The sequence below is a fragment of the Engystomops pustulosus genome, chromosome 4, assembly GCF_040894005.1.
Source record: "Engystomops pustulosus chromosome 4, aEngPut4.maternal, whole genome shotgun sequence".
NCBI classification, from domain to species: Eukaryota; Metazoa; Chordata; class Amphibia; order Anura; family Leptodactylidae; genus Engystomops; species Engystomops pustulosus.
In genome coordinates, this window is record NC_092414.1 from 63,385,167 (window position 1) to 63,451,107 (window position 65,941).

At 42.6% G+C, this 65,941-nt stretch overlaps 1 long non-coding RNA gene across 1 annotated transcript; it reads left to right on the forward strand.

Annotated features, from left to right (window-relative positions):
- Positions 1-15,421: 15,421 nt before the first annotated feature.
- Positions 15,422-59,560, forward strand: LOC140128980 (uncharacterized). The gene is made up of 3 exons (XR_011855223.1): positions 15,422-15,565; positions 48,131-48,291; positions 59,199-59,560. It is a non-coding gene; the product is annotated as an uncharacterized lncRNA (long non-coding RNA).
- Positions 59,561-65,941: the final 6,381 nt, after the last annotated feature.

The window sequence follows — 65,941 nt, forward strand, 5'->3', positions numbered from 1 at the left end:
ATATTTTATTTTACTTATTTCATAGGTTTATTTGCAAACAACAACGTATTAGCTCTTGATGATAGTGATAAAGTTAAAGTGCATATGTGCTGCATAGTTATAATGTGAGCTCTGGGAGTAATTCTTCTGGACGACCCAAGTGACACTAGTCCAATGGTGGGTACATATTACAGAATACTATTTTATCCTTCCCTACCATTATATAAACAATGTACAGACTGTACATAAAACAAAGTACTATTTTATACTAAACTAACATACTACTCTAAAATACGGTACACGTAACTCAAATGTTGTTTTATATTACACCAACACACTGGGGCACATATACTTAATGCAGTTTACCTGTATGTAGATTCATGATTTCTGGCGCATGGTTTTTATGAATCTGGTGCTCCCTGAAATGCTCCGACAGAGTGCACCAACTTTTTTTTTGGTGCACCTTTAACAAAGGGCAAGCGACACAATTCTTCAAGACTTTGCATGTTAAATTTGGCGCATGGTTAGACTGAGCATCAGAACACCCCCTAATTTGTGTCGCATGATGCCTAGTGCAGCCGCGCTACAAAAGGCACAAATGTGGCGCAGACACTCCTTAAATACCTGTGCAAGCAGTTTGTAATAGAAAGAACGTGCAAAGTCAGACAGAAAACTGGCAAACAGTAGTAAATGTGCCCCACTATATGAAATACTTTGTACTATTTAATATAACACTAAAATACTGAACATACTACTAAACACTATTTCATACTACTCTCACATACTGTACTTACAGATAAATACTATATTAAACGACACTTACGTACTGTAGATGCTACTAAGTACTGTTGTTTCATACTATAATAATATACTGTACATATCACTAAATTATGTTTTATACTACACTAACTTATGGGGGACATTTATTTACCCGGTCCTGTGTGTTCCCCGATCCGGAGTGTCTGACGAGAATGAACTCTACATCGAGCGCCCGATATCCTGCATGTATCGCTCCCCGCTCAGGTCTGCGGGAGTTCACCATCTTCTTCCCGATGCATGTAAGTGCATGGCTTGTGACACAATTTTAAAGTTAATGCGCTCCAAATAAGTCGGATCGTCCGGTGGCCCGCCCCCCGATTTCTGTTACATAAAAAGCCGGCGCTGATGCGTCAGAATGCGACACAATCCCCTTCCAAATCCCTGTCCCAGCAGCGCGATTCCCAAAAGCATCGGAAAACCTGACGGAAATGCGGGACGCGGGACCCTTAGTAAATAAGCCCCAATATACTCATAGCACAATAAGATATATACAGTACTACTTAGTAATATTTCATCCTACACCTAAATCTTTCTTTTTCTGTACGTTCTTATAGAGGTGAATGAGTAAAACTTCACTTTAACTTTGACGACTAATACTTTACAAAGTCTTTGAAGTGACTGAACATTTGATGTCATAGACGAAACATACCAAACTGGACTTCCCTTTCTTTAATCTAGCAGCATCTTATCAGGATTTGCTGAAAGACAATCCCATGTGGGATGAAGGTGGCCATTATATAATGACTTGCATGCCGCTCTCTGCATTTTGTCTATTAATTTAGCTAAGTGTAGGTTGCTTAGATATTTATAAGCAGGAGATTTGTTAATGTTCCTTGGCTGTGTTTCCTTCCAACTGCTGACAGAAGGGGAAGGCTGGTAAAATCAAGGATTTCCACTTAGTCACAGTCATTTTTGGTTTCCTACTACCTACTGCCAAGGCTACTTCTGAAGCAGCTGCCTCCTGTGTTCCGCCAAGTCTTGTCCCGATGCCAGCTCCTGTGGAGTAGAACCACAGTGTGTGTAATACAGGAGGTCAGAGCTGCAATCTGCGCTACATGGCGTCTTACATGTAGTCAGAGAAAGCAATGGATGAGAGGAAATCACTGCCATTACACTTTATAGCAAAAACAATGCATCACGTCGTGGTTAAGGGCAATAGTGACTTACCGGATCACTGTCTGATTGGCAACCACCATCGCCTTTAACATTTGACATTTCATTTTCCTTCTTTTTCCCTTACCACATTTTACTTAGCTAAAAATGTGGAATAAATATCAGTCCTAGGAGGTCTACAATCAGAGAATAAGACTTGTAAGAAATCTTGGGGTGCTGGGCAGTGTGACATTTGATGACAGTGCATGATGGCAAGTGTTGGTATTGATTAATCTTTCATTTACAGACATGGCTTTTTAGGATTGCTTACAGCACTATCGTTTGTGATTTGTAGGGCATATATCATAGTATTTAATAGTATAGATTTAATAGTATTATAACACGGATCCATAGCATTACATATATGCAATATAGTAATACTTCTGTACTTGCAGTTTATTTTGATATCTTATAGTGTCCATTTTTATTAATTGTTATACTAATTCCACTGTTCTGACATAGAATCGTTACAATTTTTTTTAACCCATAGATCGGATATTTTTGATGCATTGTCATGTCACACTGTCCAAATTTCTTGTATGCTTTTATATTGTGTTTTAAAATGATATATTTTTATGCCATTTGGTTTAAGGATTTAATAAAATGTATGATTCATTATGACTATGGTATGTATTGAAATTATTGAGAGGTTTTTTATGGAAGTGTTGTGATTTATAGGCTAATATACATTTGGTACAGGCATAGCCCTAATATTGCCGTTGGATATACAATATATATTCTAGTTGGACTGTTGTATTGGTTTTGTTTGGTTTATAATTCTAGAAAATCTTGCCTACAGGGCCTCACCCTTGTGAAAACCATAGATCAGTAGAATGAAGGGGAATCGGCACTGAGTTTAGGGTAATTCCAATTTCGGCCATTCATGAGGTAGAGGTCAGAGCCAACACAGCTGTTGTACACGGTTTCTGTAACTCATAGAAGAAATCATTAAGAAGAAATTCTAAAATGATGCCAATTAGCCTAAAGGGCTCCTGAGGGTGTTAGCAGGGCCCCTCTGTGCTGTGGCTGTAATCTCACTACACGTTTAAGCACACAGTGGGAGGAGAGAAGTGCTCCTGCACAGTATAACAGCCTGTGAATCTGCAGCAAGAATTGCCTTTAACATGATGTTTCGTATCTGAGGTTGTTCTAATATGAGACAAGAATAGTTAGTTCTATTTTACTGACTTACCCTACATAATGGTTTATTATAGCCAGTGAGCTACCATAGGCCAGTTTTTAAATAGTTGGATACAGGTGCTTAACCCTGATTCCTATTTTATGTCCAGAGGAACATGCTCATGGCTTCATACAGGACATTAGGACTCTCCAGGATATTTGCTACAGAATTTTCCTCCCAGATGTCTAAAAATTCAGTTTTCACAGTTAAATTAGTATATATACTTATATATACTTATTTTCCAGCAGAGGGCATCTGATTTTACTCTATTATGCATCAGAATTAAAACGTATTCTTTAATAGTGATACTTATACTCCCTACCCTGCCATAGGAATCCTGCCATGAGGATTATACTATCAGAAGTAGATCTGATTATATATCCCTTCTGCCTGCCTCTGCAGGAAGCTGACCTAACTTGTTAAATACTTTATTTTACTAATATGTAAATTAACTGCAGAGGCTATTGGGGTGTGTACCAACCTGGCCGGGCACTGGGAGTTAAGGCTAGTACTTTCCCCAATAACCTTTGCAGTTAATTTACATGTTACTAAAATAAAGTTTTTAACAAGTTAGGTTAAATTCCAGGATTATTAAATTACAGATTAGACCAGAGGCAGGCAGAAGAAATCTATCATCACATCTACTTCTGATACTAAATTACTCATCGTAGGTTTCCTTCAAACTGTATTGGGTTCTTGAGGATCTCAATGAGGAGCTTTAAGTAATTGCAGTTGTTGCATTTATGGGTAAATCTGCCCCTCAGCGTTTCCACTCTCATCCCCTCTTATCCCCTGTGCCATGTACATCATGTGTTACAACAGATTACAGAAACACATATTAGATATGAGGGCAGTGCCAGATTTGTCATGAGACAGACACTAATGTTGCCCAATATACACCAACGAGTCCATTAGCAGGTAACAAAATCATAGACATTTAGGTTCGACCCCCAGGATCAGTTAAGAATGAGAGTATGAAGCAGGGCTGAAAGCTAGGCGGAGTGCGGACATGACCACAGGGCTGGGAGGGGGTAGAAAAATGGGGGGGGGGGGGAATTGGGGGTGTGGATGACATGGCATAGGATGATAGGGGGTTTTGAATTTGGTGGGTTGGTCATCTTTTATGCCATCAAAGGGATTTTTTGCTGTCAAGGACCTTGCCAATATCTTGTGTTTTTCTGTGCTAATTTATGTTCTTATTTTGCAAATAATTTAAAAACACTATGATCATCACCATTTCCAACTTCATTTGTGTATTGTGTGCTTTTAGTTAGGTGGTGATAGGCAGCTTTTTTCTTCCTTCTCTTAGCCCATTTTCTCCTGCATCAGCCCTTGCTTGGTCATGTTCCTTTACCATTCACAAAACATTCATTTTGGGATTAATTCTTTCAGAAACATTACCCCTGTGATGTCACAGCTCCTGATTTAGAAGGAACCGAGTTTTTGATTATTCTACTAATTATAATTTCTATGCACAAAGCCGCCAAAGAAGTAACTGAGAGATTTTCACTGGCATTTGTTTCTATCCAGACTTGCTGTTTACATTTTTCTTATTTCGACATGTTGATGTTTCTCTTCGCTCTCCTCTACATCCTGTTTACTGAGAGGTGCTATTCCAATTCACTCAGATGGGAGATATCTAAGATTTTAGAGTAGATTTCCCAGGGTGCATTGCTCACTAGTATGCTTCCAGTAAACTCTGCTGTAGTGTTTCGCATTAGGAGGATATTCATGCAGCCGCTGTTCTTATCATATATACATATGTTAATATTCAGCATCAGCCTGGTAACAATGGCATGGAATATTACATTATATAACACTGAAGGGCTTATTGAGAAACTCCTTCCTGGCATTCTGGGCACATTTACTGTGCAGGCAAATAGATTTCACTATACCCAGCTTTGTACACATCCTGTCCTACGTGTCTTATTTACAGCATCTCTATGGTACACACTGTACTGCACAGAGCTTAATGGACAAATACAGAAGCCAAAAATGTCGGACAGGAAGATCAGAAACTGAATACATCTGATTTAATGACTGTACAAATATAGAAGAACACTGCAAATTTTGCAGTTACCAATGACTCCTGCAAGCGCAGGTTGACAAAATCGGTACCAGATTCCCTACGAAATGTCTAGTTTGTAGTAGTAGACTCTCAAAGAGGAAGAGACACCTTTAGGGCTTCTAAGGCACCTGTTTTGTCCCACTGGATATGTTATGGCTAGGTAGTGACCATCTCGGACAAAATGTTTTCAGGGATTTTTGTTTTAACTATGTTAAACAAAGGAGATGAATTAATAGCACCATGGATTACATGTTTGACAATAACATTTGGCGTTGTTAACTCTTGCCTACAGCTGCAATTACAAAGTTCTCCAGTAATTAGAGACCTCCTAGAGAGGTGATCAGTCTCCCTAACTGCCCCTTACCTGGAGAGGGCGCTATTCACAACTACCACTTTGCCTATGTGATGGCAGGGGCGTTGCAGATGTAAATGAGGTGATTGCTGAATAGAAAACCCAGGAATTAGCAAGTGTATCTTTAGAAATAAAAGGAAATATACCAAAGCTTTATCCTCAGGATTTTTTAATTAGGTGTCCATAGTAATGTAACAATAAAACTGTGTTTTTGAACTTTAATATTTCAGTTTCTAAGAATACACAGAATAACAGCATGTGCAGCAATAAAGCCCCCCTATTAAAGGAGTTTTCCCACGAAACAAGTTTAGGCCTTATCCACATTGTAAAGCAAGCTGGAAGCTGGTTGGAGGTTGTAGCAACCTGACCAGGGAAGTATAAAAACCCCTGGTGGGCAGGAGCACATGGTCAGAGTGAGGGACTCCATCTTGGAGCACATGTCAATTCCTGTAAGCATAGGAGAGAGCAGCACAAGTCTGTGCTGCGACTGCCAGTGTCATAATACCAGGAAGCAGAAGTGTCTCAGGCCACTACCCAGACACACTACAAGGAAGCAGAGGTTTACCATCTGGACTCGACTCCATCTTTACCAGTCCAGCTTGAAGCTACTACCAGGCTGCAAGCAATCCTCCCTGCGGACCAGCTATCTCCTATCAGCTTTCCAGCCTGCAGAACCTGCAGCTGATTTTAAGGCCGTTTCCTGCCGTTTAGAGTTGAGTAAAGAACTGTAAGTTATTTTAACAATGTGCCAACATATAATCTCTGGATCAGGCTGCACCACCATCAAGGGCTCCCCATCCTACATCATTCAGGGGCTCCTTCAATGACATCAGTGGTTGCCCCAGGGAGACCCTATTGCATGAGCCTCTCCCTCCATATTTCTTGCACACACCACTTTCTGGAGACCTGCCAGACTGTAGGCCCGTCCTATGGTCCCAATACCGACCACCATGACCACAGTGTGCCCAAGGCTGCACTAGCCAGCCACTCCGATATTCTGGGCTCCAGGTGTCTACAGCCACAGAAGAAAGGCTAGGCCCCGGTGGGGGATATTTCCATCTCCTTTCAATCAAATAGACTCTTATAGAGGTTAAATGTGTCTGTAAATGTATCAGAAGCACAATGGCAGGTAGATGTCTGTGTATAGACTCAAACAAAAGGAACAGTACACACAGATGGAAAAGCACCTCCACTCCAGCAGGTGGACACAACAAGTGGATGCCTGTATCGAGTAGGGTGCAACAAATAGACAGTACCACCCATCCAATTCGAGTCCATCCAGGGAGTTGTTAAACTTTTCTTGTATGATATGGTCTTACTCCAACTTACCTTGTGAAAGGGTTAAGACAGTAGTAGTGGCCTCCAAATTGTGCACTAATAGGTTATTAGGGAAATGCAACAATCTCTTGCTGGATCATACGCACACTCAGCATAGCAACATGTATGTCCAGCACTGTGTCAGTGCAATGCAACACTCAAACACAGGGAACACTGCACACAAATGGAATAATGCCTCCACTCCAGCAGGTGGATGCCTGCAACAAGTACACAGCACCAAACACCATACACAACACCAAACACCATAAGTAAGATTCGGCCTGACGACTCCAGACCTCCAGAACAGCTTCCCCAGGGAGGAGGGTAAGTTACATGGCAATGCTTCGTTTCTACTTTTCAGATGTATTTGACTTCTTCTTCCTGTGTCCTGCTTAACACCTGTAGGACCATTGCATATCACATTTAATGATGAACAGTAACCCAGTGGTCTTTATACAACTCGCACATGAAACCCCTGCCCTCCGCCATATTGCATACATCAGGAAGCTCTTACCTCCCGACGTATATGGCGGTCAGCTGCATTGGCATACAATTCTATGCCAGAATTACACTATTACCTGTGCCTATTTGGGCCTGAATAGGTGTAGACATTAGCAGGAATGCCCCCTGCCATCCCACTCCAGCCCCCCTTCACACTACTCCACAAACTGTAAAATAATCGCAATTCCTGCTGGTATACTAAGAATTGCAATTATTTCAGGGCTTGTACACTAGAAAAGTGGTGTAAAGGTTAAAATTAATTAATTAAAGGGAACCTACCACCACATATCTACCTATAAAGGTAGATCGGGTGGTAGGCACATCTATACCCTTTTAAGGGCTAATCCTAATCCAAATATGTAAATATTCTAAAGAGGCTACTGGGGGCGTGGAGAAGCTGGAGCTGAGGCTACACAGCACGGCTACTCCACGCCCCTGTAGCCTCTTAGTGCCTCCTACCAAATTCTCGTCCGAGAATCCTGCTATCTGCGCACAATATCCCACAATTTGAGAATCTAGGTGTTACTCATTGTCGCCCATTAAGCTCAACAGGGCTGTCAGTTCTTGTTCAGGTGAACTATCCTGCTCTCTAGGCCATCGGTATCTCCCTTGTCCCACAGCAAGCACCACAGGCATGCAGTTAAAAATTTACATTTTTTTTTACTTATGAGATAGAATTCCTCTCTATAAAATGTGGATTGTACAGGTAGATTGCAAACTTATGTAGAATATCCTACAAGAAGTAGAAACAAAGAAGATGTGTGTCAGGCTTCTGGGGCAGTGAACACCCTGGACCACCGCGGATGATGACACAAGCCGACACCTGGGGCCAGAATCTAAGTGGCACCCTGTCTTCACCAGAGCTTCCTGCAAAACAGGTTGGTCTTGCTGCGGCGTGGTACCACCAGGTCGTTCCACAGGCACTACTTGTCCAAGGTTGATGTACAGAATCAGCAGGCAATCCTGTAGTTGGGGACAGACAGTTGGTCAAGGCAGGCAGCATGGATCGAAGTCAGGGCTGGCAGTGGAGGAGCGAAGTCAAGAACAGGTCCAGGGTCACAACAGGAAATCAAAGCACGAGGCATAGGGAACAGCTTTCTCATTGGCAATAGCACGAATATCCGGTGGGGAATGCTGGGAGAAGCCGGGCTTTATGGGAATCCAGGAAGTGGCCGGCGCCAATCAGCGGTGCACTGGCCCTTTTAATCTGTGAGTGCCAGCGTGTGCCCTAAGGAGTGTAGTGGGAATGGTAGCAGGAGCACAGAGAGGTAAGTGAGATCCGGGGGAGCGGGAAGGGCCAATGCCACAGAGAGGGGCACGGGTGCACCTGCGATCCGAGATGGAACCAATCACGGTGTAGCTTCCATTCCACAATAACACAATTGGTTTCTACGGGCAACAAAAGAATATGTTGTTGATTCTGTCTAGATTTCAGTGAATCTTTCATTGTCAGCTTTACTTTCTATCTTTTATTAGGCCTTAATCGTATTCAGGGAAAATGTCCACTAGGCACACACTGTCCTGCCCTTTGTATGATGATAGTAATCCTTTCCTTTCTGTGCTCCCATTCTTCATAAACAAGAACGGAAGTTATGAAACCTTCGCCTTTGTTTGTTTCATTAATAACCTAATAAAAATCGAGCCATGTTCATTTTGGAATGTGGAACTGCTGCTCCTCGCCAAGGACACACAAGCACGCAGCCCGTGCCTGATGGAATGTTTAATCAAGTCAAGGCTTTCCATAGGCCCTGACAATCTCATGTTGCTTATTGTTTATGGATAATTATGCAAAAAGGAGGAAATACGTCTTGTCATTCTCAGCTGCAACCACAAAACCAAACCAAATCATTCATAGGGAGATGAATGGAACAGACCTAAGGTCCCTGATGAAACAGTTAAACAGTCTCCTTTTCTGTATACATGTGGCATATCATTCTGTTTTTGTGTATTGTCTGGTGAATTTCGAAAGCTGTCAAACTTTTCCGAGTGGTTACCATAGAAATGTATTGCTGTAAGGTAGATTGCATCATACTATTAACAGCGTAATGGAAAATAATACAGAAATACTTTTCTACAGTAATAATGTTCAGCTGAGATGTGGCCCGAGAATTAGCTCCATAGAATGTTATGACCACATAAAATGCATTTTCCGATTCAAAACTATCCATGATCTATTCTTAGAACAAGGATTGGTGGTGGCAGTGAAACACCTGATACCTCAATCAGCTATGGGCCAGAAATGAGATTGGAAACATTACATCAATTGGCTTATCCTATCGATAGGTCATTAACGACTTGTTACACTGTTCTTCCTATTCATGACCTAGTTATCTGGTCCAAATTCTATTATGACATAAATAGGCAGAACTTTATCCTCCCCGGAATCATGATACAGTATTCTCGCGAATCGTCTAACTGCTAACTGCATGCTGGGAGCTGAGTAGGAGAACAGAGGCGGCAATTTAGTCTTTAGATGCTGCACTCATGGTGCTGTGCAGGGGCGTGGAGTGTAGAGGATGCGGTCGCAACCGGCTCCAAGAGGTAGGGTGTCACTTTCTCACATGAGAAGACTAGTACTATAAATATACATTATAGTCGGGGGCCTGGCACAGACTTTGCACTGGGCCCATCAGCTTCAAGTTAAGCCACCTGTGCTGTGGCATCTGAATGAGTTACATTTCAGGGGTAATTAATGTACTTACCCCCTGTCAACACCCCACAAGCAGTCCTCATAATTTTCCTATTAGATCCAATTGACTGCCAGTCAGTGAGACTGACAGTGTATAGCTCTATAAAGTCTTCATGTGGAAAAGAAAGTTTAATAAAAGTGAAAATAAATAAAGTTAAAAAGCACTTTGGGCACTAAGAACAGTGCAGTGCGTGCTAAGTGTAGTTTGTCTGTGTAGCGTGCAGGGGGCGCCAGATTCAGGATTTCTGGTGCTCACTCTTTATGAATCTGGCGCCCCCTGCACTGCTCCGACAGAGTGCACCCACTTTTTTTGGTGCACCTTTAACATGGAGCTTGCGACAAACTTATGTTGGACTTTTCATGTTAAATCCGGCGCACGGTCCAACTGAGCACTGGACAGCCCCCTTTAGTGTAGAAATTTGTGTCGCAAGATGACTAGTGTAGCCACCACAAAACTGTCCCTTGAGAAACAAATGTGGAGCAGACATTTCTAAAATACCTTTGCGAGCAGTTTGCGAGCAACGTGCAAAGTCCGACAGAAAACTGGGGCACGGAGCTTATTGCATCCGTTACAACCTGGCTCACCCTTGACCTAACACAGATTTTTTTGATGCCGCAACCTGTTGGTTCTCATAGTGGCGTGTGATTCCATCAGCACCCTGTGTTTACAACACGGGACAAGGTGACAAGGGAGCCACCTCCCCCTGATATGTTATACACTATGGTCTGTGTATGAACTTGTCTATGGCTTAGACACCAGCATTGGAGCTTTCCTGAATATGGGTGATGTGGCAGGTGCTTGGCCGTGAGAACTGGTTGCTGCTGGACCCAGTGACCTGCAATCTTCTTCTGAACTGCTGCAGCATCTGAAGAAATCCCTCTGCTGCAGGATCCTGATAAAATCACAAAGCAAAGCACAAAACAAACACAAAAAATACCTAAAGGATATGTTCTATTAAGAATAATATGTATATGTAACAAATGATCTGTACATCAATAGTCATGTGGCCTGTCAATGACCCTCAGAAATTCTAGCCCTGGACAGCTCTGTCTGATCTCAGAGAAAGAAATATACATTTTACTTATCGGAATTTTTTCCTGACAAATAGGGAGAGGCAGCCAATATGACCACACACTCCTTATCTTTCAAGATAACAGTTTTCCTACAAAACACAAGCAGTCCTTGAACAGAGAGGCGATATGACAAGTACAAGGCAGGCTAATATATTGCTGACAAGGTCCAAAGGTCCATAACAGGAAGTGGGACGAGTTTGAGCATTTCTCATGTTTGGCCACTGGAATTTGTCAATGACATTGAAATACTTTTTAGCAGAACTGTTCACATTTCTGCCCAACCAGTACAATTTCCGCCCAGATCACTATGTATATATTTTCTACCTAAAAGTCCTTATTTTGGATGTTATCAAAGTTCATTATAAAGTTTCTTTATGTTTATTAGTTTCCTTTTGTAGATATTAACCCCTTATATGCCCTCTATGGATCTGTTTATAAAGTGATCTAGAATAATGGCGGAGAGATGAAAACACTATGATCCCTCTTCTTATGGCATAAAACAAATTAAAGGATGTCTACCACCAGGATGAAGGATTGTAAACCAAGCACACTGACATACTTTTTTTTAAGAAGCAGTTGCACAAAGCATGATCTAGGATAATAATTATTCCTTTATTTCTATAACGCACACAGATTAAACAGCACTACACAGAGCTTGCCAAATCAGTCCCTGTCCACGATGGGGCTCACAAGCTAATCAACCTACCAGTATGTTTTGGAGTGTGGGAGGAAACCCACGCAAACACGTGGAGAACATACAAACTCTTTGCAGATGTTGACCTGGATGGGACTTGAACCCAAGACCTCAGCGCTGCAAGGCTGTAGTGCTAACCAATGAGCCACTGTGATACATATGCCCCCCCCCTGTGTTTTAGCTAATACCTTGGTGTATCAAACTCTGGAACCAATAGATGTTTAATGCTAAAGTAATACTAACAATGAGGATAAATACCAATAATGATAGCCAGCACTTGTAAAGTAGATTGATTAGTATGAACAGACCCTTTATTTTTACTATTATGTTCTGCTTTCTTTTTATATGCTATTATATTACTGATATAGAACATGTATGCCCTCCCCAATTCTTACTTTTGTTTCCACTCCTAATGCTTTTAATCCCATAACCGAGTCACTAGATGCTCTGTGTATGAAGAGTCTTCCTGAGAAAAGCTATTTTATCATTTTCTGCCCACAGCAGAATTCCTTTATGGCAGCTGCCCAGGTAGACTAAACAGGGATGGTTCTTCTCATAATTCCCATTTTCAGTTAAATTTAAGCCAGTGAAAATATAAATCCCTTTAATTTTCCACAATTTGTAAAGGCCCTTTACCTTATGAGGTTAAGAGATGATAAAGGGGCCTGACCTCAGAAGGAATGGTATTTACCTGTGTTAATTCTGTTCTGTCATCTACCTCTGGTTATATATAGTTATATTAATGTTGGGTCTGTGACAAAACTTCTTGCTCTGATGTTCTTGTAATTCTACCACTGCAAAGTGGTCTTCTCTTTTTATGGATCTCTGGCTTAGCCCTTTGTGCGGGGAAACAAACCCACTACAGGCAGTCCCCGGGTTACATACAAGATACGTTCTGTAGGTTTGTTCTTAAGTTGAGTTTGTATGTAAGTCGGAACTGTATATTTTATCATTGTAATCGGACCCAGAACTTTTTTGGTCTGTGTGACAATTAGATTTTAAAAAATGTTGGGTTGTCATAAGAATCAGGATTAACAATAAATCTTCATTACAGACACATTTGATAACTGTTACAGCTGATTATTGTAGCCTAGGACTAAAGTACAATAAATTACCAATATCCAGAAGTCCTTTTGTAACTGTGGGTCGTATGTAAGTCGAGTGTTCTTACGTAGGGGACCGCCTGTAAAACATAGTCAGAGATGTCAGATGTGTGACCAGTGTTAGAACCACCCAGCAAATAGCAGTTCAGATGAACTCTGAGATATTAACAGATTCCAGATGTGAAAGATGCAAATTTTATCAAAAAGTTGCAATTTCAGGCGTAGAAATTAGCTTACAGCTGATTGCAACTTTTTAGTGACTTCTGTTTTAAGATTTCTTTCTCTGATGTCCTTGTATTTCTACCTTTGCAAAATTGCTTTCCCTTTCTGTAGATGTCTGGCTTAGGCCTTGTGTGGGTAAGCGAACCCACTACAACATAATCAGAGGTGTCAGATGTGTGACAAGTAGCGAGACCACCAAGCAAGTTGTAGTTCCGATGACTTCTAGTCCCAATACGTGTCTTGATTGTTTTCATTTTTTAATTTTTACTAAGAACAGCGTAAACTGCACTATGTGCAGTTAGCCTCTGCAGTATCCAGAGGGCGCCAGATTTGTTGCACCTTTAACCCTTTCAGGACCTGGCCCTTTTTTGTTTTTTCATTTTCATTTTTCACTCCCCATGATCAAAAATCCATAACTTTTTTATTTTTCCATGTCCAGAGCTGTGTGAAAACTGGGAAGTACTGGGAAGCGGGAAAAAAAATTCCAAATGCAGTGAAATTGGTAAAAAAACGCATTTGTGCCGATTTCTTGTGGGTTTGGATCTTACGGATTTCACTGGGCATCCCAAATGACATGTCTACTTTATTCTTTGGGTTGGTATGATTACAGGGATAACAAATTTATATAGGTTTTATAATGTTATCATACATTTAAAAATTAAAACCTCCTGTACAAAAATTTTTTGGGGGATTTTTTGGGGGATCTTCTGGCGCAAATAACTTTTTTATACTTTGGTGTACAGAGCTGTGGGTGGTGTCGTTTTTTGCAGATTTTGATGACGTTTACAATGTTATCAATTTTAGGACTGTACAACCTTGTGACCACTTTTTATAGAATTTTACATTTTTTGACTTTTCGACTTTGGGCGCGATTTTCCGTTATGGGATTAAAAGCAGTGAAAAACCGTTATCATATTTTGATAGATCGGGCATTTTCGGACGTGGCGATATCCAATGTTTTTATGATTTTTACTGTTTAGTTATATTTATATCAGTTCTAGGGAAAGGGGGGTGATTTGAGTTTTTAGGGTTTTTTATTATAATTTTTTTTTATTAACATTTTTTTTTATTTTTACTATTTTTCCGATTCCCTAGGGTACTTTAACCCTAGGTTGTCTGTACGATCCTATCGTATACTGCCATACTACAGTACTCCTACTCCTAATACTACATTTTACTCCTCATACATTTCAATGTGCTGATAGCACATTGTAATGCATGGGTTAACCCGAAGTAGCCTCGGGTCTTCGTGAGACCCGAGGCTACCATGGCAACGGATCGCTGCTCCCGATGACATCACGGGGAGCGGCGATCCTCGAAAAGATGGTGGCGCCCATGCGATCAGTGGGAAAACACCCGTGATTGGTGCTGGCACCGATCGCGGGTGTTACCGGTAAGCCAGTGCTGCAAGACTTACCGACTATGGAGAGGGATCAGCGCGGGTTAACATGGGCCGTGCAACACTTCTGTAGGGCTTTGCATGTTAAATCTGGTGCGCGGTCTAACTGAGCACCAGAACGCCCCTTCAGTTCAGAAATTTGTGTTGCATGAAGAATAGTGCAAGCGCATCAGAAGACGTGGGACACAAATGTGGTGCAGACACTTCTTAAATACCTGTGCAAGCAGTTGGCACCTAAAAGAACTTGCAGACAGAAAACTGCGCCCCAATGACTTGTTAAAACTTTGGCATACCAAGCTATGGTGTTATTTTTTTCACACTTGCATACGCAGGTGTTATTTTTTGTGGAATGAGAGGACATTGTCATTGATACCAATATGAGAACTGTGTAACTTTTAATTCAAACCTTCATTGCTGACAAAATATTTATCCCATAAGGATAAATTATTAAACATTAAACATTACCTACATACCTACAATATGTAGGATTTTATTTATTTATTTATGTGTTATAGGTAAAGGGGTTTATTTGAAACTTCATATTTTATGTAATTTTTAACTTGTAAAAAATATATATTTTTGCTTTTTTTTTCAGTCCCCCACCCTTCGCCCAAGGTTTTGGACCCTGAAGGACCCTCCAACCATTACTAACCCGATATTTAGGACAATGTCAGGATCAAAATGATGTCCTTCTATATTCTTTGTGATTTAACACTATTATGGGGCAGATTTATCAAGCTGTCTGAAAGTCAGAATATTTCCAGTTGTTCATGGCAACCAATCACAGCTCCCCTTTAAAATATTCATGAGCACTGGTAGAATGAAAGCTGAGCTGTGATTGGTTGCCATGGGCAACTAGAAATATTCTGACTTTCAGACAGCTTGATAAATCTGCCCCAATATGTAACTAACTGGGGCACGAGGATGCACTTTCTGACAGTCCAGGTACATCATTACATCTCTGGATGGCAGGGACTTTCAGTAGCTCATGATATGGGATGCTATTGAGCAGAGAGGTCAGTGTTACTCTACTCTGTTTCTGTGATTCCTTACAGGTCATCTGATTGCAGAGTTGTATTTCTTAGTAATTGTGGATCTCAGAGAATATAGCAGTATAAAAAGACATTAATGGGATCATGTCACTTGACCTGCATAACAGGCTTGGGGTTCTAAATCCTCGTGACAGGTTCCCTTTAAAGCTGTAGGTGCTTTATTAATTTTGTTACTATGCATACCTATGTGCCTCCTTGGTAACATAAAACCATGTATAGTAATGCACCTAGTTCACTATCTTACCTGATTACCATGGGGCAATATACATTGTAAACATGATGTATCTGTTGAACGATAATTGGAAATTTATCAGTATGTTAAATCTCTTGTCCAGTGGAGGTCAGTAATGAGCTTGACGTTGTATGTTCATAAAGGGGACTTAACTTTGTGTTACATACTAGTATGAGTTGTACTTTGGACAATAGTATGATCTGCCTCCAGGGCACTTTAACACATTTCACAGTCAGAAGCGTTTTTCAAAGTTTTAGTATGTATTTTTGCTGTGAGTGACCAGATGTTGCTTTTGTCTGTTGTTTTGGTAAATTTGACTTGCAGAGGTTATAAAAAACAAAACAAGTAGAAATGTTCAGGAGTTAAAGAGGACCTGTTACCCTAAGGCCCCTTTCACACTTGCGTTGAAGATCACGTCAGAGTCTGATCAGGGTGCGATCAGGGTTTGGTCAGTGAAAAACGCACATTTTGCATCAGAGTGCAATCAGTTTTCAGTCAGAGTTTGTTCAGTGTCTCAGTTTTTCACGCGCGTTTTCAATGCAATTTCAATGCAATTTCTATCTTTTCTATGGCAATTGATGCGTGAAAAACGCATTGCACTTGCATTACACTTGCAAGTGTCTCAGAGTGCAATACATAGACTTGTATGGTGCGTTTTTCACGCGCGTGACTTGCAAAAGTATAGCATGTCGAGATTTAAACGCGCGTTAAAAAAACGCGCGTGTGTGCGTGAAAAAAATGCAAGTCTGAAAAGACCCATTGGTAACAATGGGTCAGAGTGCAATGCAAGCTCTGCGCGTCAAAAGCATGCGCAGAAAACACACGTGAAAAACGCAAGTGTGAAAGGGGCCTTAAACTGCTGGTTTTATCGGAACCTTCTGATAAAGCTAGTGAACACTTCACTGTCATAGCCTGAGAACGTCGGACCAAGCTTACAGCGGCCCAGCGTATTCATGATGGGGCTGTACAAGGAGGCAGTGACTACCGGCCCATGGCGTGGGAGGGGGGGTCCAGGGAAGAAGAAGAGGAGCGGGGAGCGCCTAAAGATAGCAGTGTAACACTGCTAATAATGGGGTAGCGTTAGTAGATGCTTACTTTAATAAGCAGCTCCTAGAGCGTTTTTTTAGGGTGACAGGTCCTCTTTAAGTGCAGGCCATATTTCCTTGGCCAAAAACTGTACTAGGAACTCAATAACAGAGTTCTCTAAGAGTCTATATTTCAGAAACACAACTTGTTAGCTAAAACACTTTTTAGGTTTTCTAACCTATAGAGGTCGTTCTGTTACAATATAATACATTGCCAGCAACACCGACAGAGAACATAAACGCTGCCTTGTAACCAACGTAGACTGCAGATATAGAATACTGTATCAAATAATGTATCAAATCAATGCACCTGACAGGCTCCACATAACAGCCATAAACAATGTACAAATACTGTATGTACTACAAAGGAAAAGAATCGTTGAGCCACTCTAATCAACAGTTGTCAAAAATTCCTAAATTTGTCAGGATTCTCACACATTTTTGGTAACAATACCAGCAACTTTAACCTGCCTGAAAAAGGGTGTGGTCTAAAGAACTGTCCAAAATTAGTTCAAAGCAAAGGTGTAACCAGAATTGACTGGGCTTCTTAGCAAACGTTTGTTTGGTGCATCCCATAACTGTACACTGTTGTGCCAATATGATGAGTATCACAGTGGACAGTCAATCCCCTAGGACAGGGATGGCGAACCTTTTAGAGAATGAGTGCCCAAAACTCACTAAGGTATTGCAAAGTGGCAACACGGTAATTTAATACTCCCTGCTCTGTCACAGCTTTCAATTGTATTGGCGTCTTGAGGGCATAAATACAGTAGAAAGAAGGAGGAGAAATTTGCTATATTATTGTAGCTTCCCTCCAGGAGCTCCAATGATAATCCAAGCCTGTCCATACCTTCTTGCTTCTTCTGTAGTCCCAGTTAGCCGAGGTTGTGCTGGTTTCAGGTTGTGCTTTGCGTGCCCACAGAGAGGTCTTTGAGTGCCACCTTTGGCACCCGTGCCATAGGTTCGCCACCACTGCCCTAGGAGGTGTGGACATTTACTGCTGCCGATGTTCAGGGTGTCTCCCTAGTGACCATAAATATGGACAGTTACATAACTGGAGCACACCTGCAGTGTACGTTTAGTGGAGGCTGGGAATGGAGGTCAAACAGTAGCATCATATAGTCTGTTATGGCCTCCGCTGAACATATACTTTTTTCCCCAGCAGCAGAAGAGTACAGTCTACAACACTATTCCATCCTGTATTTCCTCCTGATTTGGATGGAGCAGATGGAGGCAAAATAGGTGACCCCACCTCTCTAAATAAGTCTATGGACATGTTCTGCATGTATGTCAGGAGGTTTCCAGTTACAGGCAGTCCCCGGGTTACATACAAGATAGGGTCTGGAGGTTTGTTCTTAAGTTGAATTTGTATGCAAGTCGAAACTGTATATTTTATAATGGAAGTTCTAGACAATTTTTTTTCTTTTGCCCCATTGACAATTGGAGTTTCAAAATTTTTGGTGTAATTGGACCAAGAATTATCAATAAAGCTTCATTACAGACATCTTACAGCTGATCATTGCAGTCTGGGACTATAGTAAAGCATCCAGAGAGCTTCACCAGAGGTCACAGTGGGCAGAGGGGTCCGTCTGTAACTATGGGTTGTCTGTAAGTCGGGTGTCCTTAAGTAGGGGACCGCCTGTATACAAACTGAATGTCTCCAAAAAACAATATGTTAACTGAGCCTAATTCATTCCCATCTACCTATTAGTGAATATACAGTAAGTGAGCATATATGTAAATAGATTATTATATGAACATAATATCAAATCTATTAAAATATAAATTATTCCCGGTGATGAACCCCCGTTAAGGAAAATAGCGCCTAAATGTCTGAATCGCTACTTTTTTGCATTTTGTCTCCAATAAAAATTTTAATAAAAAGCGATCAAAAGGTTGTACAATTTTTAAAATAGTGTCAATAAAAACTACATTGTGTCCTGCAAACAAAGACACCTTACACAGCTCTCTACACTTAAAAGCATGCAAATATGTTTTCCAAGCCTTGAAAGGCAGCCCCCTTAACAGCAAGCATGACCTACAAGAAGTCTTATAACATGATATGGGATCCTACGCTGTACTGAGGAGACTCAACCAGGTTGATACAATGCGGTCTACAGTTGGGAGTCTGTCCCTTCTGCAATTCATATACTGGTTTGACTTAATCCCACATCATGTTATTAGACTTCTTGTAGGTCATGCTTGGTGTTAAGGGAACTGCCTTTCAAGGTAGCAAAATGAGGTATTGTTTTCCATTTAACACCTTGGAAAAAATATTTGTGTTCTTCCCAGAATTCTGTAGTGGAACATCTATGGTTTTATGTCTCCACATGCCTATAAGGCGGCCTTAATTGGCAAACTCTCCATAAGGAGAACTCTTACCTTCTGACCCCTGTACACTAGTTTTGACACGACGGGATCACTAAGAAAAGAAAGTTATAACTAGCAGCATGGGGGGACAAGATGTTGCATGCCCTCACCACCTACCTCTTCCATCCTGGGAGAGGCGTGGTAAATACGAGTGTGTGCATAATTAGCAGCCCGTATAGCCCCCCCGATTACTGTTGCATGAAAGCCGCCACCGATGCGAGACAATCCCCGGTGTGATCCCCTAAAAGTCGGGTAACCCGACTAAAATGCAGCCGCGGGACCCTTAGTAAATAAACCCCATTGTTTTCTCTTTACTAAACTAACAAAGCAAAAAGGATCTCATCCATATTCAATATAGTAAAACAGGACTGAGACATAGTAAAATTAAAACCAGATTGCCTTAAAAAAGAATTTGGAAAAATACTGAAATAATATTCCATCTGAAGTATTAATTTGGATAAAATTCTAATAATAAAAACAGACAACTGTCCCGAGAAGTTAGAAATAAGAATTTCCATTTATACAGCTATAGAAGGTCATCCGTACTAGAAAAAGTGATACTTACACAAGCTTTCAGATGACTCATTCACAGGAATGCGTTAGTAAAAGCAAGATATTTTTTTACATTATGCCGAATAAAAACAAGCATTATTGCCAGTTCAATACAGCATGGAAATAAGTGGTTTAAAGAGCTCCTTCATTGTGGAGCTACGTAACAGATTATAATAGGGGATTGCAGAAAAGGTAGTTGTTTATTATAGTGTTTAACCCTTCTTTCTTCTAGAAAATATACTCCTCACAGGGCAAACAGCCACCAACCCTAGTACTCCTAGTAACAAAGCCTTCATCGTGCTTCCACTCATGCTGCCTCCCAAGTGGACAAACCTCAGGAAAAAATACATTTTTCTCAGTGCTGCGGGTAGATCACCCAAATCTTTACCTTTAATCTCCTTTTGGCTTCTTCTCCCAAGAGTGTGGTGGTGCTACACAGTCGTTGCACCATATATATCTCTTGACTGCAGACTAGAGGTCATTGATCGCTGCAGTGTAAACCTGCTTTTTCATGATGATAGTTGATCATGAGAATTGAGGAGTCCTTTTTCCACTTTACAGGTTACAGAAACGCATTGCCACTCTATTCAATGGATTTGCAAAAATAGCTGATCAAAGTGGTTGGATTTCTCGGAAGGACCTTTACATATGAATGAAACATCAACGCAACTGCTCCATTTAAATAGATGAAATAGGACATGTTCTAGTAATCTTAGTGAATCGCCACACCCAGCATTATACACGGAAATAGCACTTTTAGTGCAGTTTCTGACTTTCTAAGTAAATGTTCCCTTTTGGGTTCATTTTTTCTCGTTTCTAGTGATTACAGTGTTTCCCATCATATCCAAATAGATTAAACTTGCTTTAATCAATAAAATGAACTGTGGTCCACTTCTCCTCTGTCCACACAACATGCTACTCCCCAAAGGGGAGTCGGGCCCTTTAAAGGTGTTGTCCAAAACTCACTATAAAAACAAGGTGGACAGGGGTGAGCTGCATAAAAAAAAAAATTAGTACTTACCTCATCCGGCACTTCCGGTGTCTTGAGCCGCTCTCTCTCTCTCTCTGTGCCATGCCCCTGTTTGTTTACAGGGACATAGAAGTTCCGCTCTTGCAGCTTCCGACTGGCCTGGCATGCCCACCCATCACCACATCCTAGTCACATGGTGCTGACCACTTCCTGATTCCTCTGTAGCGCTTGTGAACGTGAACTTACTGCTCTTGTGTGCTCCAGGTTTAGCTACACTTTAATTTAGTTTTTTTTACTTCTGCTAATTATATCTGACATATAGATAGTTATAGACACATAACTGCAGCCTCTGTATGACTCCTGAATAACAGATCCAGAAAGCTGGGTGACAACCTGACTCTCCACATCACTGCAACTTCCATATCAGAGGAGTCACCCAGATTTCCCATACTCCTAAATAAGCTGACAGGTGTCCATTTCATCAGTGATGTGTGTGTGCAGCGTTTACCAAGTGGCAGTGCCAGTTCCTCTCCAGACTGATCCTCGCTGCAACACCGTCCCCAGCAGCAGAACCCACAGCGGAGTAAGAGAATGGGGAGCCATTGCCAAGCAGAAGCCACAGAGAAGCAGAGTCAGAAGACAGGGAGGCATAGCGGGTCAGACCCGACATGGAAGCGGAGTAGGAGAATGGAGTGGCAATGCGGGGCAGGCATGTTCATGTGAGGGAATCCAACTTAACAGGAAGTCCTGCACGACCATAGTTAGGATGAGTTTATGGTCGTATCCAAAGGGAAACTAAATTACATATAAGAAGGATTGAGGGAGCCAGGTTTTAAATATATCCTGTGAAACAGATATGTAATAATATCAAATTACAAAATATATTATTTTTCTATTTTGAATGTAATTAAGAATTTTGCCTTTGTGGGAATACCCCATTGAGACAATGGCCCACATTTTCTGTCTAACTCTGCACTAGAAAGATCAAGCAAACTGCTTGCATATGTATTTAAAAAGTGTCTGCGTCAGTTTTGGGTAGCAGATACACAAGAAGGTGCACACTTCCAAATCAGTGCAGGGTGCAACAGATTAATGAATCTGGCGAACTCTACATACTCCACAGGCAAACTGCACAGTTTAGTTTTGATAAAAGTGAGCCATTGTATAATGAGACAGATCCTTATCCTGTTCAGTGTTGAACTGGCAAACAATTCCAGCTGCAGTGTTGAAACGATTATCCGTGGAGATTCTCTGCATTATTCTGTCCTCTCTTTCCAAGGGAATATAATGAGCTTGTGATGTTGTAAAGATGCAAAATTCTACAAATCACAGATTTGGAATGACCAAGATATATTGCTATAGCTTAAGGGTGGTGGCACACATGGCGTGTTTAGGCCGTTTTGGGCTGTTTTTAGTCGTTCGTTTTCAGATAGTAAAAACCGAATGCGTTTTTTGAAAACGCATGTGTTTTTGACTGGTTAATTAAAAATGCATGCGTTTTTACGATCTGAAAACGCACAACTACAAACAGCCCAATAATGGCCTAAAAACACCACATGTGCCACCACCCTAAGGGTCTCCTCTTTGGCCTTTATCTGGAAAACCTGCTGCCGGAGGGTTTCAGTCACTTTGGAACGGCACACGATTTTTGCAAAGCCATTGCAAACTGGAAAGTTAGGCGCCATCTTTATAGAATTTGTCAGCTAATTAAGGAAGTTAGCACCAGGGGCCAGATTAACACCAATAACACTTGCAGGTATCTGAGGGTACAGTCACACGTTGCAGTTAAAAACTGCAGCGCAATCAGTTTTGAGGTGGCTTTAGGTGCAGTTTTGTTAATTTAACAGGTGAAAGACATTTGTGAAACAGGTTTCCCTTTCAAAATCAAATTCACCCATTCAGTTCATGTCTTTCACCTGTTAAATTAACAATACTGCATCTAAAACCACCTAAAAACTGATTGTGATGCAGTTGTAACTACAACGTGTGACCTCTTTTTGAAAGTGTTCTCTAATTTTGATCTCATTTACATTTTTATTCTTTAGAAAAAAAACAATTTATGAAATAAACTAAAAATTCGGCTATTTTACTCAAGTTAGGATTTATTCACATAGGACTACACAATGATTTGACAATTAGAAAATAGTCTTTTGTTCTCTAATTTTTATCTGCTGTATATACTCAGAATATGTTAAAATGCTCCAAACCCTTAACAGTAAATCTGGTCTTCCATAATGACAACTGCCTGCTGCCATATGAAAACGAAAGAAAAGCAAACATTTGTTGTACTATTTATTCTTTTTTATGGTTTACACTTTTAAGAAAGAGTAATAGAAGAAAAGCAGCGAAGCTTACAAAGTATGTACACGGTGATCCAGCAGCTTCTCGCAGTGTGGTCCCTTGCGCAGGATTTTGTGCTCTGGTCTCTGTAATGGAAAATGTCACTTTATAAAGAATACTAGATATTTCCTCAGGAACGCCTTGCACTCTATAATTCTATTTTTGTATGAGCTAACATTAATTAAAACCTTTTTGGGCATACATCTTTAACAATTATAACATGATGTGTAGTCTTTCAGTAGTTAGAGAAAAAAAAAGTTTCAGAGATGTTGGGACGCTCAGGAAACAACCACCAGATGGGAATGTCATTTTAGCCCGGCAGCAGCAGACTGCACAGCATTCTTTACAACCAAACTGTGCACATTTTGGCATTGGCCCAGCTCTGAACTTCTGCTGTGTATCCTGGACAATAAGTTTAGGATGTGAAGCCAAGGCATGTTAACTGTGAATGGACTGTCTCTAACGCCTGACAACGACCAGATTTTCTCTATGAAGCTGAAATGTATCAGTGTAAAAATCCAAGAATTAGGAGGCAAGTCAAGAGCAGCTCGCACCATATGGCTGCTTTCCTTCCAGTTGGCTGCCTTGGTTTTGTTGTATGCCTTAGCTCATGTTAGGCTGTAATTACAGTTTATTTTAGCTGAGATGTAGGCAGTTTTTGTAGTGGTGAGCATATGGACCTGCAACAGGAAACTAGAGTAAAATAACCCTTTCAATAAAGTTTATATGACAAGGTACTTGTGCCATACACAATCATATTTAGATGTATAGCAGATCTGTGTTATATACTAATTTATACACTCAATTTGATGCTCAATGGATAATATGGCTTGATTCACTGGGCTTACTGATGGTGGATCCATGTAGAGATCCCACAGCTTCAATTTGAGTGCAAGCCTCTTAGTTTGCATGACCCCCTCCACCAGAAGCATTTCTATATCATACTTACTAGCTAAGTAAGATACTTTAATGGCAAGTATCTGGTGGCTGGTGCTAAGAGGGAGGGATGTTGTAAGTTGTCTTGCTGTATGGATGTTTTTGAACTTTGTAAAACGTTAATAAAAACATATTCTCCTATACATTCTCCCACATTGGACATGTGCATGACAAAAATTTCCATTTACTACCTATTAAGAGGACGGGCACATTTATGATGATCTTTCTATGGAAATAGGTAGTTTGCTTGAATGTTGTACCTGGAAATATAGCTGTATGTGACGCTACTCTAATTTTGTAGGATCTGGTCTGCAAAGGCCACCAGTCGTCCCCTTTCAGTGAATATGCATTGGGGCACATTTACTAACTGCCCACTGGAGTTCACAGGAATGCACTGTGTTATGATTCACTTAAAACGTGCGCCAATAACCTGCAGGTGCCGTTTCCCCACTCAGGTCTGAGTTCACCATCTTTTTAGTGGTGTATCTAAGTGCTTGGGCAACACAATTTAAATGTTAAATCCTTTCGCTCAGTCCGAATCAGTTTGATCGTCCGACGGCTCGCCTACTAAATTGTGTTGCATGGAAGCCAGTGCAGCTACGCCAAAAATCAATTGCTTGCGCCAAAATCCCAGCGCAGACACTTGTTAAATACCTGTGCAAGCCGTGTAATCCCCGAAAAAGGCGCACAGTCCATCAAAGTGAGCAGTGCGACCCTTATTAAATGAGCCCCATTGTCCGTCTATCTGTGGAATTGTTCCGAAAATAATGACGCATAGGTGTAAAAAGATCCACCAAATAACTTAACTAAGAGTTTAACCTAAAACCTTATTAAACCGTTAAATGTACATCTCTAAACATAATTTTGCTTATGAATATGTTTGCATATTTTGCATTGCTAACCATTGCTGGTTTTTACTGCCTCTGTAACACCTGTCCTGGTAATGTCCTCTGTCTGTGGAGTATGCCTGAGGAGGCGCTGATTGTGTCCCTGTGTCTTTCTTGAACACTGTAGTGTGAACATGGGTTTAGGATTGCTAAGCAGTATGGATTGATTAGCACCATACCTGTCTCTTTCCTGCAGCCTGGCTCTGGTTCATCAATAGTTAACATGCTATGATTGACAGCTTCTAACACTACTTACTGAGTTCTGGCACAATTGCTATTGGGGCTGGGGGTCTGATATCACATAATAGTGGTGCCCAATTTTGCTAGGGTGCTGGCTATAGAAGTCTCATAGTTAACACCATACTACTCTTGTGACTCTTGTTATATCTGTCTCCTGGTAAGCTGACTTTTGCCTTGTGTTCAGACTATTCTACTGTCTATTGTGATTTTGTACTGTATTTGCACTCTTTGTTTTGACCAGGCTCTGGCAACCATTCTTATCTGTACTGTCTTGTTTTTATATCTGAGTTTTGCACTTTGGCATAAGAAGGGATTGTTATCAAGTTGTCCCTTACCACTAGGCTTTGCAAGAATTTTAGGTATGGAATTCTGTGTAGTTAGCTAAGCATTAGGGCCCATTGTCTTCCTTGTCAATTCCCAGAGAGTGCATTACAGCCTGTCCTCGGGAGAGAGTAACATATGTGAAGTGGAAGTAAAACTAAAATGAAATGACCTATTTTCTCTCTGTCCTGCATTCATGATTGGACAGAATCTCCTCTGTCTGAGGCATCAGTCAATGTCTTTCCATCTGACAGCACACAGTCTGCGTTCAGCACCTGCTGCTTGATTCACCATCAAAAACAATAAATTACTCATTTCCTCTTCGTTTTTTTTCCTGCATATCTGTAGTTAAATGCATGAACGGTAACCAGGAAGCCTAAGACATTAATAATTACCACTGATTTCTAAGGGACTTTGCAGTCCTATGTTCTTAATCTTTAGAGCTTTTGTACCTATTTTTTTAAAAAATCCATATATTGATTTTTTGGTCTTTTCATGTAAGTTTTAGCACTTTTACACTCATTTTAGACACAAATCCATAAATTGGCCATAAAACAGTAAATTTTCCTCCCAGAAATATAAATATAGAAGTTGCATAAAAGGTCCCTCTGACCATTTTGAGGAGAGTTCTACAATACATTGTTTCTTATAGTCGAGGGCATGAATTGAGTACATTTCCAATATACTCCACCCCCCCCCCCCGAACTTTAAGCTCTTTGTTACTTACTTTACATCATATGCTATCGGGGAGGTTCCACATAGACAATATGATCATACTTGTATTATCCAATTTACATGCCCCACAAGCATGGTTTGATGAATGTATACTCTTGGAATTTCTTTTCTTTTTTGCAAAGCTAAAAGAGCTGCATTTATCTCTTAGACTATATCTATAAATAAAATAATATTACCTTCACTGGGTAATAAAACAATTATCATTTGAAACAATAGGAATAAGATTTTAGCAAGTAAATAAATAGTGCTATGCCTACAGCATATAAAATATGTTACATAATATGTTTTATACACAGTATATCTCCTGAACGTGGGCTTTTTCATTAAGAGAGAATCAGTCTATTTCAATTTACACGCAAGTTGTAGATTCCATTTTGCTCTCAAGTCAGATAACAATTTCCTCATTTTGGTGAATTTATTTTGACTGGTCCAATGTATCAACTTTTACAAACTAGATATATTAGCTTAAAGGGAACCTGTTACGAGTAAAGTCATTTTTAGCTGGTGACAGGTTCCAATAGCCAATACCATGCCGATTTTAAAAATACCTTTGAAAGCATTCTGAAATATTTCAGTAGCTTATAATAGTTTATTTTACATTACTTGGCGTTTGCTGAGTTTCTGGGGAGAGGAGTGGGGGCAGCTGCAGCCTGTGCGTGCCTGTGTAAGTCTCCTCTCCTCCACACTCATGCAGCTCCCTCACCTCTTCCCACTTCCTGCTTGTGCATTGAGCAGGCAGTGAAGGGATGTGTGGAGAAGAGGAAGAATGCAAGAGGAGATACAGAAAAACAAAGGCTGCTGATGCCCCCCCTTCCCTGGGGCTCACCACATGGCTGCTGGCTGGGAGACAGGTAATGTGAAATAAACTATTAGAAACTACTGAAATGATTCAGAATGCTGACAAAGGCATTTTAAAAATAAGCATTGCATAGGCTATCAGAACCTTTCACCAGCTAAAAATCACATTCCTGATGACAGGTTCACACTATGGAGTGGAGTCATGTAGGCATCCAAGCTCTCCCTCCTCCCCCTTCCTAACGCCAGGTTCCCTCTGAAAAAAAAATTTTTTGTTCTGAATATTATGTCAATACTAGAGATGGGCAAATCAATTCAAACAAAGTGGAATTCGATACGAATTTCACGGAAAATCAGATTCATCACGAATCCAAAGTTTACGCCATCGTTACCCCAAGGAGAACCCGTAATGTGGGGAGACTGACCTTTGTCAAGATGAATCAGGCTTGGATCCGCCCAGATTTCAACTCACCAATACCTTATGCATCAGATTAGATCAGCCATGAGGCCTCCCCCAAATGTTGAGAAATGAGTCTGGATTCTAACTACCTTCTTCAGCCACTGTTCTGATGCTGCCACCCGTCTGATGCCACACATCCGCTGCCAGTTGCTCCATCTGCCTCCTACCATCTTTACCAGGGACCGGAATTGTCCGTCACCTACACATTCTGTCATTGTGCCACTCTGTGTCTTTCCATGTTGCTGCCACCTCCACACTCTGTCATTGTGACACTCTGTGGGCTCCTGCTGCTACTGCCGCCACCTCCACGCTCTGTGGTTGTGCCACTCTGTGGGCTCCTGCTGCTGACGCCACCTCTCCACTCTATCATTGTGCCACTCTGTGGCTTACCATGTTGCTGTCACCTCCACATTCTGTCATTGTTAGGGGCGTAACTACAGTGGTAGCAGCCATAGCAACCGCTATGGGGCCCAGAGTGTCAGAGGGCCCCGCCATTCGACCTGACACACTAAAGAGTGGAGGATGTACATGTACATCATAATATTTATATAACATGTATGTGATGTATATATGCTGCATCTGTGTATATGGTTTATGGCGTCTGCATATACTGTATGTGTCTATATATTGTTGGTTTGTATATGTCACTGTATGTGTGTGTATATGCTCTATATGAGTGTGAATATTTGTATAAATGTGTGATTGTAACTTGCATGTGTGAATATACACATATGTATAATTTTTAAGTTGGAAGGGGGGCCCCATGCCGAAGCTGGCTATGGGGCCCTGTCACTCCTAGTTACATCACTGGTCATTGTGACACTCTATGGGCTCCTGCTGCCGCCACCCCCGGCGCTCTATCATTGTGCCACTCTGTGGCTTACCAGGTTGCTGCCACCTCCACACGCTATCATTGTGCCACTCTGTGGGCTCCTGCTGCTGATGACACCTCCACACACTATCATTGTGCCACTCTGTGGCCTACCAAGTTGCTGCCACCTCTACACTTTGTCATTGTGCCACTCTGTGGCCTACCATGTTGCCACCACCTCCACACCTTTGACCTCATGCTGCTGCTGCTGGCGCCACCTTTGCAGTTCTTTTTTGGCAAAGACATTATATTTTAAGGAAAACTGTAATGTATGATGCATGTGACGTCTCTAATCTTCAAATTCAAATTTAAATTGAAAATGTCAACTTCAAATTCATTTCAAACTTTGTCATTGTACCACAATGTTGCTGCCAGCTCCAAAATTTGTCATCGTGCCACTCTCTGACCTCATGCTGCTGCTACCACCTCCACACTCTGTCATTGTGCCACTCTGGGGCATACCAGGTTGCTGCCACCTCCACATTATGCCATTGTACCACTCTGTGGCCTACCATGTTGCCACCACCTCCACTCTGTCATTGTGCCACTCTGTGGCCTACCATGTTGCCACCACCTCCACTCTGTCATTGTGCCACGTTCTGACCTCCTGTATACTACATGGGGCTGGCTGGCTGTATACTACTGGGGGCTGGCTGGCTATATACTACTGAGGGCTGGCTGGCTATATATTACAGGGGGCTGGCTGGCTATATACTACAGGGGGCTGGCTGGCTATATACTACAGGGGGCTAGCTGGCTATATATTACAGGGGGCTAGCTGGCTATATATTACAGGGGGCTGGCTGGCTATATGCTGGAGGCTGTGACCAATGCATTTCCCACCCTCGGCTTATACTCAAGTCAATAGGTTTCCCCAGTTTTTGGTGGTTAAATTAGGAGTCTTGACTTATACTAGGGTCGGCTTATACTTGAGTGTATACAGTAGCTTCCTCTATTCTCTTACATGTATGAATTTAATATATTCTGTTTGGTGAAATTGAACCTAATTTGATGATAACATATAACTATTGTCATTGGGTTGAGATTACACAGCTAGAAATCTAGGAAACAAGTGCCCTGCTATACAGATACACAACCTATCATTAGTTACTGGAACACATCCAAGAAATAGAACAGTAACTGTATTCTGAAAACATGTTCATTTGCCTAAGCATAGATAACACCAAATGTTGTAACAGAAACCTTTTTTTTCCTGCATCCTCAAGGTCACATAACCAAATCTGTGTATTACAAGCTTCATGTTATGTTGAGCCTATTACTTATCACTACATACTGCAACGTATTTGGTAGACTCCATTTGGTAGGGTTCAATCTGGCTCGGATGTTTTGCTATGTAATTTTTTTCCCCACTGTATGTAGGTGGTCATTCCTTTGAGGACACCGTTAGTGCTGACCAATCAGACCTGAGCAGTATTGACACGACTAAGTAAAGGAAAAAGCTGGTTAATTGGTTTTGTTTATGCCAGAAAATATGCCCAATTTTTGTGCACTTTTTATGCAACTTAGACAAAGCCCCTTTTGTTGTACCAGTCATAAAAACTGTGCTGCCCTTGGTTGAACAATAAAAACTGTACTCCCAAGCTCAGTACATGAATGCAGAACTCAAGCCCAACTTAGTACACGGCTGCAGTACCAGGACTAAGCTCACTATATATGTACCGTCCCACACCCATGCTCAGTACATAAATGCAACACCCAAGCCACGTTCAATAAGTAAATTCAGCAGTTCAGCCAAGCTCAGTAAGTAATGCAGCAACAAAACCAGGGACGCAACTAGAGCAGTAGCAGCCATAATGGGGTCTGCAAGGTCCAAGGACCCGTGATGCTCAGGCGAATCATAATTTATGATGCACTGCGACGCAACTTCATTACAGGGGCCAAAAGGAGGAGCAGGTGTGGTTTATTAATTTTATTCTTTCCAGGCCTGTCCCTTGGTCTGTCCCTGCCCCAGTGACTAGCAAGCCCAGCAGTGCTTCACCTGCATACCGCTCCCACCCCCGGCAGAGAGAAGGACGGAGCATGGTTTATTAAATTTATGCTACCCAGGCCCGTATCTTGGTCTGTCCCTGCCCCAGTGATTAGCCGGCCCGGAAGTGCTCAGCACCCCCTTCCCCATGCCCTCCTGCCAGGGGAAAAAATACATTTTTTTGCGTTTAAATTTTATACATTTTTATACAAGAGTGTATTAATGTGTGAATGAGTGTAGAATATGTGTGTATATGAGTGTATAAATGTGTGTGTTTTACAAATATGTACATTTTTTTAAGGAGAAGGGGGCCCCATTCAGAATTCTGCTATATTGCTCAGCCTCTCCTAGTTATGACCCTTACCAGAACTAATCTCACTATATAAATACAGCACCAGATAAAGCATACAGCATAAGAACCAAGCTCCAAACAAATGTTATACAACATAAATACATTTCAAGAAACAAGTTTAGTTGGAACAACAAGGATACTACCAGCCCTAGGCTAAGAAAATGGGGCGCATTTACTAAGAACAGGGCAAACGGCTTCAAATGCAATTTGCCTGGTTATAGTGCATCAGATTCATGATTTTTGGTACCCGTTCTTCATGAATCTGTAACAGTGTCGGCCTACTGTAATAAATATAGTAATGGTGTCCCTACAGTATCCAAAATAGTAACAGTGCCCTCACTTTATACAATATGGTCACAGGGCCCCACTGTAGCCAACAAAGTAATAATACGCCATAGTAGTCAATAAAGTAATGCTGCATTTAGTAACAAAAGAAATTGCAATGCAGGGGACAATCCTGCTTATTTCAGCGCAGAATACCTCTCTAGGCCTAAGTGACTAAGACATGGCAGTCACACGATAGCCAGCATCGGGCCTGCTGGATTCTCCAGCCCCCTAGTGAGCCATTCAGAAGCTGCCCCTCATTATACATTTTATTACACTATAATACATGATTTGCTTTATTTTATTGTGCTACATATAGCAATGGTGAATTCCCAGATGACAAAGTAAAAATACCATTTTGTTTTATGTCCTCATACAATTGTACTTAGATTTCGAGCATACTTTTCAGCAGTCATTCAAGAAAGTTTCAATGTCACATGAAAAAACCAAAGGGAAAGGTTAACATTATGCTCTGAAAAAAAATTAACAAACTACCAGGATGCTCTGAATGACCTTCAATTTCCTGCATGATATGTAATATGCGGCTTTTCATTAACCCCTAAGTACAACTCCAGAGGCACAGTTCATTCCAGAATCATGTCAGACACAACTCGTTTTACTTTCAGTTCTACATACATGGTGGCAGTATGAGAAGGCTCACACACTTGAAGGGATATGTCAGTGTTTATATCTTATTTCCATGATTTTATTGTTCTATTTTCCCTGTTTTTTATAAATACTGTCAACCTAAAACATAACCTGGATGATTGAACTGATTTGGTCGCAAAGTAGTGTAAATATGGCAACTTGATGTTATTGTTTGTATTGTGAAAAATGATAGAGTCAATTCCTCAACTTTTTTTGGATCTCTGCTTGCTGTCATTCTATAGAAAGCTTCTATGTTTACTTCCAGTGGACAGAAATGTCACCATGGTCACACAGGTGCACAGCTCATTAGTATCATTGAGAATAATCAGAACTGTGTGATATAACGATCCGTGCATATAGTAAGAAATTTTTCCCGTTTTAATCAGGGATATAAAATAGGGATAAAAATACACAAGCATACCCTTAGCACACATGCGATTTATGGAGGTGGCAAGTCAAACATAGGGTATGGGGGATAGCCCCGCCGCTGCAAATTTGCAGCCCGATACATGAAGAGGCTTCTGCCTCTTGATGTATCGGGCTGCCAGTTGCGCAGCGTTTTTCCTATGCCAGACAGGGCCTGGCATAGAAAAATGCGCTACCGGCGACTTTTCACGTATGAAAAGTCGCCGGCAGCAGCGAGTGCGCAGGCGCGGGGACAGTAACACCCCGCGCCGGCCCACTCCATTCCGGCCGCGCCCCCCGCTCGGCCGGCCGCGCCCCCCCTTCACGCCCCTTTACGCCCCTTCACGCCCCACTGGCGTGAAGGTGGCGGATTGAGAAAAATAATCGCAAAAGCTAGCAATAAGCTAGCATTTGCGATTATTTCAGGGCCTCTGCGCCACTGGCGGTGCGCAGAGGTCCTGATAAATATCCCCCTATATCTTTTAGGAACGGTCCAGTGTCTATCAGTAAGATAAAATCACTATGATGTAATAATTAAAGAAAATTACATGACATAATAAGAAGATGCTCTATAATATATTAATTAATAAGGGGGCTATGTATAATACTTCAATAAATAAGAGGGCGCTATATAATACATTAATATTAATCAATATGGTGGGTGGGTGCTGTATAATACATTCATTAATAAGGAAAGTTGATGTATAATACTTTAATAAATGAGTGGGTTCTAAATAATAAATTAATAAGGCAATTCTATATAATTCTCTAATGAGAGGGTGGTGTTTGGTGCTGTATGATACTTTATTTAGGAGAGTGCTATAGAAAGTAGCAACAGCGAGACTATTCAACATTCATAGCCTCAGAAAACTAGCCTATAGCATTCAATAAACGTTTGTATCATTACCAGCACAATGCTACCAAGAGTAATCTTAAAACTTAACTTTTAATCAAAAGCTTACAGTAAAATAAATGGTGAACATGCTAAAATATTCCTAGTGTCTCGAGTACAAGTTTATGGATCAATAGATGCACATAATCCATATATCTGCATAACAAAAAATCAGCATTTCAATGGGTTTAGGGAGATATACAGGTTTGGTCTTACCGGTCTTCACTCGTTCGGGTTGGACGGAAGGGCGTTTCTGTAAGGGAATACTAGATCTCACCCTATTATGCCCTTTCTGCAGTCCTACTCCTGGTATTCGTGACTCCCAGCCCTTACAAGGGCGGTCCCCAACACTGTCCCTGTATGCAAACTAGTGCACCCTTGACTAAAATAGATGTTGCTCCTTATTCCCTATTCCCTACGCGTTTCGTGCATAGTAACATGCACTCCTCAGGGGAAATGAAAAATTCAGCAAGTCGCGGTATCCTGTAGATTTAAACTATCCGCAATGCTCGACAATTCTGTATGCAGGCGTTGGCTCTTACACACTATTGATTAAAGTCGGGCGAGTGTGAGCAGTGGCTCATCACTGCCCGATTCTATCTCTCTAACCACTAGGTTAATTCTCTGGCGTCGGCGCCACAATCAATGCGCATGCGCCTTAAATAGCCATATAGGCACGCCCACTCTCCTCCTGCCGGCCGGTCATGTGACACTGCAGTCGTCACGTGAGGTCATGGGCGGAGTCAGTAACTATGGACGCTGCGAGCAAAGCTCCACTGCGCTCCAAAACGTCACTGACAGGGTTCCCTATCAACACCTGCGTTTAACCACTTAGGTATATTGCATCTGTTGGGCAGGCGGGGATATGGGACCCCTTTTCCTACAGCTATTTTGTCATATACCCATACCGCGATGGGTGTGTCATGGGGGTAGCTACCCTGTCTAATGCCCATTACAAAATTGCTGAGGAATAAAAAACAGGCTTTTACTTTGGATCATGGCTTATGTCATTTCGGCTTCTACTTCTGGTATCATTAGTATGATTAATACTTAGTTGAACACACATGTATATGGAAGGTTTACAAGGCAAAGAAAAGAATGCTTGTTAAAGACTAACGCATCAAGTAAGTCTCTTAGCTGTTTGATAAAACAGTGTAATCCACTCCCAAACCGTCAGAGGGAGTTATTCTACAAAAAGGATGTGAAATTCAACATCTCGGTAAGGCCTTTGGGGGCAACTGTATCTAAAAGGAATATCCATTTGGTCTCACGTTGTAGAATGGATCTATCCCAGTTTCCCCCCCTCACTGGTCTCGGTACTGCTTCAATCCCATGGAATTTGATTTTGCTCATATCGCCATTGTGAACCTGATTTATGTGGCGGGCGAGGGGTGTGTCTCTCTTATGTACTATGTCCCCTATATGCGCTCCCACTCTTCTTCTAAGTTCACAAATGGTTTTCCCTACATATTCAATCCTGCATTCACACACTGCTCGGTATATTACCCCTTGTGTTTTGCAGTTTATGAATTGTTTAATTTTGTAGGTGGTACCTGTCACTGTGGATGTAAAAGAGTTGCACCTTAGCATCTGTGGGCAGGCGACACAGCCACTACATTTGAAACTACCGGTGGTCTTGGTTGTACCCTCAAGCCATGTGCTATTGTGACTTTGGGTATAGTGACTATGTACCAGCCTGTCCTTCAGTGACCGCCCCTTTCTATAGGTCACCGTTGCATAGGGGCTCAAAACCTTCCTAATATCAGGATCCATTAGTAGGATGTCCCAGTGTCTCTCCAACACCTTTTTGGCATCCTTAGCTCCGTTGTCGAATGTTGTAATTAGTCTGATTATCCCCTCCTTTTTAATCTCAGTTTGTTTATTAAGGAGTTCGTGCCGATCTTTTTGGAGTGCATCCTGATAGGCTGCCCTTAGGATTTTATCTGGGTATCCTTTCGCTTGGAACCTGAGGCGCAGGTCTTTTGCTTGTTTAACGTAGGTATCTGTGTCTGAACAATTCCTTCTCAGACGCAGATACTGTCCTCTGGGGATACCACGTTTTAGGGGGGTCGGGTGACTACTGTCCCACCTCAACAGAGAATTTGTCGATGTGGTCTTACGAAAAATCTCAGTGCTCGATGTTTATCTATAGTGATACGTACATCAAGGAATGGTAGGCTCTCCTCAGAGCTCTCATGGGTGAAGCGTAAGTCTATAGGATTGATGTTCAGATCCCTTACAAACCGCTCAAATTCCTGGGGGGGGCCCCGCCAGATCACAAAGACATCATCTATGAATCTGTGCCACGCCTCGATCTTCGATGTGTCCGGTGTATTGACCTCTCCAAAAACCATAGTTTCCTCCCACCAGCCCAGGAGCAAGTTGGCATAGGTTGGCGCACAAGGCCAACCCATCGCCGTGCCCCTGAGCTGGTGGTAGAATCTCCCGTTGAAGAGGAAGAAGTTTCTGGTGAGGCAGAATTCTAAGGCTTTTAAGATAAAGTCATTATGGCCCTCCTGTTGTATTCCTCTTGACCTTAAGAAGTGTGCAACAGCTTTTAGTCCCATGCTGTGAGGTATTGAGGAATATAATGCCTCGACATCTACACTGCCCAGTATGTGCTCATGATCCAAGGTGATGCCATCTAACTTGGTTAGAAGATCTAAGGTGTCCCTTGTGTATGAGGGGAGTGTTAAAACAAAGCCTCTTAGGACCTTATCCAAGTAAATCCCTAAATTCTGGGTTATATTGCCCACCCCTGACACTATGGGGCGTCCTTTTAACGGGGACAGCCCCTTGTGTATTTTAGGCAGGCTGTAAAATGTCGCTACAACGGGATTCTTTGGCAGCAGGAAATTGAATTCGGATTCGTCAATGAGGTTATCATTTTTAGCTTGTCTCAGGAGACCGCTTAGTTCTTTCAGATAGATATCATTTGGATTGGTGGGGAGAATTTCGTATGTGTCTTTGTCTTTCAACAGATTCATACACATTTCCTTATATTGGGGGGTCATCATGAGTACTATGTTGCCCCCTTTGTCGGAACTCTTAATAGTAATTGATGTTTCGTCTTGTAGTGACCGTAGGGCCTCCATCTCAGCCCTTGAACAGTTATACTGACTGAAGGAGTTCTCTTACTGTCTTAGATCGGTGGTGACTCTATTAAGGAATACGTCTATAGGTGAAACATCCATATTCGGGGGAAGGCGAGTACTTTTTAATTTACAATCAGTATAAGGGCCTTTCCCCGTCTGTTCCGGGATGTTATCAGTTGCTAGACTCGTAAGTAGTCTTATATCTGGAAGAATTTCCTCCGGGATCCCCATTTCGGAACTTATTTGCCGGTCCCGTTTAACAAAATATTTATGCCACTTTAATTTACGCACAAATAAATTAAGATCCTTCACCATGCAGAATAGATCAAAGTCTGAGCTTGATACGAAGGAAAGACCCTTTTGTAGGATACTTTTTTGGGACTCTGTCAGGGTTAAGGGAGTAAGATTTATGATCTGTGTGTTACTCTGCTGAGTTATCTGGTCTGTATCCTTCTGAACCAGATGTTCTACTTGAGGCCTCCCCTCTGTTGAGCCCCTGGTATCCCCCGTTCCCTCAGTTGGTAGGGATATTCTAAAAAATCCCTATTTGGGTTCCCGGAGCCTCTATTCCCTCTTGAGCCCCCTCTACCTCTACCTCTACCTCTATTTCTAGGTCGCTGTTGTTTGGTCGAGGAGTCAGTATCGGAGTTCTCTGTCTCGGTAGACGAAATGTCAGTATCACGAATCACCTGTCTCCTACCTGCGACTGCAGAGTAGACTTTATTCTCTTTAAAATCCTGGAGATCACGCAGGTATTGGCGATGTTTGCGCTCTTTTACGTGGTACTGAAATTTCTCTATAGCCGCTTGAAGGGTACTCTCCCTGTTTTTAAACTCTGATTCTCCCTCAAATTTTTTTGTCAGTTCAATTTGTTCCTGTAATCTGGTCTCTAAATTGGCTAAGATCTTTTTTTCTTCTTCTAATAGAAGCTGCATGAGCCGTAGCGAGCTATTGGTCGCCTCCCTCTCCCACTTTGATATTAAAGTTGTCGATCGACACCTTTGCGCCGGAGTTAGTGTGATCCTAAGTCCTCTTGGGACTATTGAATTTTTCAGGTAGCTTTCCAACGATTGGACTTCCCACCACGAGGTTATCCTTTCTCTATAGATCTTGTTCAATTCTTTAAATGCAGCTGAAAAAGTTGGTGTATATTTTTTCTGCACAAAATCTTTTTCAGAAAATACCTCTTTGGCCTCTGCCAACCAGTTCTGTGTGTCTAAGCCTGTTGCCAAAAAACCAGCCATGTCCAAAAAGAATTATATCAGAAAGTAGCAACAGCGAGACTATTCAACATTCATAGCCTCAGAAAACTAGCCTATAGCATTCAATAAACGTTTGTATCATTACCAGCACAATGCTACCAAGAGTAATCTTAAAACTTAACTTTTAATCAAAAGCTTACAGTAAAATAAATGGTGAACATGCTAAAATATTCCTAGTGTCTCGAGTACAAGTTTATGGATCAATAGATGCACATAATCCATATATCTGCATAACAAAAAAATCAGCATTTCAATGGGTTTAGGGAGATATACAGGTTTGGTCTTACCGGTCTTCACTCGTTCGGGTTGGACGGAGAAGGAATTGTTCAGACACAGATACCTACGTTAAACAAGCAAAAGACCTGCGCCTCAGGTTCCAAGCGAAAGGATACCCAGATAAAATCCTAAGGGCAGCCTATCAGGATGCACTCCAAAAAGATCGGCACGAACTCCTTAATAAACAAACTGAGATTAAAAAGGAGGGGATAATCAGACTAATTACAACATTCGACAACGGAGCTAAGGATGCCAAAAAGGTGTTGGAGAGACACTGGGACATCCTACTAATGGATCCTGATATTAGGAAGGTTTTGAGCCCCTATGCAACGGTGACCTATAGAAAGGGGCAGTCACTGAAGGACAGGCTGGTACATAGTCACTATACCCAAAGTCACAATAGCACATGGCTTGAGGGTACAACCAAGACCACCGGTAGTTTCAAATGTAGTGGCTGTGTCGCCTGCCCACAGATGCTAAGGTGCAACTCTTTTGCATCCACAGTGACAGGTACCACCTACAAAATTAAACAATTCATAAACTGCAAAACACAAGGGGTAATATACCGAGCAGTGTGTGAATGCAGGATTGAATATGTAGGGAAAACCATTTGTGAACTTAGAAGAAGAGTGGGAGCGCATATAGGGGACATAGTACATAAGAGAGACACACCCCTCGCCCGCCACATAAATCAGGTTCACAATGGCGATATGAGCAAAATCAAATTCCATGGGATTGAAGCAGTACCGAGACCAGTGAGGGGGGGAAACTGGGATAGATCCATTCTACAACGTGAGACCAAATGGATATTCCTTTTAGATACAGTTGCCCCCAAAGGCCTTACCGAGATGTTGAATTTCACATCCTTTTTGTAGAATAACTCCCTCTGACGGTTTGGGAGTGGATTACACTGTTTTATCAAACAGCTAAGAGACTTACTTGATGCGTTAGTCTTTAACAAGCATTCTTTTCTTTGCCTTGTAAACCTTCCATATACATGTGTGTTCAACTAAGTATTAATCATACTAATGATACCAGAAGTAGAAGCCGAAATGACATAAGCCATGATCCAAAGTAAAAGCCTGTTTTTTATTCCTCAGCAATTTTGTAATGGGCATTAGACAGGGTAGCTACCCCCATGACACACCCATCGCGGTATGGGTATATGACAAAATAGCTGTAGGAAAAGGGGTCCCATATCCCCGCCTGCCCAACAGATGCAATATACCTAAGTGGTTAAACGCAGGTGTTGATAGGGAACCCTGTCAGTGACGTTTTGGAGCGCAGTGGAGCTTTGCTCGCAGCGTCCATAGTTACTGACTCCGCCCATGACCTCACGTGACGACTGCAGTGTCACATGACCGGCCGGCAGGAGGAGAGTGGGCGTGCCTATATGGCTATTTAAGGCGCATGCGCATTGATTGTGGCGCCGACGCCAGAGAATTAACCTAGTGGTTAGAGAGATAGAATCGGGCAGTGATGAGCCACTGCTCACACTCGCCCGACTTTAATCAATAGTGTGTAAGAGCCAACGCCTGCATACAGAATTGTCGAGCATTGCGGATAGTTTAAATCTACAGGATACCGCGACTTGCTGAATTTTTCATTTCCCCTGAGGAGTGCATGTTACTATGCACGAAACGCGTAGGGAATAGGGAATAAGGAGCAACATCTATTTTAGTCAAGGGTGCACTAGTTTGCATACAGGGACAGTGTTGGGGACCGCCCTTGTAAGGGCTGGGAGTCACGAATACCGGGAGTAGGACTGCAGAAAGGGCATAATAGGGTGAGATCTAGTATTCCCTTACAGAAACGCCCTTCCGTCCAACCCGAACGAGTGAAGACCGGTAAGACCAAACCTGTATATCTCCCTAAACCCATTGAAATGCTGATTTTTTGTTATGCAGATATATGGATTATGTGCATCTATTGATCCATAAACTTGTACTCGAGACACTAGGAATATTTTAGCATGTTCACCATTTATTTTACTGTAAGCTTTTGATTAAAAGTTAAGTTTTAAGATTACTCTTGGTAGCATTGTGCTGGTAAGGAGAGTGCTATATAAAATATTAAAAGGGGGCTGTATAATGCTTTAATGAGGGAGATTCTTTAAAGGGAACCTGTCAGCAGAAAATTACATAATAAACCACTAGCAGTGTGTTGCCACGCAGCTGAACACCTTTAAGACCAGGTTTCTTTCATGACCCTTTTTAGCACATCCTATCAACAGGAATGCAGCATCAGCTCTAATCGTCTTCACATTGGGGGATATTTATCATGATAGCCCGGCCGTTGCAAATTCGCAGCCCGATATATCAAGTGGCTTCTGCCTCTTGATGTATCGGTCTGCCAGCAGCGCAGCGTTTATCCTACGCCAGGCAGGGCCTGGCGTAGAAAAGAAAGCAGCCGGCGACTTTTCACAAATGAAAAGTCGTCGGCAACAGCGAATGCGCAGGTGCAGGGATAGTAACGCCCCACGCCGGCCCACTCTCGTCCGGGTGGCCCTCCGCTCGGCCGGCCGTGCCCCCCCTTCACGCCCCACTGCCGTGAAGGTGGCGAATTGTGGAAAATAATCGCAAAAGCTAGCAATAAGCTAGCATTTGCGATTATTTCAGGGCCTCTGTGCGACTGGCGGTGCGCAGAGGTCCTGATAAATATCCCCCATTGAGTCTATGATCACATAAAAAGAGCTAAACCAAAGAACAACTGCAACACCAAAAAATGTAGAAGATTTGTCATCACAGTAAATCACAGACTGATTCCCAAAATATAAGGGCTTATTTACTAAGGGTCACGGATCGCACTTTCGAGTATTACATTGTTACAAAGCTATCATGGCGACAGATCGTCAATATCCAATGATGTCATGGGGAGCGACGATTTCAGCCAAAATAGTTGCACCCATGGAAACCCTGGCAGCGATGTGCAGAAGGGTGAAAAATGTTAGGTGGGCTTTGTTCAGTATTTTAATCTGCTCGTTAATCTACTAGTTTGCTACTCAGTAATCTAATCTCATGCAGATAGCCACTGAAAATCATAGTGTACTCTGCTAGTTAGTTATACAATAAATGTTAGACAGAAAACTGGCGTGAAAGCAGAAACTGGCATATGAGCAGTGAAAAAAAAAATTGCACATTTTTGTGCACCGCAAGAATATGTGATTGTTACAGTGACTACCCACCTCCATGCCAATGTGGACAGAGGGATAGAGGGGCGCAGTGGTTAGCAGGGTGGGCAGGCAAATGGTGTTCCCTGTCCGGGCCTACACCACTATGTGCAGTTTCCCTGTGTAGTGTGCAGAGGACGCCAGATTCAGGATTTCTGGCGCCCGTTCTTAGTGAACAAGGCGCTCCCCACACTGCTTTGGCAGGGTGCACCAACTTTTTTTGGTGCACCTTTAACATGAGGCGTGCAACACACTTCTGTTGGACTTAAATGTTAAACTTGACGCAAGGTGCGACTGGGAACCTGAATGCCCACGGACCCTTCTTAAATACATGTTTGCACAAAAAAGAACGTGCAAAGTCAGACAGACATTCTTTAGTAAATCTGGGCCAGTGTGAAAAGGCAATAGCTGCCATGCTTGATGGTAGCTATGTGTTGCTGAGATACCTGGCCTCAGTGAAGTGAGCCGGATAAATTTTGTCAGTGGCCATAGTTTTCTGACATTTATGACAGTAGTATAACTGCTTCCTTCAGCTGATCCAGGTTTTTCAGGGGTGTAGTCAAGGAACATGGTGGAATAACTAGTCCCACAGATCCAAACCAAACTCACGTGAGATAGGTGGTGCAGCTGCAGTTTGCTAGATTGCGTGCAGAACTGGTAAAGTTAAAGGGGTTGTGTGGAGGTTGATAAACATTGCTCCTTTCTTCCAAAAATAGGGCCACACCTGACCATGGTTTGTGCTAGTATTACTTCATTCTCAGCTGAGATAACCAAGCTCAGCTGAGCTGCAATACTAGCATAAACCATGGTCAGTAGTGGCGCTGTTTTTGGAAGAAAGACTCCAATCTGCGACCAACCCCTTTAATACAATGGTCTGTGATTTTTGCTTCATTGCTTGCCCTTGCTGTTGGATGAAATCCATGAAGTACAGAGGACTTTGGGCTAGTTTCCATGCACTGTATATTTTATTATTAACATTTTTTTCATCTTGCTGAAGAAAGAAAATCTTTTAACCTCTTAAGGACACAGCCCTTTTTCATTATTGAATTTCCATTTTTCACTCCCACTTTCAAATATCCATTTGATAATTTTTATTTTGCCATGTACAGAGCTTTACGTGGGATTGTTTTATGATTAACAAATTGTACCTCCTAGTGATGGTATTTTATATAGGTTTTTTTTTCGTTTTTAGCAGATTTAAAAATGTAAAATGTAAATCTTTTGTACAAAAAAAATTCTTAATTTTTCCATGTTCTGAGGCAAAAAACTTATTCAAATGTTGGTGTATGGAGCTGTGTAAGGTGTCATTTTTTTGCAGGACATGATGATGTTTACATTGATACCATTACCATACAGTCTGTATGGTAGGCAGCCTGGTGGCTCAGTGGTTAGCATTACAGCCTTGCAGTGCTGGGGACCTGGGTTCAAGTCCCAGGGATAACATCAGCAAAGAGTTGTATGTTCTCTCTGTGGGTTTCCTCCGTGTCCTCTGGTTTCCTCCCACACTCCAAAACATACTGGTAGGTTGATTGGATTGGCAAGCTCTGTACAGTGCTGTGTAATGTGTGTGCACTATATAAATAAAGGAATTATTATTATTACAGCACTAATTATCTTGGCACACTGAGGCCGGCGCCACACAGGGCACTTTGTCTGCGCTTGCGAACGCAAACGCAGACAAAGTCGCGCCCACCGGGGCGGGCCTCGGCCCGATCGCATCGGCGTTTCTGTGTGGCGCCGGCCTGAGGCATTGGTTTGGAATCATCAAAACAAGTGGTGGTAAACCTATGGCATGTGTGCCCCATCTGTGGGCATGCACACCTTTGACTCCACACACTTTTCACCAGACAGGTATAGGAAAAGGCACTAATGCCATCAGAGCAGTTGGCACATAACTTTAGAAAGAGAACTAAAACAATGGAAGTGATTTCTGAAGAGGCACTAAAACTATTGGAGAGGTGTACATAAACCTATGTGGTGTACAAAACCTGGGGGGGGGGGGGTCAGCTTTTATTGTCAGCTGCTGAGGGAAAATAAAAGCTGAGCTCTGATTGGTTGCCACGACGTCTAGAACAGTTTTGCTCTCAGACATTTCTGATAAATCTTTCCCTCTGTCTTTAAATGATTTGTCCTTGCTGATCTAGACACTATGGGAGAGATTTATCTGTGCTTTATCAGAAAACTTGCGTAGAAGCTCTTAAATACTCTCTCAACCACACCACCTACCCCCCATGGGGGTGTGAAGCGGAGCGTGAAAGGACACGGCCAATAGAGGAGCAGGCCAGTATAGGGCATCCTGTCCCGTGCCCACACACTTCCTAAAAACTTGCAAATATTCTCTGCAGAATAATTTCACGTTTTTTACGCAAAACTACGCCAGGTCTAAGCCTCATTATGTATCCGCTGTGACAGAGGATGTGGGGCTTTATCATATTTCAGCCCAAGGAGCTCCAGTGTATGATAAATCTCCCCCCACGATATGTATCTCCTTCAGGACTGTGTGGAGCACTATTTATTTGAGCACTCTTTGGCACTCATTCATGACCTTACCTGAGCCCTCTCACATGGTATATGCACTGTATGGTATTATCCAGTAAATTATGTTCTTTATATAAGAGCTATAGGGTACTACGTATTCCTGCCTAATCAATCATTATAGTTGCTTTCATCATATGATACAGAATGGGCCAAAAAATCTACCATCTGCAATCTCTATGCTTTTCTGTGTTTGCAATTGCTATTGGCTAAATCTTGGCCTCACTTGTAGTTTATAAATAATGTATGTAATTCAGTATTGATGCCATATATGGCTGTGGTAGCCAATCTTTCCAGTGCCATAGTGTTCTCTCCCATGTGTATTATAGTAATTGATCTTTTTGATGACTTGTTAAACTGAACAATATGATTGCAGTAATCCGGCTTCTGAATGTCATATTGTTGTGGTAAATTATTGTTATTTAACTCAGCCCTTAGCATTCTATTGTGTGTAATGTGTCATTACGGTGATTCAGCTCCTGGGTACCTGACTGACCTGAACCTTGAACATCTTATTGCTCCTGAGTACATTATTATCTATTTAGCAACTATTAAATAGCATGGATCAGTGTTTTATGTAGTTCATTGTAAGAATGACAGTGCAAGTTAAGAAAGTAAACAAATGACAGCAGAAGAGTGAGATTACAGAAATCAAGAAGGGTGATACAATGTGGATAGCTGGACCCTTAACCCCTTAACGACTTGGCCTTTTTTTAGTTTTTCCACTTCCATTTTTCACTCACCAACTTCAAAAATCTATAACTCTTTTATTTTTCCACATAAAGAGTTGTGTTATGGCTTATTTTCTGTGTAACAAATTCCACTTCATAGTGACGGTATTTAATATTCCATGGCGTGTACTGGGAAGCGGGAAAAAAATTCCAAATGCAGTGAAAATGGTGAAAAACCACATTTGCGACGTTTTCTTGTGGGCTTGGATTTTACAGCTTTCACTTTGCGTCCCAAATTACATGTATACTTTATTCTTTGGATCGGTACGATCACGTGGATACCAAATTTGTATAGGTTTTATAATGTTTTCATACATTTAAAAAAAATTAAAACTCCTGTACAAAAAATGCCATTTTCGACTTTGGATGCTATTTTCCGTTACAGGGTTAAACGCAGTGAAAAACCATTATTATATTTTGATAGATCGGGCATTTTCGGACACAGCGATACCTAACGTGTTTATGATTTTTACTGTTTATTTATATTTATATCAGTTCTAGGGAAAGGGGGGTGATTTGTAGGTTTTTTTATTATAATTTTTTTTTAAAACTTTTTTTATTTTTACTTTTACTATTTTTCAGACTCCCTAGGGTACTCTAACCCTAGGTAGTCTGATTCATCCTGTCATATACTGCCATACTACTGTATGGCAGTATATGTGGATTTTACTCCCCATTCATTACAATGTGCAATTAGCATAATCAATTATATAATAAATATTGAATATTTATATACACTATTCTATATTGTATATTTATCTACCGTATATACTTGTGTATAAGCTGAGTTTTTCACCACAAAAAATGTGCTGAAAAACCTCACCTCAGCTTATACACGAGTCAATAAAAAAATGAATTTATATACTCACCCTCCGGTGCCCCGATGCTCAGCGCGGCTCCCCGATGTCGGTGCAGGTCCTCCTGTTTTCCCCGCGGCTCCGTCTTCTGTACAGCCGGCAGGAATGAGGCCATGGTATCTTCCTGGCCGGCGCATACTATGACGCTGCCAGCTGTACAGATGACAGAAGAAAGAAGAGGAGCGTGGGGAAGACAGAAGAGCAGCTGCACCGACATCGTGGAGCTGCGCTGAGCATCGTGGCCGCCGGAGGGTTAGTATATACGTTTATTTTTTTTAAAGTGCCGGCTGTATACTACAGGGGGGAGGCTGGGCTGGCTGTATACTACAGGGGGCAGGCTGGGCTGGCTGTATACTACAGGGGGCGGTCTATATACTACAGGGGGCAGGCTGGGCTGGCTGCATACTACAGGGGGCAGGCTGGGCTGGCTGTATACTACAGGGGGCTGGCTGGGCTGGCTGTATACTACATGGGGCAGGCTGGGCTGGCTGTATACTACAGGGGGCAGGCTGGACTGGCTGTATACTACAGGGGGCAGGCTGGGCTGGCTGTATACTACACGGGGCAGGCTGGGCTGGCTGTATACTACAGGGGGCAGGCTGGGATGACTTTATACTACAGGGGGCAGGCTGGGCTGGCTGTATACTACAGGGGGCAGGCTGGGATGGCTTTATACTACAGGGGGCAGGCTGGGATGTCTTTATACTACAGGGGGCAGGCTGGGCTGGCTGTATACTACAGGGGGCAGGCTGGGATGGCTTTATACTACAGGGGGCAGGCTGGGATGGCTTTATACTACAGGGGGAAGGCTGGGCTGGCTGTATACTACAGGGGGCAGGCTGGGCTGTAAGCTTAAGCTTACATTGTTTACACTGTACAACCTTTTGATCCCTTTTTATAAACATTGTAATTTGTTATGAAATTTTTACTGTATTTTTAGACCCCCTACAATATTATAGCATATGTGGATGTTGCTTCTTATCATTAACAGTGGGCTTCAGGCACACTGTTGCACCCCTAGCCGAATGATAGGTCCTGTAGTCTCATAAAGATTCCTTGCTGCCAAGGAAATGGTTCATCGTTCCCCGGTGAACGGCAGTGCCAGCAACGTCATTGCTTAGTTGTCACCGCTGCGTGTGTCACTTTGTGATGGCCACTACATAACTTTGACTTAGTTATCCTTTTGTAACTAGTTTGACATTCAGCTTCGTGTCATTGTCCATTTGGAAGACCTATTTGCACCCACACTTTAACTTCCTGGTTGATGTGTGATGTTGATTCAGTATTGCCACATCTTTCCTCATGATGTCATCAATTTGTGAAGTGCACCAGTCCCTCCTGCAGCAAAACAACCCCCAAGATGATGCTATCACCCCGTGTTTCACAGTTAGTTTCTTTCTGGCAAAGTGGTCTTTCAGTTCAAGTCAATACAATACTCGTCTCACTGTGGATAATGACACACCTTACCAGCATCAGCCAGCATCTTCACAATGTGTTTTGATTTTGTTCTTTTGATATGCACATTTCGTACCAAAGCAAGTTCATCTTTGAAACCGGTCTCCCTCTGGAATGATAAGATGGCTGGACATTCCTATCTTGTTTGTACTTTAGAATAATTGTTTGTACTGGAAATTGCACCCAAGGATGAACCAGACTTGTGCAAGTCCACAGTTCCTGATATCTTGGCTGATTTCTTTAGACATTCTCATGATTTTATACAAAGGAGCAGTGTCTTTCAAGTGTGCCTTACAATATATCCACAGATGTATTGCCAATCAGAAGATATCAAAGACATGATATAATTATATTCACTGTCCCAAATTGTTTAACCGGTTCGCGACCGCCCGCCGTGTATTCACGGCGGCGGTCGCGTCGCGCTGCATGGAGAGGGCTCACGGGCTGAGCCCTCTCCATAGCCGGTAAGTCTTTGCTGCATATTGCAGCAAAGGCTTACCGGTAACATCCGCGATCGGTGCTAGCACCGATCGCGGGTGTTTTTGCAGCGTGGGCTGCCGGCAAAGCTGCCGGCAGCCTCAAACAGATAGCGGCGCATGGGCGCCGCCATCTTACCTGGGATCGCCACTCCCCGTGACGTCATCGGGGGGCGGCGATCCGTCTCCATGGTAGCCTCGGGTCTTCCGAAGACCCGAGGCTATTTCGTTTTAACCCCTTCATTACAATGTGCTGATAGCACATTGTAATGAATGAGGAAGAAAATCCCCATATACTGCCATACTGTAGTATGGCAGTATATGATAGGATCAATCAGACAACCTAGGGTTAAAGTACCCTAGGGAGTCTGAAAAATAGTATAAATAAAAATAAAAAAAAGTTTAAAAAAAAAAAATTATAATAAAAAAACCTAAAATTTCAAATCACCCCCCTTTCCCTAGAACTGACATAAATATAAATAAACAGTAAAAATCATAAACACATCAGGTATCAACGCGTCCGAAAATGCCCGATCTATCAAAATATGATAACGGTTTTTCATTGCGTTTAACCCCGTAACGGAAAATAGCGCCCAAAGTCGAAAATGGCACTTTTTTGCCATTTTGAAAAATCTAAAAAAATGTATAAAAAGTGATCAAAAGGTCGTACAGTCCTAAAAATGATATCATTGAAAATATTATCAAATTTCGCAAAAAATGACACCACCCACTGCTCCGTACACCAAAGTATAAAAAAGTTATTAGCGCCAGAAGTTGGCAAAATTAAAAAAATTATTTTTGTACAGGAGGTTTTAATTTTTGTAAATGTATGAAAACATTATAAAACCTATACAAATTTGGTATCCCCTTAATCGTACCGACCCAAAGAATAAAGTAGACATGTCATTTGGGGCGCTCAGTGAAAGACGTAATATCCAAGCCCACAAGAAAATGGCGCAAATGCGTTTTTTCACCATTTTCATTGCATTTGGAATTTTTTTCCCGCTTCCGAGTACATGGCATGGAATATTTAATACCATCATTATGAAGTGCAATTTGTTACGCAGAAAACAAGCCATCACACAGCTCTTTACGTGTAAAAATAAAAAAGTTATAGATTTTTGAAGGTGGGGAGTGAAAAATGGACATGAAAAAACAGGAAAGGGCCCGGTCCTTAACCGGTTAAAGGCATTGTAATCTCAGTGGATGTACACGTTTGACTTTACAGAAAGTAATAAAATGATTTAAAAATTCTCTCTCTCTTTAAATAGACGACTTTCTGGTACACTTCTCCCCACAGCCTGTCCTTGAGAAAGTGAATGTGAAACATGTGGTGTAGTGAGGGGACAACTCCAGGAAAACCACACTCCTTAATCATGTCTGTAAGGATTTACTTTGTATACACTCAAGCGTCTCTACCATGGGATTAATAGTAAGCAACCGTCTGACTTTATTTTGCGTTATAGGTTTCCCTCTCGTTTCATTTTCTCTGCATTTACTTTAGACATTGTGAATACTTTATTCACAATAACACATATATACCTTGTTTATTGTGGTGTGAACACACTTTATTTTATTTTTAATTGTTGGGAGCTTGGGGGTTTGCTTTGCAATGTTTTTAATAATTCCTTTATTTATATAGCGCCGCTGGGCACGCTGTGGTCATGGTGCTTGGTATGGGGACCGGAGGACTGGCCTACAGCCTGGTAGGTCTCCCGCAGGGGGTGTCTGCAAGAAATATGAAGGGATAGGCTGATGCAATGTTTTCTCCCTGGGCAAACCACTCAGGTGTCTGTAGGATGAATCCCTTGGGTGATGGATGGGGAAGCCTGTGGTGGTCAGCAGCCATATCCATGGATCAGACGTGGGCAATGTTGTGCAAAATCAACTTACAGTTCTTTATTTAACAGGCAATGGCCAGAACAATAACAGCAGATCCTTTAAGCTGGAATGGTCATGGAGAGCTGGTCCACAGCCTTATAGTAGTTGCAGACTGGGCTGGTTCAGATGGAACTGAGTGCAAGTGTTGGAATCTGCAGTTCTGGGCATTCTGGGACTTGCCCCTTTTGCTAGGCAGTAGGCCTGATGCACTAGAAGTGCATCTGCTGCTCACTCTGACTTGACTCTACTGAGACAGACCATGAGGTAAGGCCCTCTACTCTGACCACATAATTGGTTAATTACATATACCAATTAACTGTTGCCTTACTAGGCAGTAGCTACAGCTGCAATTGCAATACATCTCAGATTCTAGAAACTTTCTAGAGAGGTGATCAATCTCCCTAACAGCTCATGACTTGAGAGGGCGCTATTCGCAACTACCAGCCTGCCTATGCATTGCCAGGAGTTTTGCACATGCCTCTTATCCCTCCCCTTACACAATGCCCTAGAGTCCACCCCTTCCCATAGTACGCACACACTGGGGCACATTTACTAAGAACAGTCCTGTGTATAGTGCAGAGGGCGCCAGATTCAGGATTTCTGGCACTCATTCTTCATGAATCTGACGCCCTCTGCACTGCTCCAACAGAGTGCACCGCTTTTTTTTTGGTGCACCTTGGGCCAAGATGGGCTGTGCAACACATTTCTGTCAGACTTGTTAACATGTTAAATCTGTCCCCTTTCAGTGCAGAAATTTGGGTCGCATGAAGAATAGTGCAGCCGTGCTACAAAATGATACAAATGTGGCGCACACATTTCCACCGAAAAGAGCATGCAAAGTCCGTCAGAAAATTGGTGCGCGGCCCACCCCTTCCCCTAGTGCTCAGAAACTGGCCCAGATTTACTATTGCTTTTATGCCAGTTTTCTGGCAAAGAAACCATTTAAATTTCCCTTTCTCAGATACTTTTTCTGGTTTGTACGACCCGCACGTCACTATGGATGTGTTGGGTCCTAGACCAGTCGGAAGACAAAGCAAAACACTCCGCCAGGACTATGCATATAGGCACAGGTCCGCCAGCAGGGGAAATTTTAAGAGTGGTGTACTAATTCCCCCCACTGAGTCCAATAATAATGTCCCTTTTTTCTTTTTGCTGCAAATAAATAAATTATGTCACTTTTTCTAGTTTGCCCCCAGCTCCTCTGCTTCCTTCAGCTGAGAAGCCAGTGGGCACTATGATATCCTCATGTCTTTCCTGCCAACATCAGAGAGGCAGAGAGCAGAGGCTGAATGGTGGAGCTGGGAGCAAACACCTACTCAAGCAATAGTAGATATTAGCCACCGAATAATTATTAACTTTTTCTATGAAAATAATTAAATATTTCTATTACTTATTTCAATAAGTAATAGAAATATTTATTGGAACATTTTACATGCATTTATAGAAATAAAAGAAACAACTCAGTATAGCGAATTAAATACTGTGACATTTCATTGTAATGTATTTTTTTTCTAAAAATGTTTAATGTAAGTAGCTCAAAATAGGAAAAAAAAATGTGTGGATAAAACCTGCAGGGAAACCATGGCCTCTCTAGTGCCCTGACTCTGGGCATACGAAGGGCACATTCACATAGCCGTCTGCGGGGACGTACATGCGGCTGCAAATTTGCGGCTGCATGTACGTCCCCATAGACGGCAATAGCGGTGCGGGCCAGATACGGTGTCACACATGTGTGGCACCGATCCGGGCCACACACCGCAAAAAGATAGAGCATGCTCTATCTTTCGGCGTGTGTGCGGCCGTGCGCCGCTATTCTCTATGGAGGGAGGAGGGGTCACCTCCTCCTCCTCTCCAGCACACGGCGGTATCCCAGCACGGCGGGCATACCGCCGTGTGAATGTACCTTAAGGGAGGTAACGCCACAGCATGTGTGTAGTAGGGGTGTATGTACCTGCCTTCAGAGACTGCATGTGACTACCTACAGTGATTGAGTTGTGTGTGCGTTATGTGCAGTGGGTTCATCCATACTGGTTCCTGGTCTTCTCCATGTTGTTCTTGCAGCTGTCATCCTGCATTCTGTGAGCAGTAGATAAAGAGATGTTTGTAACTTTCTTATAGACTTTCCTCTTGCTCGACTGAAGTTTTTTGCTCTTTTTGCTCTTCCTTGGGTGCTGGAACTGACTGACTACAGGGGTGGTTTTTTTCTTGTCCATGTGCGATATTGGGTCATTAGCTGATGACGGGTGTGCACGTCTACCAAAGCTTTGAATCGAATTTGCTGGAACATCAGTTTGCGATGATGGAAAAATTGGCGTGTGTTAAAAAAAAAAGTATGGTCCTAAGGCACAGGGGAAGATGACTCTGCAGATGCTCGGTTTGTTGTCCTCAAAGTGACTTGCGAGGTAAATTGCTGGGAAAAAGTAGTACTTGTACTGTGAGTGGGGAGTCTTGCTCTTCTGAAATACTCAAATATGGCTGCCAGGAGGTATTTGTGTGTTAATGTCTGTCTGCTATCCCAGGCTATGAAGTGTCTGATGGGTTTAAACTCCAGGAGTTTAAGAAAAGCCCTCATCTGATTGTCCGCAAGCGTTTACCGACTGGCACCAACTAATGTTTTTTCCTTGCCTTAAAATACAGCCCTGCAATCCTATTGGCTGCTGCCACAATTACTCACACAGCAGCAAGTCTTAAAGGGAAATCACACACCTTTCTTGTCATGTTATATTTTATACAATCATATACACTCACCGGCCACTTTATTAGGTACACCTGTCCAACTGCTCGTTAACACTTAATTTCTAATCAGCCAATCACATGGCGGCAACTCAGTGCATTTAGGCAAGTAGACATGGTCAAGACAATCTCCTGCAGTTCAAACCGAGCATCAGTATGGGGAAGAAAGGGGATTTGAGTGCCTTTGAACGTGGCATGGTTGTTGGTGTCAGAAGGGCTGGTCTGAGTATTTCAGAAACCGCTGATCTACTGGGATTTTCACGCACAACCATCTCTAGGGTTTACAGAGAATGGTCCGAAAAAGAAAAAACATCCAGTGAGCGGCAGTTCTGTGGGTGGAAATGCCTTGTTAATGCCAGAGGTCAGAGGAGAATGGGCAGACTGGTTCGAGCTGATAGAAAGACAACAGTGAATCAAATCGCCACCCGTTACAACCAAGGTAGGCAGAAGAGCATCTCTGAATGCACAGTACGTCGAACTTGAGGCAGATGGGCTACAGCAGCAGAAGACCACACCGGATGCCACTCCTTTCAGCTAAGAACAGGAAACTGAGGCTACAATTTGCAAAAGCTCATCGAAATTGGACAGTAGAAGATTGGAAAAACGTTGCCTGGTCTGATGAATCTCGATTTCTGCTGCGAAATTCGGATGTTTGGGTCAGAATTTGGCGTCAACAACATGAAAGCATGGATCCATCCTGCCTTGTATCAACGGTTCAGGCTGGCGGTGGTGGTGTCATGGTGTGGGGAATATTTTCTTGGCACTCTTTGGGCCCCTTGGTACCAATTGAGCATCGTTGCAACGCCACAGCCTACCTGAGTATTGTTGCTGACCATGTCCATCCCTTTATGACCACAATGTACCCAACATCTGATGGCTACTTTCAGCAGGATAATGCGCCATGTCACAAAGCTGGAATCATCTCAGACTGGTTTCTTGAACATGACAATGAGTTAACTGTACTCAAATGGCCTCCACAGTCACCAGATCTCAATCCAATAGAGCATCTTTGGGATGTGGTGGAACGGGAGATTCGCATCATGGATGTGCAGCCGACAAATCTGCGGCAACTGTGTCATCATGTCAATATGGACCAAAATCTCTGAGGAATGCTTCCAGCACCTTGTTGAATCTATGCCACGAAGAATTGAGGCAGTTCTGAAGGCAAAAGGGGGTCCAACCCATTACTAGCATGGTGTACCTAATAAAGTGGCCGGTGAGTGTATACCCTCCGTTAATCAGGTTCATGTTTAACATTTCACCCTACTAAACGGTGATGTAATAATTCGAGGAGATACTGGATAGGCCTCATAAATATTGGGGCAGATTTACTTACCCCGTCCTGTCTCGATCCCACAGTGCGTTGTCCAACAAGGATTAGGGTCTGCCGTGATTCCCTAAGATCGTGCACCAGAGTTCCTATATCCGGTGCTTGTAAGTGCATGTCACGACACATTTCTAATTGTTAAATCCCGTGCCTTGTCCGAATTGGTCGGGTGGTCCGGTGGCCCGCACCCCCGATTTCTGTCGCGTGCAGGCCGGCGCCGATGCACCAAAATCCGATCGCGTGCGGCGAAATCCCGGGGCAAAACGGCATCGACGGGAAACCTGACAAAAATGTGCTGACAAATATGGTGTTAATAATTGACACCATAGATTATACTGCAGGCCTCATTTATTAATGCTGTTAAAAAAACCTGTGATTATTGCACATAGTAATTAACCAATGAAAGCTCAGCTTTTATTACTCAGGCTGCTATAGTGAAGTGAAAGCTGTGCTGTACTTGGTTTCTGTGGGCTGTTTTCATACAGACAACAGTTTTGAAACATTTGCCTGATAAATACAGTTTCCATGTTACACGGTACATGGCTAAGAGGTCGACAGAAAAGCAGAGCCTTACCAGTAGCTTTTTGTGTGTAAAGACCACTGAACACATTTTTGCCCATACCTCCCAACATTTCTGGAAGGGAAAGAGGGACACGTAGCGTGCCGCGGCAATCCCCCTAAGCCACACCCCCAATTACTCCCTGGCCACGCCTCAAATTTTTACCATATTATAATAATAAAAATCATCTTCTCAGTAATATTGATAAAAACATTTTTAGCCAGGTTGGGATTTGAACCTAGAGCCTACACAGTCCATGTGCTATAAAGACACAAAGCCTCTGTCCACTAGGCTACAAGCTTAGCAAAGAGCAATTGGATGATTTTTGGTAACTAAGAGCTGGTAACTTCTACTGTTACACTGTGACACAGACTTAATGCACTGATATATAGAGAGGGATCTTCTCAGAGATTATTATTGTAATTATTGAGACAATTATTATTATTTTTATTATTATTATTTTTATTATGGAGAGGATTATTATTTTTACTATTATTAATAATTGTCTTCATAATAATAAAAATAATAAAAATGTATAATAATAATAATTGTCTCCATAATTACAATAATAATCTCTAAGAAGATCCCTCTCTATATATCAGTACATTAAGTCTGTGTCACAGTGTGGGGACGGTTGGGAGCTGTGAATGTTAGTACGTGGCCGGCTGCAGGAAGGAGCAGTACTGCCATGACAGGCAGGGCTGAGAGGGAAGGGAAAATGATGGGAGTAGTAGTAGTGGGGGTTGGATTATTAGCGGTGGGTGATAGGTGTTTTTTTTAATAGGGGGGAGGAGCTAGAGATGGGAAATATATAGGCACTTAGGTAAGGGAAGTCATCTTCTTGGCTTTAGAAAATTGTTGGAGTATCATAGGGATAGTGAGGCTAGTTTGGCCGAGTTAGAAGCATTTATGGCTAGAATGAGGGAGCAGGCAGAGGCTAGGGGACCTGTTTGGATAAGGGAGCAGATGCAAATCCTGGGGCAAGCAGGGGTGCCTTACCTGGACGGCCAGCAAGGTCGAGGCGTTCCAGGCCTCCAGAACTACTTAGCCCTTTGAGGTCCCTGTCGGGGGGCAGGAATTGTAGCTGGAGCCGGTTCAGTGGAGGAGGCTGTGCGGCGGTCGGGTGGATGGCAGTGGGGGATCAGCGCGGAGAATCATTGAGAGTGCAGCAGTTCCGGAGGCCGCAGCGTATGGCTGAGCGCAGCGGAGTGGAAACCAGAGGATGATGAGCAGTTCAGACATCACCAGGCCAGCGGTGAGTGCTCGAGGTCCCAGGAGGGCGGGAGGAGGTGGCGGCACCAGAAAAAGGGTGCCGCAGGTTAGGCCTGGAGAAGCGGGGGGCGAATCATGCCACAGGAGCCGAGGCAGCAGCGGGTCTGAGGAGGAGTCACCTGAGGCCAGGCCAGGCGAAGCAGCTAGGGCTCGTTTCTGCTGTTGGGCGGAGGTGAGACCGCAAGATGGCGCTCCCTCTAGGAAGATGAGTGAGAGCCCAGAGACATGCAGGGTGGGAAGCAGGCGGGGGTGGGGGAGGGAGTTCCCCTTTTCCAGGAGTGTACAAGAAGTCAAGGGGGTAGGGGGGAAGGGAGTAGTGCCGATTTCAGAGGCGCCCGGTGGCAGCAGAGACGGTCAGGCTGGGGATCAGTCCTATGTGCGCGGTGTCTCGTCTGTTCTTTTCCCGTCACAGGTTGACAGCAGCGCCGAGGCGGCTATCCTGGAGACATTGCGGCAGGGCCTTGGGTGCGGCCTTCCCAGGATTAGTTTGAGTACCAGCTCCTCCGCCAGCTTCTGGAGAAGCTGTGATGGAGCTGATGCCCACACCGGGTCCCTTAGAGGTGGGACAAGCACCTCGGCCAGCAGCAGTTGCGGCTGGACTGCTGCCCCTGCCAGGATCAGGAGCCGGCTCGGGAGTTACCAGTACCACGGTGGCAGCAGGAGTTGGTGGCGCTGCCCATCCAGGTGGATCTACAGCTCCACTGGCACCTACACACATGGCTACAAATTTCACATTGGGACATGATAGTGGGGTAGGTCTGTCAGAGTCTAGGTGTTCTGAATTGGGGCACAACAAAAGATTTTGCAGGAAGTGCAGTGGTTAGTAAAAGTGGGAGAGGAATCTGGGGGGTTGCAGTGATCAGGGCCAGTAGGGGCCTGCAGAGGGCATGGTAGCTGGGGGCTTGAACCATCGGGTGTTGTTGAAACAATGGGTGTGGCTTCTGAGCAGGTGGCTTGGAGCTTGGCTGAAACTGGGGTGCAGATGGAGAAGGAGGACACCACTAAAAAGTCGCTTCCATGTCAGATGCAGCGAAGACAAGCATGTATGTTTGTTTTGGCATGCCTCTTAAAGTTAGAGGTGAAGGAAAAAATTTGGAAGAGGGAGAATATTGATATTTTGACTTTGCTGCCGCTAGAGCATTTTAGCATTGAGCGGTGGAAAAAAAGGGAAGGAGCATAGGAAGGAGGAAGATGGGGAGCGCAGGTGAATCAGGTTGATTCTTCGAATGTTTGGTAATTGGCTGAACGCGTTTGCGGTGCTGGGAAGCATGGTCGTCGAGAAGCACCCAGAGTGCTGTTCTGGGCAGTGGTGTTATTTTGAGACCATATGGGAGGCATACAAAACGCGCGGGGGAATGGCATAGCTATGGTACGACAAACTGTTTCGTCAGCTGATGGCTGTGCAGCCGTCTTTGGAGTGGGATCACAGGGACATAGCCTTGTGGATGAGGTTGATGACAGCGCCTAGGGGACCTGTCAGGGGTTATTATTTTGGAAGAGTGCCAATGGCGGGCCCGTCCTTTCTGGCAGGGCCTGACAGGGGAAAATCTGGGGGCCCATGAGGCGATTTCAAGAGGGGAGTTTGCTGGTGCTATAATGAAAGCTTGTGCACCTGGGGGGCATCTTGCGTGTTTAGACACGAGTGCTCGGGGTGCGGAGGGGCCAACCATCCGTTGTCCAGATGCTTCAAGAGAGGGAGAGGTCAACAGTAGCGGGCAGGGGACGGTGCTGAGAACGAGGAGGACGCCGTTGCGACTCAACGCCATGATGCCGTGGCTCAAGAAGTATCCAAAAGAGGAGAAGGCCGGTTTGTTGATAGAGGGTTTAAAGGAAGGGTTCCAGGTTCATTTCAGAGAAGGGGTGTGGGCATGTTTTGTGGGAAATTTGAAGTCGGTGGCAGAGTGTCCTGAGGTTGTTAGGGACAAGTTGCAAAAGGAGGTGGCGTTTGGTAGGATTTTGGGTCCCTTACCCTCAAATCATCAACTGGCAGTGAAGGGATCTCCGCTGGGGTTGGTGCCAAAAAAGAGGAGGGGAAGTTTAGGCACATTAAGAGTCGGTAAATGACGATATTGATGCCTTTCTGAGGTCTATTTGATGCAACGATGGCACTGGTGTGGGAGGCAGGCCTTTTTGGAGTGGTTCATCCAGGAAGTTTCGGGTTCAAAGTCAGTCATACATTTTCTGGACGACTTCTAGTGCGTTGATCCAGCTAGAGGGTGCAAAGTGTTGCTTACTTTGCTGGTGGAGATGTTTGCAGAGTTCGAGGGTTCCGCTGGTGGCAGACAAAACAGCGGGGCCGGTCAAGACTTTGTGTTTTTTGGGGATCGAAATAGATTTGGGGCGGATGGAGTGCCGGCTACCTGAGGCTAAGTTGACAGACCTTCAGATGGCAGTGCAGGAGGTGTTGGTTAAGACAAAAGTTACACTGCACTACACTACATTGCAATTGTTGTTAGGGAAGTAGAATTTTGCCTGCCCCATCATGCCAATGGGGAGAGTTGTTTGCCGCCATCTGGCAAAGGCTAAAGCTGGGATCAGACAGCTGGAGCACTTTATTAGAGCGGGCACAGAACTGACTTGACAGTGTGGGATAGGTTTTTGGCGGAAAATAATGGTAGGACAAGTGCATGGTCTTCCATTGTGACAACATGTCAGTAGTCCAGGTCATTAATCAGCAGACAACTTCTTCTCCAGTGGTGATTGTGTTGTTAAGACATTTGGTTTTGCGAAGCCTGAGCTTCAGTGTGATGTTTTGTGCAGTGCATGTGCCAGGGGTTTATAACACTATAGCAGATGCTTTGTCTTGCCTAGACAAGTTCAGACAAGACAAAGAGAGCTGTGTTTGGGTGGTAGGTGTTTAGGGCTTTATGAGGAAATGATAAGCGTCTGCTGGTTGGATTTTCGGGGGCTTTGTTGGAATAAGGTGAGGTTAAGATTGCACAAGGCCTTTCAGAAGTGGGATACCCCATGTGTTCTTGCTACATGTGGGTGGGAACGACGTGAGGAGTTTGACTATGCATCCCTTGATCAAGGCAATAAAAATGGATTTGTTTTGTTGTTGGATGTGCATTCAGAGAGCTTGATTGTTTGGTCAGAGATGGTGCGCAGAGTGCAATAAAGGAATGCGGTGACGTTGGCAATCAAACTCATATTAAGATAAGTAAGTGTGTTTCCAAGTTTGTGAGATTGAACATGGGCCTAGTGGTTTGGCATGAGTTGCTTGAGCAGGAGGCAAGTTACACAGGCCCGGATGTGTTCACTCGACTGATTTGGGTTTGTACGTGTTCAATTACGGCTTAGCTAAAGCGGATGGTTTTGCGGTACTTGTGTGGAGGGGCATGGCATGACCCCCTCAAGACGGGATGCTGTGGCGAGGCGGGTTCTTGGCAACAGTAAATACATTCAAAAGTTGATAATAAAAAAATGGTGGTGGTTGTTTAAGTCCGGAAGTTATGATGTGATTTCTTCTAGGCTCCTTCACAGGGTGGACCCTTAGGACCTGGTTGGTTTCACTAAGTTGTATTGTTAGTCCCCTCTGCTCTGGCCACTGGCTAGGAGGTTGGCGCTAGTTGTGGCACCGCATGCCAAGCGTGTTTTCTGAGTATTTGTGAATTAAGTGAAGACTGGACTGAATTCTTGTTAATAGTATTGGTGGTAATTATTGGGTCTGTTGTCTAGAACTCTGCCTTTCCTAATTTAAACAAAACTTGTACAATGTTGTATAATTTTGTGTGTTCATAAAAGTTTGTCTTTCAGATTGTTAAACATGACTTATAAATGCTTATACATGACAATAAATGCTGTGACCAATCACCTTCCAATTAATAAGAAGTTATCCGTGTCAATTTATTAGTTAGAGGGGGTTGGTCAGGCAGATCCTTTTTCCTTCCCTTGGTCATTTTCCACTAAGTTAGCCAATGCTTTGTCATGGCATTGTACACACACTTACTGTATATGTCATGGGAGGAACCGATGATGACTGTTGGGCCAGGAGAGGCAGGGTAATCTATGTAAATACATGTATAGGTAACGAATATAGAACGGCACTACATGTCTAAGCCTAACCTCTAAGCATAGTTCTTTGATGCTTTTTTAGTAAACCCCTCCCCCCCCCCCAAAAAAAGAAATAAATATAAATTTGTGGAAATCTGTGGAAATTGAGGTCACTAGAAAATTGTCAGCTCTACTTATAGACTGCAAGGTCTTGCAAGCAGGGCCCTCACTCTTATTGTTCCATATCACTATGTATTGGTTCTGTAATGTAGTATTTTATTTGTATATGTCCCCTATGTTTTATCAAGCACCGAATATGATGGCGCTATATAAAAAAAGATTGTTGTTATTATTATAATACAAACAGTAGAAGTAAAGAAAGAATGCTATATACAGCTCCAGTAATATAAAGCTATACGCATTCCATGTCTGATATACTCACTAGTTTGACAAATGACTTCCTTAAACTTCAACGTTAGAAATTAGAGTCCTGACAAATCCTGTACATATGTGCACAAGTAGACACCACCTGTTTTAATCAGTCTCAATTTTTCTTCCTTTGTTTTGTGCTAAGTGCTCATCTTTGGATGCCGTCCCCAGGCTCCCTGGACAGGCCTGCTGCCCTGTCAACCTTGAAGACAGGAAATGAATTTGGATGAACAATCCCGAAAGGATTGACTGTCCCCCAGGGGAGGCATTCCTAGTACTGGCCAGGAAGAGAAATATTGATTGGAGCTTGCCAAGAAAAATCTTTTCCCAGAAAATGATCAGGGACCATGCTGTTCTGAGTCACACTCCCGCCCCTTGTTTTGTGTCTTTCTAGGTCTTAACCTTACTGTTGCTGGACAACTTAACAGTGTTTTACACATGAGTCTGCTCAATGTAATATTTAGAATTGAAAGAATATCTCCATCTCTTACTAAACTGTGTAAAAGAAGAATTCTCAGTGGTATAGTTGTAGTCATTTCCTTCTCTTTAAATTAAGAATGTGGGTTGTTATATATATATATATATTTTTTTTTTTCATACAGCTTAAAAAGAGGGACAGCATTTTATCGTAGTCAACCCATAGTCATGTGCCAATTCTTGGGGTGTAATATATATATATATATATATATATATATATATATATATATAAAAATATAACAACCATATCAACATTTCTGACAAGCAAGTAAGCATACTGTCTGTCCTTAACCAGCCACGTGTCTGGAAGCACACATACCTCTTTTCTTGGCTGCCTACCAGTGGAGTAAAAAGACCCCAGTGGGCCACAAGGTTAACTTAAAAGTATTCAGACCATTTGCTGTGACACTCATATTTAACTTGCATGCTGCTTTACCCCAAGTGTGAAAGGGAGCGTTATCGGAAGTCATTCCTCCTCCCTGCTAAGATCAGGCTGTTCAACAAACAAGGCCCAAACAGAAGTAAGCTGTGCTCACCACCTAGCCAGACTGAATATCAAACTGCCGATCATTGCTTGTCTTCTTTTTTATCTTTTCATCCCTTTTTTTTCTTTTTGTTCATTTATTATTGTTCTGTCATTGCTTGTACTGCACACTCTGTACTGTCTCTGCTGCTGTAACGCTGAAAATTTCCCCACTGTGGGACTAATGAAGGATTATCTTATCTTATTTCCTTCTGATTCTCCTTGAGATGGTTCTGCTCATTCATTGGATACCAGCTTGTTTAATTAAACTGATTGAACTTGATTAGGTAAGGCACACACCTGTCTATATAAGACCCCACAGCTTACAGTGCATGTCAGAGCACAGGAGAATCATGAGGTTTAAGGAACTGCCCAATGAGGACAGAATTGTGGCAAAGCACAGATCTGGCCAAGGTTAAACCTATTGACATAAACATAAGCCTAGGGTGGGAAATGCAGTTGCTGCTCTTTAATAAAATGTCCGGCAGCAGACTCCCCTCAAAAATTAAATGGCCAGCCGTGCCCCCTGACTAATGTAAAGTCCTGCAGCATCCCCTCACTAAATAAATGTCCAGCTGTCCCCTTTCACTAATGAAATGCCCAGGAGCAGCTGTGCCCCCTCACTAATGAAATGTGCAGCCATGCCCCCTCACTAATTAAATGCCCATCTGTGGCCCCTCACTAATTAAATGATTAGCCCACCCCCTTCAAAAAAAATAAATGTATATACCTACCCTCTGGCTTTCACCCCTGCCATCCTCTTCATTCCAGATGTCTTCTTCTGCTCTTCAGGTTCCCAGGAGTGCTGGTGGTGGCACTTCTATGCTCTCTGCCCGCGTAACTATGACGTCACCAGAGGGTGACAAAGCCGTCATGGTGGGTGTACATGCAGAGGACATAAAAGTGCCTCTGCCACACATTTAATAATGTTTGTAGAGTTTCAGAGAAAACAGTTTTTCTACCATTTTTTCTATCGGGGATAGGAAGAATTCAGGACACGAAGCGAAGAGACATAAGGGTTAAGTAAGGGAAAACGGTAAGTGCAGGAAAAACGAATTCAGAGTATACGGGATTATGGAGGACATTTTGTAGGTTATTGCCCAGGCATGGGTGTGTGTACTGAAGGCACATACAGACTGAGTACTTTATGAGCCTACCAAGAGTGGACGGATAACAGTGGGCTCAAAATGGATATAATAGACATAAAAAGTGTTCTCCATGTACACACGCTGTACTAATGATTTGTGCAATTTGTGTTGCATGTGGCAAGCCTAGGCATGCTCTTGCATTGACAATATGGAAGGTCAGCCAAAAGATCCTGACAATAGTGTCTAAACATGTGCAAAATGTATCAACCAGCATGAGCCAATGTGATAAATGTGGCAGATCTCCAGCTTGAATAGTTCAAATGTATGCTGCTTAAATAATAGAGCGGATTAGTAAATCTGACCCATTCTATTTCTCTTTCACATGAAACCCATGGAAAAATCCATAATTGGGTGTTATCGATTAGACATTCTGACATTGTCTTATCAGTGCTGACAAAACACGACCACTTGACAAGGAGAATAGTAACACCCAATTGTCATTTTACTATGAAGTTTCCCAGATGAATATCAGTTATGAGGGTTATTATTTTACAAGAAATTCAAGTATTTTAGGATCAATGACAGGTTTTCTTTAAAGGGGTTGTCCGTCCATTTCTATACAATTGCAATACCTGCGCAGACAACGATCAGGTGTTATACTATTTTTAGAAGAAAGCAGCCATGTTGTTTAACCCCTGAACAACCCCTTTAATCCAGCCACGCAGCAGCAGGTTCTTCTATTGCAGTACTCTAGTACAGTGATTTTCAACCAGTGTGCCGTGGCACACTAGTGTGCCGCGACACATGGTCAGGTGTGCCGCGGGGAAAGTTCCCCAATCTATGGTGCCCCCTGTGTTTTGTTTCCCAGAGAAATGTAAAATGAGAAATACTATAGTCATGAGGCTGGAGTACTACAAGTACCAGCTCATATGCTGAGTATGGCCTCATGGCCATAGTACTTCTCATTGTACCCCTTTATTTTGCAGTATATGAGCCACATAATAATCAGCACCATATACTAAAACCAGGGAGAACTGTTGAGGAAGAGCTTCGTGTGTGTCTTTCCACCATTCCTGCCAGGATATCCCTTTTGGGTTTATCGAAACAGGCCCAGGTTTCACACTGAGTGAGTAAAATAAATTTAGAATCTATATTATTAACTATATGTATAATATGGCTGTTTTGGTGTCATTTTGTGCTATTTTGGTTGGTGGTGTGCCCCAGGATTTTCTAAGTATAAAAAGTGTGCCGCGGCTCAAAAAAGGTTGAAAATCACTGCTCTAGTATAATCTAGTGGTAATGATCTCCGCTGGCATTTGTGCTTGTAACAAGCAAATAAGTAAACAACATTCTTTTCGGTTTAGTCTAATGCAGCTTTGCATACATGAATATATGAAGTGCATTAAATTGGGATCTTACTCTCTTTTAACATAAAAATTAGTAAATTTTGGTAGCATAATGACTGCAGAAAGCTAGCATGACCTCCCAATGAGGAATGTCCTTCTCTTTATTTCAATTAAATTAAAGAATCTCTTTATAAAAAAAAACCCACAGAGAGTAAAGAAAGATCTTCCAAAAAAGGTAGTGTGCCATCTGAGACTCACACAATACAATAAGTTACCGAGAGCAACATCTGAATCCTTCCCTCTTTAATCTCTAAGGATATCCGGCTGTTAAGCAAAGGGATTCATGCTGGAACCTGTGGGGTTTTCTGTTTCTTGCATGTGATCCCAACTAACCCTTGAGTACATTTCCAGCGATACAATCAGATGCAGTATAATATGTCAGACACAGCTTCTTTTACCAGTCTGAAACTGATTTCTGTCTGATAATAGGACTGGCTGGTTTTAGAAGAAAGCAATGGATCCTTGCAAATAGATTCTATTCAGGTATGTTAAAGGACTTCTGTCCCCAGATACAATAGTCCTTCATATCTGTAAGACACCCTATGAAGTACAATGCATTTCCTTCCCCACTAGTTTTGCAATTGACCCTAATAATCTTCCATTAATCTTGCCAATCAGGCGAGCCAGTATGGCTGAAAAGGTGGGTGCACATATTACAATAATCCCACACACACTGAAGATAAAAATTATAGAGCAAAACACAATTTCCTAAATGTCAAGGTCATTGTGTAGTCCTATGTGAATATATCCTAACATGAGTAAAATAGAAGAATTTTAAGCTTCTTTCATAGAGTGTATCTATTGTATTACCTAGTCCTAATTTGTTTAATTATTTGTCAGATAATTAAGGAAATTAACTGGAAGCCTAACGTTTCAGTATCACTGACTTTGCAAACATGGTTCAAAAGTGACTGAAACCCTTTAGCAGAAGGTTGTTTAGGTGTGAAGGTTAAAGGGGAGAAGCTGGTCTAGCCATAGCAAGAGAAGCTGGTCATTGCAAGTCTGTGATTTCTAGAATATTGCATCTTTACAACATCACAAACTCATTCAAGTCCCTCAAGAAGGCTGGTCGCCCTCAAAAGACAAATACAAGAAGGGATAGGATAATGCAGAGAATCTCCACGGGTAATCATTTCAGCATTGCCTCTGGAATTGCTCGCTAGTTCAGCACTAAACAGGATAAGGATCTGGCTCAACAGTTAAGAGCATTTAGACTGAAACCCCACTCTGAAGTAACCAAACCTCTCATAAGGTCACTGCAGCCAGCAATTTTTTATGCAGGACAATGCCCCATGCCACAAAGCAAAACAGGTAAAGCAGTTTCTTGAAACAAAAAACATTGAGACAATGAAACGGCTAGTACAGAGTTCTCATCAGAACTCAATAGTAAACCTCTAAAAAATCCACGGTGACAAAGTCATGGCCGAGAAACCCACAACAGTCACAGAAGAGACTGGACCAAAATCACCCCAGTGCAGTGTGAGTGACTAGTGATGTCCTGTGGCTACAGATGTGTTGGGGTCATTCAAAGTAAAGGCGTGTACAATGGATACTGATTGTTCATTGGAATAACCTTCAGAATAAAAGTTTTATGTAATTTTAATCCTTTATTCTTTTATTTCTGTTCTCTAATTACGAGCATCACATTTTTACAGAATAAAGGTTTTATGTTGATATACTTTGGTTATTTCGTAAAACACGGTACTAGCCACATGCTGAACCCCTTACAAAAAATCCATCAAAAGTTGTTCAATGGAGATTACATTATTTCTGAAAAAAATAACATGATTATACAATGTTCTCTAAATTTTGGTACTAGTCTATAAGTATCAACAAATGGGCTGTATGTTCAGTTCAGTGTCACCAAACTGGTTTAGAATTAGATAACTGCCAAGGGAATTATTTAACCAATACCCTTGTTCTTTTCAAAAGGGCTGTCCAGGTTTAAAGTTATTATATATGTGCAACATCCTGCAACAGGGCCTAGCCTTTTCTTGGGACCTGGAGGCAGTCGGGGCCCAGAATACCGGAGTGGCTGGCGGGTGCGGCCTAGGCACGTAAGTGTCACGGTGCTTGGTATAGGGACCAGAGGGCTGTCAAACAGCCTGTCAGGTCTCCAGCAGGTGGTGCGTGCAAGAAATTAGATGAGGGAGAGGCTGAGGTACTGAATCTCCCTGGGGCAACCCCTTAGTGTCCGTAGTATGTGTCCCAAGATAGAGTGGATGAGGAATCCCTTGATGGTATACAGGGACCAAACGGAGGCAACGTTGTGCAAAAGTAACTCACGGTTCTTTATTGGAACAACTGCAGGCAACGGGCCAAACGATTTCAGAACAAATGCCGGGTTATTGTAGAAGTCCAGATTACTGAAGTGGTCATGGATAGTGATCCTCAGGAGTGGATTCACTAGTCTGGTAGCAGGTGCAGACTGGGAGGTAGCTGTGTCCAGGTATGGAAGCTGGAGCTTTAATCTTAGAAGGTAGCTATGTATGAGACACTGAAGGAGTATCTCACACTGTCTCTCGTCACTCAGTGTTCCAGAAGATCTGAAAGAGATACTCCTGTGTCAGGAGCTGGGTTCCAAGAGCTGCTCCTCTGTCAGGAGCTGGATCCCAAGAGAGAGCTCGTCACTTCCTGTCCAGGGGTTTTGTTACACTCTGGTCAGGTGTGTAAAGCCATATATAATAACATTTTAGACCTCGAAAACCCCTTTATTCCCTTTTTAGAAATCTAAATTCAGCATAACGAGCTTCCCAGGTTGCTACCTCTAGTGATTTAGTAGATAACCCAAAGATTAGAATACTGGCAGAGAATGGTCAGGGCAAAGTTTTAGAAGAGTGGGCTGGGCAGCATAGATCTGTAGTCATGAAAGAACATCATCCAAAGGCATAATCAGGGCACAAGGCAAGTCTCAACATGCGAGACAGTGAGAGAACAGGATACCTTAGCAGGACACCTGTAAACCTTAATACCTATTCTTCAATTGGGGGAAGGTTCATTTTTAGACAAAAATGTTACATAGGATTGGCTTGTACCACAACATGCACATGCGCTTTACACATTTAAAAATTTTCTGTTCTGCCCAATGATCTCAGCTTTGCAGTTACTTACACATAACACTGTTGCTCTCTTCCTTTCTTGGGAGAGACACTGGGATAGGGGATTGATAGAATGAGTATGGAACAGAGGAAAATATTGTCCATGACCTTGAAACTATCTAATGTTGGTTTGGTATTTATTTATCAGAAGAAAGGATTGGGCATGTTGAGCTTTAACATGCTTAGGTCTTTGATTTCAAGTAAGTAACAATGAGCTTGCATTTCTATAGGAATTTTACTAGGGTTAGTTTCTACCAAACAGTCTTCTAGGCAGCTGTCTATGTAACTAAATTAAC